Source organism: Myodes glareolus, chromosome 3 (genome assembly GCF_982192425.1).
Source record: "Myodes glareolus chromosome 3, mMyoGla1.1, whole genome shotgun sequence".
Taxonomy (NCBI): domain Eukaryota; kingdom Metazoa; phylum Chordata; class Mammalia; order Rodentia; family Cricetidae; genus Myodes; species Myodes glareolus.
In genome coordinates, this window is record NC_142028.1 from 78,284,064 (window position 1) to 78,355,069 (window position 71,006).

Below are 71,006 nucleotides of genomic sequence, written 5' to 3' on the forward strand. Positions count from 1 at the left end.
GAGGGGATGTCAGGCAGCATGCTCATCGAGTCTGTCCTTGTCCCTACCAGAATTAGTGGATCTTCTTGAGATGAAGGTAGATCCCATTCTTGGATTTCAACACAAGTCGTGGTAAGGGGACTGGGACCCTGGTGCGATCTGGCAGCAGCTCAAAGCGGAGCAGGGTCAGGGCCACAACCACCTTCAGCTCATTCATAGCAAATTGTTTCCCAATGCAGTTTCTGGGTCAGAAAGGGACAATAAATTTCAATGACTTCTGACCTGAGCAGGGAGGGGCCCCTGAAATAGCCCAGAACTGCATTCAGCGGCTACCTTCCAGATCCAGTCTAACCTCTGTCATTACAGGTCATGCCCACTTCTTCCCCAGGCTGTGGCTCTCCTGACTTTTGATTCAGCCTCTGTGTATTTCAAGGCTACTTTGACCCTAGTTCTTTTAGAGTTATGAAGTCTGTTAGGCCAGCATTCTAAGCATTAGAGTTCACACTTGTAATTTATTTACAAACTTAATCATTGCTTAGTTTACTTCATCCAGAGAGATCTAGGGCATTGCTTTCATGGAGTGGAGTCAGATTTCAGTGGGAAAGTTCCTTAGGGGGACTCCATTGGGGATCCTCAATTGGTTGTCCCATCTTCCTCCTAAACAAGGTACCTCTAACTCCTCAATCAGCATGTTCAGCCTTCTAATTGTACTTCAGAAATGTCCCTTATTCCTGCTTCAGTTTTCAGTCTTGGGCTTCCCTGACGTCCCTGACTCTCCCTCCACAATGATCCTCTGTACCTATATCAGGTAGGGCTACATTCAGAAGCCTAGCTTCAGCCAACCTTCAACTGACTGGGTGTCCTCACCTCTTTTCTGCCCATCTCACTCCCTACTTCAGATCAAGTTGTTGATGTGTTGACAATGTCTCCTCTCCCTCAGACTGCATATTCCCAAAGCTCAGGCCAATGAGCAGCTCCTCTCATTTCTTTGCTGATTTCCCCCTTTCTTCCAGGGTACCCACAGCATAATCATTGTGATATTTAAAGATAAGCCACAATCAGGGCATGTGATGATGTCAGGAACATGGAAGAACAAATTTTGACTTCAGATATAGTTGTCTTTGTGGAATACAGTTTGGAGTTGGAGGCAGGGGAGGAGAGTATCGTTCGTTTCTTTCTTTTTTTTTGAAATCCAGCATCACATCTGACACACAGGAACTCCTTTATAATTTATTTTAAATTCTAATAAACAATTTTATTTGGTTCTAAATTGTAACTCATTTAAATTTAAGGAATAAGAAATGGAATGAAATACAATGGTAATTAAGAAAAGCTTCTGAGCAAAGCAAGGTGTTGTGGTCTCTATATGAATCTCAGAACTTGGAAAGTTGAGGCAGAGGGATCATGAACTCCAGGCAAGCCTGAGCCTGTCTCAGAAAACCCCAAAAGCTGAATGCTTCATTCCTACTTAAACTGAGTTTCCCAATACTCTGCTGTCTTCTAGTGTAAGTGGCATGATTCTCAGTGTATGGATGTACTTAAAGTACATCAAATGCTAGACAGCCTGTGTCTGGAAGAACAACTGACTTTAATCCTGCTCTGTGAAATCTCACTTGCCACTTGAGTAATTCATTAAGTATAGGATCAGAAAAACCTTCTGTGCTCTGCATTTTAAAGTTAACAGTGAATTGGGTTTCATGGGAGCCTTGAGGATTTTCCTAGAAGCCATTGAAAAGCCTTCAACTGAATCAATATATATTTTAGGATGATTTTATATTTCACTCACCAAGAACCTTAATAAATGCTATGTGTTACATAAACAGAGGGTTTTCTCAAAAATCAGTTTATTCTTCTATTCTTTAATGCTTATTGTCTGTAGACAGACCCCACAGCCTTGAAGTGTAATGTCAAGGAATATATATTATCTGGCCTTGGGCAGTTACAAAAGGAATGTAACATTGGAACCGAGTCTCTGATTATGCTGGGAGAGACTGCACAGGTGGAGTCCATGGACCTGGAATAAACTTTCCCTTAAAAGACTTCCTGTAACACCATGAGCGTCTGATGGACAGTTGTCCAGGGCTGACATCCAAGCAAAATTATCACTTTCCACCGTGATTATAAAATTTGAGAAATATCCAGGAAGGATACTTGGCCTGGCTTAAGTGCAGAAAAAAATCATGGCACTTAAAAGTCCTGAAACTTGAAAAGCTGAACACTGAAGTTAAATTCACAGGATAAAAAAAAATCAACTTACACTCCTGCCTCTGATATATGAGAACATTTGTAAGTCTATGGCATCCACTGACATAGAAATTTGGCAGGCTAATGGGAGGAGCAATGGGTCAAGGTCTTCACAGTGTCTCCTGCAATGCTATCCTTCTTTTGTGTACAGACACATTCCCAAGAAACTTTTCCCCCATATCCACCAATAGAATATACCTGGAGATGTTATGTATGCATGAGGTCAAAAACATCAAGGTATGCTCGAAATATCCCTACAGTATATTTCATAAATATACACAGGGTGTCTCACCTTGCTCCTCCCGAGAAGGGCAGGAATGAATGACTGTGTCGGGGAGAATCTGGTGCAAACCTGGAAGGGTCAAACACCTGCAGGGACATGACACCTTTGTCAGGTCAGGCAGAAGTTAAACTGCTGATTTCAACCCACCGGGAGACAAGATGCTAGAGTTGGGGACAGCAGGTTTTGCCCTCTTGTGAAGGCTCCTACCTCTGGATTTGGCCACACTTTCGGGTTGTGGTGGAGTGCATAAATGGAGAGCATGACTGAGATACCTGTGGGGCAGAAAGGAATAGGGGAGATGGTGGGTTATACCCAGGATTTGAACCTTGGTTCCTGAGGCAGTAGGGGACATGCCTGAACAAAAGGTCTTGCTAATAAACATCATCACTATGGGTAGACGTGAGTGACTTGAAAATGAACTTGAGGCACAAATGAGTAGTATAAAAATGATGTTAAAGAAAGAGAAGCAAGAAAGACATAAACCCGAGTTTTGGGAGTGAATCAGCTTAGAACTTAGATTTGATGAAAGATTTCTGCAAGGATGCTCACGAATTCAGTCCCCAATATGGTCTTCCACCCCGTTGTTTTTTTTTTTTTTTTTTTTTTTTGGCTATAGTCTCCTATTTATTTTTTTTTCCGTTAGACTTGTTTATTCAAGTATCCAAAAACACTCTTTCCACTTCCTCCCCTCCTCCCAATACCCTCCCGCTCCCCCCACTTCCCCCACTCCCTTCCCACCCCATTGTTTTAGTGTGGCTTTTCAGGTGAGTTAATATTATTTCAGAGAGGAGTTTAAGAACATCACTAAAGTAGTAACCGACAGAAGGAGTTTGACAGAATGTGGTGTGAGACAAAGGGTGATCTCTTGACATTGCAAGGATCGACCGAGCATCTGGTCATCAGTTCACCTCCACCATCAACCTGAGTGCTTCTCAGGTACTGGATCATATATGACTCATAACATGGTATTTATTGATCTCCTTCATTTGCTTTGATACAGGAAAGAAAGATGCTTCCCTACACTATGTCTGACTTTTTTATCTATTGGGTATATCCCATCAAATAGCATTTGAGAGTCAAAGTCATAATACCATATTTAATGATTTCTTATATGTAATTTTTCAAAGATTGAGTCATGATATATATATATATATACATATATATGTGTGTGTGTGTGTGTGTGTGTGTGTGTGTGTGCGTATGTATGTAAAAATTTAAAACTATCAGTTAAACAAGCTTGAAGAAAAAGCCTATTCAATATTTGGGTTAAAAAATTAGGGCTGCTAATTGGGCAATAGGTAATTTTCTCTGTGTTTGGTGACATATGTAAGTTGTGTCTTCAGCAATAGGTTCTTACCATCACCAGCTTATGGAGAGTAAACAATAGCCTTGACAAGAGCCTGTAGTCATTTTGGTTTTACTGATTTATATAAAAGTAGAAGTTTTTTATGGGTAAAATTTCTACAAATTATATCAAGGGTAGAGGGTGACAAAAGATGTGACAATTAGAGTTGGAGAGAGAGATGAACCGGTGGAGAACTTGTAGAAACTTACAAACCCATGCTTGGTTTACAGAACCCATATCAAAAGCTGTGTTAATGGCACATATTTGTCCTTGTACTACTGGTGAACTGGGGATGGGCACCCACTGGACATCCAGTCTAGCCAAATACGTGACTTACAGATCAGTGAGAGACCTCCTGACCTCAAGAATATCAAGTTGGATGGTGTCTGAGGAATGAAACTAATGTTGTCCTTTGGCTTCCACTTGTATGTGCAAACGTGCATGTGTGTTCTCAGCTACAACATGAAAACACACATATGTGACAGTGATGACATTTGAAGAATAAGAATGGCTATGAAATTACATAGTGTTATCATCTGGATTGAGTCTAGAGTATAGGAATCAGAGAATGGCAGTGTCCCCAAACTAAATGGATGTATCATGAGAAGGATACAGATTTAATAGGAGTGCTATCTAGTGAAGGAGAGATACTAACAATTATTCATGCAAAGCATCAGAAGTAGAGATCCTTTTACCTTAAAGAGGATCATTTAAGCTTATGTCCCACTTTGGAAAATGTATTTATGAGTTAGAGTAATTTATTACTAAAAAGGAAATGGGTACCCAGCAGGATTCAGAACTATCCTCCTTTATCTCTGGAATAAGTTTAGGTGAACAGGCCTTAGAAACTCATACCTTTGGGTAAAGAGCGCCCATCAGGGAAGGTGACAGGTTTGCTGAGCTCTCTGACAACACCTGGGACAGGTGGGTAGAGCCTCATGGCCTCTTTGATGCACATGGTGGTGTAGGGCATTTGATCAAGGTGATCCCTGAAACAAGGTCCATTCTGAAGTTCAGGTAGTCTGGAGACCAGCAGCTTCTCCCTACCCAAAGAATAAGGGTTCTTCCACCTTTTGAACTCTTACCAGGTAATGGAGGATCCATCCCCCAGGAGGCTCTGAACTTCTTCCCTGCATCTCTGTTGGTGTTCAGGGTGTGTGGCCAGAGCATAAAAGATCCAGGAGAGTCCACTGGCTGTGGTGTCATGGCCCTCGAACATGAATGTGTCCACCTCAGCACGGATGTCCTTGTCAGACAAGCTATCCCCATTCTCTGTCTGAGGGAGACAACAGGTGTCATCAGAGCTGTGCTTGTTCCTTGCTGTGTGCTCCCAGGCAGACTCTCTGTGATATATGCACCTCTGTGATACACACTCACTCTGGCAAACAAGAGGATGTCCAGAAAATCCAAACGCCTCTTCTTCTTGACCTTCTCCAGCTCTCCCTCATCCTGCAGCTGATCCTTTCTCAGCTTGATCACTCCATCTGTTCCAGAATACTGGTTATCACATATTCCCCAGAGCTTCAGTAACCCCATGTGTCTCCTTGCCTAAAGTTATGTGCTATAAATGGATCAGCAAGTAAGGGGTGGACAGGTTTAGAAGACCAGTACCATCTGATGCAGACGAGGTCTCCTCTCACGACCATGGGCCAAGAAAGCTCTGCTTGAGATGCTGGGTCTGATCTCACTAAACGTTATCACTATGATGACACCTACACAGTCCCTAAAATTCTGACATCCCAACCCAAACATTTGCAGTTTGAAAATATCCACATATGTGTGATCCAGGCACTATAGGTGCAATGAAGGGCCTACATCTGCCTAAGAAGTCATCAGCACCCCCTTTGAACTAGTCCTGGGAAAGGAGGGGAGACGTGAGCTACAGACAGAACCTGTATGATTGTGGGCAAGTTGGCAGGCACGGTCGGCCAAGCGGCCATTGGAGGACAGACTATAGATGGTATCATTCTGATGAAAGATGTTTCTCACACGATAATGAAATAGATTGTTCAGGTCTCCAATGGCCTGGATGTAGGTTTTATAATTTCTGAAGAAGAAGATACAGAATAGATTAGACTATGAAGAGATCTGACCTGCAGATAAAATATTCTCTTGGATTTTCTGTATCATAGAGACAGAGAACATTGGTGCACACATTAATTCTGTTTTATAACCATGTAATTTTCAAGACTGCAGAAGGTGGCATGAATATGTAGGCATCCACCTTAGCTATGAATCAGCGATCTGTGGTTGGTGCAGAGTTGAACTGTGTCAGGAATTGATCTGGAATGGGCTCATACTCTTGACTTTTTTTTTGTGTAGGCAAGTATCCACACTGCCTCACCTCCTGCATGTCAGATGAGGCCATCCCAGTAGGTGAGACCAAAGGCCCTGACGTTCAAAGATTGCCACTTACCCATCCACCTGGACACTACCCTTGTGGCTGAAGGCACACTTCATGACGGTGTCAAGGGTCATCAAGGAGATGTGTTGAAAGATCTCTATAGAGGTGTCCTGTGCAGCCAGCTGTTCCCATTTGTCCTGCAGTGGGAGGGGAATATAGACCTTATTTCCACAGAAGACTTAAGCTCTTATACTGTACTATTTCTGTATATTTTCAGATATGTGTTCTCTGTCCTTCAATTTAGACAATATATTTTACAGATTGCAAATCAAATCTTTATAAAAGAAAACGTTTATTCTTGTAAATTAATTCAAAATTAAATTTAGAAACCCATTAGTTAGGAAACAAGATTCAAAAGTGTGCAACTAGTTAAGGTGTTTTATCTGGCAAATGATGCTGTTTTCTGGGTAAAGAAGATGATGTGTCATTATATGGAGAGCTGAGGCTGACCTGAGACAATGGTAGGACAATGGTATGTATTGAGCATAAGAAAGCCAGGAAGCCACTATGGGCACTTCTAACAGGACCACCAGTGACTTCAATTGCTATGTATTAATCATGAGCTTGTGGAGAACAATTGAGTCACAGTTCAGAGTTCTGCTGATAGTTTGTGGTATGGTGAGTTTGGCTATGGTGTCTGTTTGCCTGTGAAATCACTCAAGTCCATGCAGAAGCACTGAGACCCAGAAAATCACTGACTTGGTATTGTCCTAGGAAGTTCCTCTGAAGTTGAGGACGTGAAGAGGTAATTGGAGTCTCTATCTACCAAGATGCTTTTGCCTTGGGCAATGAATAAGTATGGTCATATTTTACACCTGGAATATTTCTGTTCTGCCTATATTGAAAGAATCTGTATTCATACTAGAATACACATGTGGAGCTTGTTGGTGTTCATTCTGTGTTGGTGAAGAGATTGGGAGAGCAAAAGAAGAGTGAGGGTGTGGGAGGAGTAAGAAGAGAAGAAAGAAGAAGAAGAAGAAGATGATGATTATTGTGAAGCTGTGGTAGTTGCAGCAGGATTAGAAGCAGCTGCTGATGTAGAAAGGACAGCAGAGCTGAAGGGAGTAGAGGAAAAAAAATAAAATGAACTCACGAGCATCAACCGGACAGAGTCAGCCATGGTTTTCACATAGGGCTTCAGAATGTCATAGTGGAAGGCTGGGGTCAGCATGCGCCGGTGCTGGAACCACGGCTCTCCATTCAGCAAGAGCAAACCATAGCCTGGGCCGAAGATGAGTGTACGTGTGTGTGAGATGGAATCAGAGAGCCCGTTAAGCAATCTCTGTGTGTGTCTGAGTGTGTGAGCGTGTGTGAGCGTGTGTGTGTGTGTGTGTGTGTGTACACATGCGTTTGGTAGGGGAGGGGACTCTATGGAGTGGAACTGAGGATGAACACTAAGAATGGTAGAGTTCAGAACCCGAATTCCCTTGCTTGTAGGACTGGCATAGAGTCTGTGATGATTACATCTGTGAGATAAAAATTGCAAAGGAATTGGGGAGGGCGTGTAGATCAATGAGGGACATACAGAATGATTAGTTAGGACTGTTTGGAGCAGTGAAGAATCAGAAGCCTAGCTTCTACTTCTTTGGTGCTAGGGAGAGGAGGGCTAGATCAAGGCAGTGGTAACCTGTCACATTTTGTTCTCTGAGAAACAGAGTCACAGTCTTGGATGCTCTAACTTGGGCCAGACCACATTCTCCATTCAGACGCACATACCAATCCAAGGAGCCAGCAATCTGTAGGCTCCATGTGCCTTTGGATCTGAAACAGAAACAAGAAATGGAATAAGTCAGGCAGCTCCGAGACAGCTGTGGTTGAAGCCACAGGCTGCTATGATCTTTTAAGAGCCGTCTGTTGGCAGATTGTCCTGTGTCACTGTCCATTTCCTCATATCTCCTTCTAGCTCTGTCCTAACAGTCAGTCTTAGGAGGGCAGGAATCATTTACCCGTAGCTGAATTCCTCCGGAGCACGGATGGTGAATTGGTGAGGAGCAGGCCATGTGCCCATACTCAAAGAAAAGAGCAGGTGCAACTAGGGCGTGTTTGCGTGTGTGTGTGCGCGCGCGCACCCGCATGTGTATTACAGTAGATCATGAGTTAGTTATTCAGTGATTCCAGCCAGATAATAATTGAGATTTCAAACTCAAACTAAAATGCATTTCAGGTGTCCTTTTCATACCTGGAACAATTTACACGACTTATCATCTTAATTTGATTAAATAGCAAAGAAAGATAAAGACTTTTGGCTAAATATTTGAAATTTCAGCACTAAGTGGTGTTGACCATATTCTGGGGTTTCTCCTGGGAGATTGGTTGGTAGGGTATTTACAGCAATGGTCTAGTATTACAGTGTTCTTCAATTTGACAGGCTTGCACTAGTTACAGAGACGACAGCACGAATATTTCTGAATGATATATGCTCACCTGATCGCCCAAGAATCAACTTCATGTAGTCTGGGTCATAGACAGTAAAGTAAGCTTGGCTCCCCCACACCCAACGTGGAAAGGCTCTTGGGAAGCTCTCCATAGCCTTCCTAATCATCTGTACCTCCTGATCACCCTCGAACTGCTGTTGAGGGGAAGATAAAGAGGTGGGGCTCTAGTTTAGTTTTTTTGGGCTGGAGACAAGAACACAACAAGCACAGGAACATAGTTCTACAGATGCTGCCACGGTTTGGAACATTTGATGGACCATCTGTGCTATTACTCAGAGTTTGGTACACTGGGGCCTGTTCCTGAGCTGGAATTGACAGTGCTGTTGGGTGGATCCTAGCTCTGCACACAAGTACCACATCCCCATGTCCTTCTAAGTGCATTCACTGAAAATCCTTTGTTGAATGCTTCTTCATGTATCCTACTTCTTCGCTCTGGTCCTTATTTCCTGGGTGACAGTGCAAGGGGCCAATACCTTCCATTCATAATACTCAGGATGCTGCACCATCTCCTTCCTGGGAGATCTCAGACAAGTAAGCCTGGTTCTTGAACTGATCACTGTGGTGTAGGAAAGTGATGGTGTGTTTATGAAAATTGCTTACAGTATGGGTTGTGAAGGAGAATATAGAACTAAACAGATCCTGAGGAAATTCTGACATTGGTGCCCTCATGTGAGGACAATACACAACCTTATTCCTTTCTGTGCCATGATTTCAGGATTTTAGTCATAATCCACCCATCCTGAATTTTCCTTTGCAGGGTGGGGAATCATCTGGGCCAGCTACCTGCTCATCCTTGCAGTTGAACTCTTCCTGTGCCTGACAGCTCCTCAGATGTCTGCCATGGCCACACCGAGAACCCCACGGGGCTAGGCTTCCATCTCACTGACATTTGTGTTCCCAAGAAAGCTCTGAGCTTGGGAGATAATAACCATGAGTGACTATGCAAGGAACCACCTAGAAGCTGTTGGAGAACAGTAGAGGGTGTTGAAGAAGAGGAGACTAGGTAGGCTGAACCACAGCCTTCATGTGCAGGGCTCTCAGTACAGAGTTGGCTACGTCCAGACAAGTTGAGCCACCCTAATGCTGGAATGTGTCTCAACCTGAGAACCTCATGAAGTACTTGGACTTCTTATACAATGAGCTTTGTCCTGTGAATTTGATGGCCAGTCTCTGAGACCTCCATCCTCCCTGCTCCTCCATCCTCCCTGCATCTCCATCTTCTCTGATCTCCCACCCACCCTTCCCTTTCCATACCTTGTGTCCAAAGAACCAGTGAAAGGGTGGGGATGGGAACTGCTGGAAAGCCTTGAGTAGCCATTGCCTCTGCAGGTAGAACTGGACTGCTTTGAGGAGCAGCAGAAGCAAGCAGAGCACGGAGACCACTTGCAGGAAGCCAGAGATGCTGTCTGTGAGTCTGATGGGGCTCAGAGCAGAGATACTCATGGTGCAGCCACTCCTGGGTCACAGACTGCCCTCACTCTCATGAATCCCTTCTACCTCCTGTATAAATCCTTTTAGGCCTTCCTGTCTCTCAGTGGGAGGGAGAAAGGTTAAAGCAGACAGAGCTTGCTCTAGCAGCGCAGCTGGTCAGTTAAGGTGAATGATTTACTTTGAGAGGCAGAGAAATGATTTGTCATCTCCAGTGGCCAAGGGCCAGACCTGCACCCACTTTCCTCTCTTTGTGTTAGTCAAAAACATTTATTTATTTGCTATTTACTTTTCTCTTCACCATATTTTTTTGTATACATTTATAGTGTTCTGTGTGGTATTTTAACTTAAGGATACTGCACGTATTATGTAGGCATAGTAATTATCATTTCCTTCATTTTTCATCCATTCATTTTTTATCAAAAGTTTTATTTATTTATTTATTTATTTAAGTCAAACTGTGTTGTGTCATGTGGTATTTACCTCACTATGCTCTGGATATGATTGTTTAATAAAGAAAGCTGGCTTGAGCCTATGTCAGGACACTGCAGAGGTAAGCAGGGAAGATGAAACTGATTGCTGGTAGAAAGAAGGGAGAGTAGAGAGAAGCCATGGAGCCACTGCCAGAGATAGATGTGCTTAAACTTTGCTTTTTAGGCACTGGCCTTGTGATGCACAGATTAATGGAGATGGGTTAAATTAAGATGCAAGACTTAGCAAATAATAAGCTAAGGCTAATGGGCCAAGCAGTGATTTAATTAATATAGTTTCTGTGTGATTATTTCGGGGCTGAGCAGCTGGAACCAACAAACGTCATTCCTTCAATAAATTGGCACTCACATGGCCAACTGAAATCCACATAAAACTTGAGAAAGCTTGTAAAGGAATTCTAGACACAAAAATATAGAGTTTAAGACAGCTTCTTGCTGTTTGCTCGTGGCATGCCACAGCTCCTTTAAGAGAGGTTTTCCTGATTCAGTGATAGCAGGAAAAGTTGCAGTTTTGAAATGCCAGATTTATGTGCCTTGCTGCCAGTGCAAACTCTTAAGTCTTTCTCATGAGGTCCAGCTATGGAACATTTAAATGGGGTTTGTAAGCAGCGTCTTACAAACTGCTTAATGGCTTGACATAGAGCTGCTGATACTTGGAACTGGGGTGATGTATATAGTTCAAAGGTAATGAACGGACCTCTTCCATCATATTGGATTGGGCTGAAAAAGCAGAAAGTGCCATATTTGACCTAGTAATTCCGCAGCTTAAGTTTTAAAGAAACACTTGGCATTTTAAGAAGCGTTCTTGTACAGTAAAGAATTACGATAGGACAGATACAGACATAAAAGAACCTGAACAAGTCACAGTGTTTAAAGAATGTACATACATAGGTTTAGAAGAGAGAAGAAAAAGAGTAAAGGGACAGTCAATGTAATATAAATACATTAAAGGAGTAAAGATAATAAAATAAATATTAATAAGTAATAGAGTAAGAAAAGTAAGAAAAAAATGCTCCTCTTTTGTTTCCACAGAGGAAGAGATCCTGTAGAATCATTCAAGACTAATGTGGTTTGATGGACCAAGAGTCTCTGAAAGGTTGCCATGAACACCCCCCAAAAATTACTTCACCCAACTGCTGACTTTGAGAACCTAGCACACAGGATACACCATGAAAGACTTGATTAACAGCTCCCCACTTAACAGGAAGTAGTCTAGAGAACTAATCTCAAATTTCTAAATATTGTTTATAAGCATTTCTTTACATTTAAAGGGGGATATGCTGTAAAGATTTGCACGGGTGTGGATCTTGGTTTATTGATACAAATTTAAGGTCAATTTTGTTATACTGTGTATTTATATTTTTCTGCTCTTGATTAAGGTATTGTGATTGTGAAGCTCATTTAAAAATGCAATGTATAATTAAGAGATATAGGTAAATAGAGAGTAATCTATAATAGTCAAGTTTGTGATCATGTTATTTAGGTTTCCTAGATATATAGAGATATATTAAACTAGATAGGTTTTTTTCAAACTTTTCAAAGACCTACAGAATATGGCATTTAATTGTTTTAAGACCTTAGGACTTTTCATGACAATGAGACACATATGCTCCTGCAGCACCAATCTACTTCAAGAGGAAGACATTGGAGAGGCTCCTTATGGAGTTGGTTAGCCATTTGGGCAAGAAACTGTTCTTGCCTGGACTGCTTGATGGTATGCTATGTGAACTGCACCCACAGAGAAATGACTGCTGAACTTGCCTAAAGGTGAGATGGTCCTTTGGGGTTCCTGCTACATGAAAGAGTCTGCCAGACATTCTGAAGAACACAGAAGAAAGTGACTGACAAACTGCCAATGTAGGCAGAACTGTCTTTGAAATTTTCTGCTTCATGGAAAAGTCTGCTGGAAACTATAGGTCTGTGGGTTGAAGATGGATGCCCCAATGGTACAGAAGAACTTTGGGTGACTATCCAGGCAGTGAGATGTCTCTGGCAATTCTAGAGTTTTTGAAGTTGCTTGCAATGCACTTCCTGTTAACGTAGGTAATATTATATCCTTGTGGAGTCTTTGATGTAGTTGATTTATAGTTATAGTTTTCCTTAGTTGTGATTAAAGATAAAGAGGACATAAATATTGTAAGTTTAATTCATGCTTGATACCTGTTTTGTTATATGTAATTTTACTATGTTAATGTTAAAACCTTACTTTTTATTTAAACAGAAAATGGGAAGTGATGTGGGATTTTATTCTTTATGCTGTGAATATGATTTGTTAATAAAGAAATATGGCTTGAGTTTATGGCAGGGAAGAACAGAGGTAGGCAGAGAAGACAGAACTGAATGCTGGGAGAGAGAAGGGCAGAGTAGAGAGCAGCCGTGGAGCTGCCACTGGAAACAGATGTGCTGAAACTTTTCTGGTAGGCCCAACTTCATGGTGATCCACAGATTAATGGAGATGGGTTAACTTAGGATATTAGATTAAGCTAATAAGAAGCTAGAGCTAATGAGCCAAGCAGTGATTTAATTAATACAGTTTCTATGTGATTATTTTGTGGCTGAGAGGCCGGAACCAACAAGCAGCCTTCCTACAACAGTTGTCATATAGATATAACCATTGTGTTGAAATAGTGTATGATATGGAGTACCATACTGTGACTCTATCCCCAGGCTTCATGTCTTAATTCTGTGTCTTTACTTTTTGTCTTGTGAGTTCCTTAACTTCCCACATCAAACCCAGCACCTACATAATTTCTTCTGAATTGTTCATGTTGAGTGGATTGTGAGTGGTTGCTAGATCACACTGCAGAGCATCTAGACACTGCTGCCCTTCTTTCTCTATGCCTCATGGGCAGTCCATATCTTGTGATACCAAAGGCTCTGGTGAATGTCTTGCATCATTCTTGGGTCATTCATCTGCTGCCTGAAAGAGGTTGAGCCTCCTAAATGGATGCTGAGCACATCTTCCAGCTCCAGTTTCTTTTGACTGGATAAATCTGAGCATTACTTCGGGAGATTTTTCCACGAATATGTCAATATACAAATGTCCACACTCACACATGCAAACACACACACACACACATATATTTTTCTCACTATGTTGACCTTTATTGCTTCCAGGGTCATAATTGATGTTTATGATTCTATTATTTCTATTGCTTCAGCTCAGTCTGGGTTCTATTTCTGTAGGGTAATAGATGGAATGAACCTACTTTTCCTTGACATCATTTTTCTGATTGTGGACTCTTTCTGACAAAATTTCTATCATTGATGACATAGGGAGGCAGGCTAGTCAGAGTCATGAGTGCCCTTTTCTCAATATGAACTGCAGATCTTCCTTCCTCATTCCTGTCTTGTTTTGCTTTCCTGAAACCAGTGTGTTTCTTTTTATTCTTCCACACTATCTTATGAGGTTTTGTAGACAGCATATAGTTGAATTTCACTTTTAACCAATATAAATATAATATATATTTAAATTTAATATTATAAATTTAATATTAATTTTAAATATTATAAATTATTCAGCCAATATAATTCCTTTAATTGGAAAGTTTAATCTTTTTCTGAAAAGTTTCTATTCTAGACTCAAATGCTAGTTTACTAGGGCCTTACTTGTTTGTGACTTGGCTTATGTCTCTTGTTTTAAGAATTTCTTTGGCTTAGACTTTTTTTTATCGATTATTATTGAGCTCTACATTTTTCTCTGCTCCCATCCCTACCTCTCCCTTTCCTCATGCAAAACCTCCCCCATGGTCCCCATGCTCCCAAATTACTCAGGAGATCTTGTCTTTTTATACTTCCCATGTAGATTAGAGCTATATTAGTCTCTCTTACTGACCTCATTATTGTCTATGTTCTCTGGGATTGTGGTTTATAGGCTGGCTTTCTATGCTTTATGTCTAAAAACCAACTATGAGTGAGTACATGTGATAATTGTCTTTGGGTCTGGGTTACCTCACTCAAAATAATGTTTTCTAGCTTCATCCATTTTCCTGCAAAATTCAAGATATCATTATTTTTTCTGCTGTGTAGTACTCCATTGTGTAAATGTACAATATTTTCTTTATCCATTCTTTGGTAGAGGGGCATTTAGGTTGTTTCCAGGTTCTGGCTATGACAAACAAAGCTGCTATGAACATAATTGAGCACATGTCCTTGTGGCACAATTGAGCCTCCTTTGGATAATATACCCAAAAGTGGGATTACCGGGTCTTGAGGAAGGCTGTTTCCTAATTTTCTGAGAAATCGCTACATTGATATCTAAAGGGGTTGTAACAGATGGCATTCCCACCAGCAAATGCAGAAGCATTCCCTTTCCCCCACAACCTCTTCAGCATAGGTTGTCATCAGTGTTTTTGATCTTGGTCATTCTTTGTGTAAGATGGAATTTTAGAGTTGTTTTGATTTGCATTTCTATGATGACTAAGGATGTTGAACATTTCCTTAAGTGTCTTTCAGCCACTTTAGATTCTTCTGTTGAGATTTCTCTGTTTAGGTTTGTACTCCATTTTTTAAATTGAATTATGTGTTCTTTTGGTGACCAATTTCTTGAGTTCTTTATATATTTTAGAGATCAGATCCCTGTCTGTTGTGGGGTTAGTGAAGATCTTTTCCCATTCTGTAGGCTGTCATTTTGTTTTGTTGACCATGTCCTTTGCTTTACAGAAGCTTTTCAGTTTCAGGAGGTTCCATTATTAATTGTTTCTCTTAGTGTCTGTGCTGCTAGGGTTATATTTAGGAAGTGGTCTCCTGTGCCAATGTGTTCAAGTGTACTTTCCACTATCTCTTCTATAAGGTTTAGTGTGGCTGGCTTTATGTTGAGGTCTTTGATCCATTTGGACTTGAGTTTTGTGCATGGTGATAGAAATTGGTTTATCTTCATTCTTCTACATGTTGAAATTCAGTTATGCCAGCACCATTTGTTAAATATGCTTTCTTTTTTCCGTTTGATATTTTTTTTTTGCTCTTTGTCAAAAATCAGGTGTTTGAAGGTCTGTGGATTAATATCGGGTCTTCCATTTGGTTTCATTGATCCTCCTGTCTGTTCTTATGCCAATACCAGGGTGTTTTCAGTACTTTAGCTCTGTAGTAGAGTTTGAAGTCAGGGATTGTGATGCCTCCAGAAAGTCTTTTATTGTACAGGATAGTTTTGGCTATCTTGGGTTTTTTGATTTTATCTATGAAGTTAAGTATTGTTCTTTTGAGGTCTATGAAAATTTTTGCTGGAATTTTGATTGCTTGAATGTGTAGATTGCTTTTGGTAAGATTGCCATTTTAACTATGTTAATTCTACCTATCCATGGTAGATATTTCTACTTTCTGGTTTCTTCTCCAGTTTCTTTCTTTAAAGATTTAAAATTCTTGTCATACAAGTCTTCCATTTGTTTGGTTAGCATTACTCCAAGATATTTTCTGCTATTTGTGACCATTGTGAAGGGTGTTGTTTCTTTGATTACTTTCCCAACCCTTTTATCATCTGTGTACAAGAGGGCTACTGATGTTTTTGTGTTAATCTTGTATCCTGCTACATTACTGAAAGTGTTTATGATTTATAGAAGTTCCTTGGTAGATTTTTTGGGATCACTTATGTAAACTATCATATCATTAGCAAACAGTGAGAGTTTGACTTGTTCTATTTTGATTTGTATCTAGTTGATTTTCTTTTGGTGCCTTATTGCTCTAGCTAGGACCTCAAGAACTATATTGAATAGATATGGAGGTAGTGGACAACCTTGTCTTGTTCTTGATTTCAGTGGAATTGCTGGGAGTTTCTCTACATTTGGTTTGATGTTGACTGTTCTCTTGTTGTGTATTGCCTTTATTATGTTTAGGTATGTTCCTTGTTCCCCTGTTTTCTCCAAGACCTTTTTCATGAAGGAATGTTGTATTTTGTCAAAAGCTTTTTTGGCATCTAATGAGATGACCATGTGGTTTTTATTTTTCACTTTGTTTATATGGTAGATTGCATTGACAGATTTTTGTATGTTGAAGCATACCTGCATCTCTGGAATGAAGCTGACTTGGTCATGGTGGATGATGGTTCTGATGTATCTTGGAATCTATTTGCCATTATTTTATTTAGTATTTTTGCAACAATGTTCATGAATGACATTTGTTTGTAATTCTTAGTAATATCTTTCTGTGGTTTGGGTATCAGGATAATTGTAGCCTTGTAAAAAGAATTTGGCAATGTTCCTTCTGTTTCTATTGTGAGGAATAATTTGAGTAGTATTGATATTAGTTTTTCTTTGAAACTCTTGTAGAATTCTGAGCTGAAACAATTTTATCCTGGGCTTTTTTTTGTTTGTGAGCCTTTTGATGTCTGTTACTATATCTTTGGCAGTTATAGGTCTGTTTCATTTTCTTATCTGGTCTTGATTTAATTTTGGTAAGTGATATTTATACAGAAAGTTGTCCATTTCCTTTAAGTTTTCCAATTTTGTGGAGTACAGGTTTCAGAAATATGGCCTGATGATTCTATATATTTCCTCCATGTGTGTTATCATGTCCCCCTTCTCAATTATGATTTTGTTAATTTGGATACTCTCTCACTGCCTTTTGGTTAGATTGGTTTGTCTAATCTGTTGATTTTCTCAAAGAATCATCTCTGTCTCATTGATTCTTTGTATTGTTCTTTTTTGTTTCTAATTTGTTGACTTCAGCTCTCAATTTGATTATTTCTTGCTGTCTAGTTCTCTTGAGTGAGTTTGCTTCTTTTTGTTCTAAAGTTTTCAAATGTTCTGCTAATTCAGTAGTGTGGGATTTTTCCAGCTTCTTTATTTTTTTTTTTTTTTTTTTTAATTTTTTTTTATTTTTTTTTATTTTTTTTTATCCCCCTCCCAACACCCTCCCACTCCCCCCACTCCCCCCCTCCTTCCCCTCCGTCCCCCAGGGCAGTCAGGGTTTCCTGCCCTGTGGGAAGCTCCAGCTCCCTCCCCCTCCCTCCAGGTCCAGGAAGGCTAGCATCCAAACAGACTGGATCCCCAAAATCCAGCATATGCAGAGGAAACAGGTCCCAGTGTCATAGTCAATGGCTTTTCAGAAAGACCCCGGGCCAGCCACAGTCAGAGAATCCGGCCAAATTCCGAGAATCTGTCTAGATCACGTCCTCGTTCAGTCCCAGTCCGGCTGGCCCTGGTAAACTCTCATCAGATCCGTTCCCTTGTATCAGTGGGTGATAGCATCCCTCGCAGTACTGATTTCGTTTTTCATGTTCCTCCTCCTTCCGCTCCCCCTCCGGACCTCGGGGGGCTCAATCCGGTCCTCCAATGTGGGCCTCCGACTGCCTAGCCGTCCTTCGCCAGAGGAAGGATCTATGGTGATAAGCAAAATATACATCAGTATGGTCATGGGCCACGGCCGATTCAGGCACCCTCTCCTCTGTCCAGAGAGCAATCTGGGGGATTTCTCCTTGGACCTGGGATCCCATATATAATCAAGTCTCCTGTAAACCCTAAAATGGCTCCCTTAGTTGAAATATATTGTTCCCTGATCCCATATTCATCCTACCTCCCTCCCCCCCCCCATCCCCGGCCACCAAGCTTTCCCCGTTCCTCCCCTACTCCCTTCTCTCTAGTCCTCTCCCCCTCCTGTTATGAACTTTCCTCTTAACATTGCTTTCATTGTGTGCCATAAATTTGGGTATGTTGTGTGCTTATTTTCATTAAATTTTAGGAAGTCTTTTATTTCTCCCTTTGTTTTCTTTCTTGATCCATTGATAATTCTGGTGACCATTTTTAATTTCCATGTGTTTGTGGGTTTTCTGAAATTAGTATTGCTGTAGTTTTAAACCATGGTGATCTGATTAGATACATTGGGTTATTCCAATGTTTTTTTTTTGTATTTATAGAGGTTGGTTTTGTTACCGAGTATGTGGTTAATTTTTGAGAAGGCTATATGAAGTGTTGAGAAGAAAGAATATTCTTTTTTGTTTGGATGGAATATTCTATTGCTGTCTGTTAAGTCCATTTGAGTCATAACATCTGTTAGTTTTCTTATTTCTCTGTTCCTTTTTTTGTCTGACTTACCTGTCCAGTGGTGATAGATACGTGTTGAACTCTCTCAGTATTAGTGTGTGGGGTTTAACATATGATTTATGCTTTAGAAGTATTTCTTTTACATATGAGGATGCCCTTGTTTTTTTAGAGCATAGATTTTCAGTATTGAGATTTCCTCTTACTATGAAATGACCTTTTTTGTCTCTTTTGACTGATTTTAGCTCGAAGCCTATTTTTTTAGATATTAGGATAGCTATACTCACTTGTTTCTTAGGTCCATTTGATTGGTATATTTGTTCCCAACTCTTTACTCAGAGACAAAGTCTGTCTTTGAGGTTGAGATGTTTTTCTTGTATGCAGAAGAAGGATGGATTCTGTTTTTGTATCCAATCTGTTAGCCTGTGCCTTTTTATAGGTGAGTTGAGTCCATTTACATTAAGGGAGATTAATGACCAATGATTGCTATCTCCTGTCAATTTATTTTTCATTGTTGATGATGTTAACTTTTGCATTTCTCCCTTCTTTTGGATTTGGTATTCTGAGACCATCAGTTGTCTGTGTTTTTGTTGGTGTAGTCAACTTCCTTGGGTTGAAGTTTTCCTTTTAGTATTTTGTGTAGGGCTGGGTTTGTGGCTAAGGTATTGGTGAAATCTAGTTTTGTCATGGAATATCTTGTTTTGTCTTTCTATGGTGATTGAAAGTTTTGCTGTGTATAGTAGTCTGGGATGGCATCCGTGGTCTCTTAATGTCTACATAGTGCTTGACAACGACCTTCTGGCTTTCATTGTCTCCAAGGGGAAGTCAGGTGAATTCTGATAGGTCTACCTTTATATGTTACTTGGCCTTTTTCCTTTGTAGCTCTTAATAATCTTTCTTCACTCTGTATGTTTTGTGTTTTGATTATTATGAGGTAAGGGAACTTTTTTTGGATACAGTCTATTTTGTGTTCTGTAAGCTTCTTGTATCTTCATAGGCATTTCTTTCTTTAGGTTGGGAAAGATTTCTTCTATTATTTTGTTAAATATATTTTCTGTGTTTTTGAGTTGATCTTCGTCTCCTTCTTCTATACCTATTATTCTTATGTTTGGCCTTTTCATGTTGTCCCATATTTCCTGGATATTTTGGGTTAACAAATTGGGATATTTGTTAGATTTAATATTTTCTTTAACTGTTGAGTCTATTTCCTCTATTGAATCTCAGCGCTTGAGATTCTTTCTTCCATGTCCTACATTCTGCTGTTCATGCTTGTGTTTGTGGTTCCTGATCATTTTCTTGTGATTTCTGTTTCTATACTTCTCTGGGCTTGTATTTTCTTTATTGTCTCTATTTCAGTATTCAAGTCCTGAATAGTTTCTTTCACATGTTTAATTTCTTTTTCTTGTTTTTTTAAAAAGTGATTTGCTAATGTCTTCCAATTTTTTGTTTGTCTTTTTGTCCATTACTTTAGGGGAATTTCTCATTTCCTCTTTAAGAATTTCAAACATTCTCTTGAAGTTATTTTTTAGGTCATTTTCTTCTACTTCATCCATATTTGGTTGTTCAGGTCTTGTTGTTGTAGGGTCTTTAGATTTTACTGGTGTTGTGTTGCTCTTTGTGGTGTTACATGTGTTCTTACCTTTTCTACTCATCTTTTCCTCTAAAAGGCATTGTTGGGGCTGTCCGAGATTTTGTTGAATAATCTTCTAGGTGCTAGTGAATCTGAAGCTCAGATGGATTTTTCTAGTGGTATAGTCAGTGCCACAGTTGTAGTTACCTCATTGGTTACTCTGTATTCCTGGAAATAGCTCAGTGCTCCTGTGTTTGGCTCTGGTCCTTTGGAGTTTGCTGTCTCAGGCCTACTTTAGTCTGGGTTGCCGGCTTATCCCTGTTTCTGTCAATCCTGGTCTGGATCCCTCCTGCAGATGTCCTCAGCTTGGAGTTGGTCCAGAAAATGTTTCTGGTTCCAGTCTACTGCCTCATAATTCCCAAGCTTGGGGGCATCCAGAAACCCAGAGGACCTGGCTCAGGCTTACTCCCTCATAGGTCTCAAACTGAAGCTGGGACCTATAGAGGTCCAAGATCCTACTATTCCCTTTGATGTCCAATACCAGTTCCCAGACCCACAGAAATCCTGACTTATGCCTACTCCCTCTGAGATCCCAAATTCATGCCTGGCCCCGCAGAGATCTCTGGTTCCTGCTTATTCCCTTGGAGGTCTCAGAATCACTCACGCAAAACTGGCAGAGGTCCTGGCACAGACCTAGTTCCTGGGAGGTCCTAGACTCACACCCAGAACCACAGGGATCCTGGCTTAGGTCTACTCCCTTGAAGGTCCCAGATTCATATCCGGATCCTCAGTGATCTCTGACTCTGACTCACTTGCTCAGCAGTTACTCCCCTGTGCCTGTTTGGGTGGAGTTTGCCAACTCTGGATAAAGTTGCTGAATCAATCCTGATTCACTTATGTACCAGGATTGAGTTGGCTCCTGTCACTTGATTTGCTTCTGGCTTCTACTCCTGGTGGAGCTTGCTTCCTCAGACCCTCTCTGTCCTAGGTAGCTGGTTCAGTCCGTTGCCTTGGACTTTTAAGAGCTTGAATATAGCTTATCTCTGACAAGACCATATCAGTTTAATCTAAATAGAGTTCTTTGAATTTATTACACTTAGATGTTCATGTATTTCTCAATGTTTGGAAAGCATTAAACTACTATTTAACTACTTATTTATTTATCTATTTATTTATTTGTATGTGTGTTGCACATGCATGTCATTATGTGTGTGGAGATTGGAGCAGAACTTATGGGAGTCAGTTCTCTCCTTTCTCAGGTGGGTTCAAGGATGGAACTCATGGCATCAACTTGGAAGCATGGACCTCTAATCACTAAGCAACCTCACCAACCCCCACGGAATAGGTTTCTTTTAATTCTGTAACTCCTACAATGCTCACATATTTATTTCTAGATCTTGTTCACCTTATATACTTTATTCTTTGTCATTTTCCTACTTCTTTCTCTTTGTTTTGTTTAGGTCATTTATTTTAAAAGCCTGTGTTCAAGCTCTGAATTCATCCTTCTGCATGATGCAATCTGTCATGGAGACTCTCAGAGGTATTTTTATTTCATTTATTGAGTTCTGTGTGGCATCTGTTTGATTCTTTTCATTTTCTTTTTTTATTTAAAAATTGGTTTTTGTTTTATGTACCAACCAGAGTTACCCTCCTTCCTTTTTCCCACAGCCCAACTTGCCTATCATTCTACTCTCATCCACTCCTCAGAAGGGGTGAGGCATCTCTTGGAGAGTCAAGAAGTCTAGCATATCAAGTTGAGGATGGACCAGTCCACTCCCCCCGTATCCAGGTTGTTTGGTTCTTTACATAATCTCTCTTTTTTATTTTTATTTTTAATTTTTTTAAAAAATAAACTATCTTTTATCACTATACATACCCAATCCAAGTTCCCACTCCCTTCCCTCTTCCCATTTTCCCTCTTACACTCCCAACCCCCATCCACTCCTTAAACCGGGTAAGGCACATTGCTTTGGGGAAGATCTAAGTCCCTCCCTTCTATATCTAGACTGAGGAATGTATCCACCCAAAGAGAATAAGTTCACAAAAGCCAGTACAAGTAGTAGGGATAAATTCTGATGCCAATTCCAGTGGCCCTGCGGTCTTCCCCAGCCATGCAACTGTCAGCCACATTCAAAGGGACTAGTTTGCTTTCTCCTATGCTTTCTCCTTCCCAGTCTGGCTGATGTTGGTGAGCCCCTGTTAGCTCAGGTAAACTGTTTTAGTGGTCCTGAGCTCTTTGCTAATATTCTTGCTCCTCTCATTCTTCAACTGGACTTTGGGAGCTCAGTCCAGTGGTCCAATGTGGGTCTCTGCCTCTGTTTACATCAGTTGCTAGATGAAGGTTCTGTGGTGATATTTAAGATATTCATCAGTCTGACTCCAGGGCAAGGCCAGTTTGGGCACTCTCTCCTCTATTGCTTAGGGTCCTAGCTGTGGTCATTCTTGTGGATTCCTGAGAAATTCTCTAGAGTCAGGTTTCTTTTTTTTTCTTCAAAGTTTATTAAATTATGAAAGTTTCTATTTCTGTCCCTCCTCCCAACACCCTCCCCCCCTCCCCCTCCTCCTCCCTCTCAATCCCTAAGAGCAGTCAGGGCTTCCAGCCCTGTGGGAAGTTCAAGTTCCTCCCCTCTCCCTCCAGGTCCAGGAAGGTGAGTATCCAAACAGACTGGATCCCAAAAATCCAGTATATGCAGAGGAAACAAGTCCCAGTGTCATTGTCAATGGCTTTTCAGAAAGGCTCCGGGCCAGCCACATTCAGAGAATCCGGCCACATTCAGAAAATCTGGTTGGATCACATGCTCGTTTAGTCCCAGTCCAACTGGCCTTGGTGAACTCTCATTAGATCAGTCCCCTTGTATCAGTGGGTGATCGCACCCCTCGCCGTCCTGAGTTTTTTTTTCATGTTCTTCCTCCTTCTGCCCCTCATTTGGACCATGGGGGGCTCAGTCCGGTGCTCCAATGTGGGTCTCCATCTGTATCGCCATCCATCGTCGGATGAAGGATCTATGGTGATAAGCAAAATCTTCATCAGTATGGTTATAGGTCAAGGCCGGTTCAGGCACCTTCTCCTCTGTCCAGAGAACAATCTGGGGATCTCTCCTTGAACCTGGGATCCCATTTATAATCAAGTCTCTTGTAAACCCTAAAATGACTCCCTTATTTGAGATATATTCTTCCCTGATCCCATATCCATCCTTCCTCCCTCCCCCATCTCAGTCCCCCGAGTTTTCCCCATTCCTCCCCTACTCCCTTCTCTCTAGCCCTCTCCCCTTCCAACAACCCCCCCATGCACCCAAAGTTACCTGGGACTCTTGTCTATTTCCAATCTCCAGGAGGATAAGTACATGATTTTAGAACCATGTTTCTTGAGAACCCCACAATGGTTTCTCAGTCAAGATATATCATTCCTTGATCTCATATCTATCCTTCCTCCATCTCCACTATCCCATTCCCTCAAGCTCTCTCTAACCCTCCCCTTCTCCCTTCCTTAACCACAGCTTGCCTCCTTTTTCCCTCCATCCCTATGTTCCCAATTTTGTCAGGTGATCTTGTCTATTATGACTTTCCATAACTATCTTTCCATGAAACTATCTATGTTTTTCTTAGGGCTTACTTTGTTACTTAGCTTATCTAGGATCATGAACTATAGGCTCAATATCCTTTGTTTATAGCTAATATCAACTTATGAGTGAGTACTTACCATATTCATCTTTCTGCATCTGGGTTACCTCACTCCAGATGGTGTTTTCTAGTTTCAACTATTTGCATGCAAAATTCAAGATGTCATTGTTTTTTTCCCCCACTGAGTAGTACTCTAATGTGTGAATGCACCACATTTTCTTTATTCTTTCCTCAGTTGAGGGATATCTAGGTTGTTTTCAGGTTCTGACTATTACAAATAATGCTGATATGAACATAGTTGAACATTTATTTATCTTTGTTGTATGACTGAGCATTTTATTTCCTTTTATACTTTCTCAAGTGATGATTTTTTTTGTTTGTTTTTAATAAAGTTTGTATTTATCCACATGTTTTCAAGTTTCCTTAGAATTATCATCTTAGGTTTTTTCCCCCTTAGGAATTCCATTGATTTCTTTCATAACATTTCCTGAAAAGATATTCTTTATGTTAACGGTGTCTTCATTCCTGTTGCTGTGTGTGGTTGATCACTTGCCTCTGTTGCCTTCATAGGATCACTTTTTTTTTCCTTTTTCTTTTTCGTCAAGAGACTTTCTTCTGTAGATGTACCCAGGGTGACATTAGGGTAATAATATGGGCTTCAGTTCAAGCATTGTTATCTCAAGAAGCTTCTTCACCTACAATATCAATATTGATGATACCTGCATGTGCATGTTTCAGTGGTCTAGCCCACAAGTATTTGCGTTTTTTTCCTGACAGATCCCCTTAGGAAGTTCGTCTCTCCATAGCTATGAGGACAACACATGCTTCTGTGACTCAGGGTGAGTAGGTCACATTTTAGTTTCTGTTGTTGAGACCAGGTAGGGCTTATTGGATGAATCCAGGAAAACAAGGCATGAATGACACAGCACTGGAAGGGAGGATGATGGTCCATTTCCGAGAGCCTCAATGGACGAGGCTGCTGAGAGATTACAAAGGCACATCGTTGGGTGCATAGTAGTGAAAAAGGCCATATATCACTGTCTGGGGGCTGTGTGCACCCGGAACCTCTGGAGGTTTTTCAAGACAGGGTTTCTCTGTGTAGTCCTTGACGTTCTGGAGCTCTCTTTGTAGACCAAGCTTGTCTCATGTAGATCCACTTGTCTGTGACTTCCAAGTGCTGGCAACAGAGTTTGCATTAGCTTGTCCAATCTCTGTACACTGACCAGAGGAGGCTTTGCTGTTCCTCTGAGATTCACCTCAGGAAAGTGAGGCTTTGCCATTTTCCTACAGGTTTGAGGCTGGGCTCCTTGACATGGCCATACCCGTGTCAACAACACACATTCACTCAAGGCTTCATCTAGTCGGGGCTTTTCCACTCCCTACAATTGTCTGAGGACCACGCAGGGGCTAGGGTATAATAGCAGGCTCAGCTATGAGATCAGTTAATGTTTATTGGCTGCACACTGTTTCTTCATGGGGACTTTACTCACTGAATTGATCAGGGCTGGCTGCCCAGGTACTTCTAGGACTTCTGGTGAGAGGAAAGGGTTTCTTTGCTTTTTCCTATGACCTTGGTAGGGCAGGCTGCTTTGTAGAAATTTAGGAAGTTGATTGGTGCTGATTGGCTACATTGTGTGATTCTGGAGAAAGGGTGGTGCTGAAGATCTTGTCCTGCAGGAGAAGGCTCAGTGATGGCTGTGCCCGAGTTAATGCTGTAGTGTGAGATTACCTGAGAGCGCTGCAAACTGGGCTCTGGCTTCTCTAAGAGCAAGTGTTGTAGATGTTTGTGTGTTGAACAGGAACTGCTCAATGTATTCAATTTGGCTTGAAGCTTAGGTTTGATTTCACATGAAGAACTATTACAATTAATATTTTGTCTTCCAATTCCCTCTTTACATGTATATCTTGGGTCTCTGGGCTCTGTGCGATGTATGTTTCTAGCTTCATGCACTATTCCAGTGGAACAGAGCTTGATTTACTTGGTTTTGGCCCTTGATATAGAGAGAAACATGGCAGATACATCTCTTCAGCAGTTTTGCTGGTGACTTTTCCCTGAGCACTTACTGTGTGCCAGGCAGGGCGGTAGGGAGTGTGCACATAACAAGAAAAAGAGACACCAACCTTTCTTAAAAGACCTCAGTCTTGTCTAACAGATGTTCAGTAAGTACGGTTAGTTTACCTTTGTCTTTATTTTAGTAATGAGAAACTGATAACATAAAGGCAAAGTGATATTATAAAAAGGAAATCAATCAATGAGAGGCCACTGTGGTACTGGTCACCTTCCCTATGGACTACAACACTCCCTCTCCAGAAGATGTTGACATGCTCCTAATCGTGTTTTCCTCTGCCTTCCTCAATAACAAGGGATATATTTCTCTTCTAAATCCCATGCTCCATCAAAAACTAGAGCAAAGGGGAATGCAACAATTTACCCTTCCATTTCACTGAACTTTATCCCAGTTTCATGACTACTCTTGGTATCTACATAGTGCTCTTCCCTTCTGACCTTGGACTCTTAGATGGTGACCTTTTCTCTGTTTTGCCCCATTACATATTATTTACCCCTTAAATGAGGGAAAAGATGAAAGAGTTCTGGAGTTTGAACTTGACTCTCAGTTTCATTTTTGTGTCTTTTTTCTTTAAAATTATTAATGAGTCTTTGAGTATTTCATATAATATAATTTGATTATATTCATTCCCTCTCCCAATTCCTTCCAGATCTGTGCCCATCTTCCCTAATTGCTAAGAATGTTGAATACTATTAAAAGACATTTTATAGTTCATATTTATTCTTTTGAGAACTCACTTTTGTTATTCATTGATGTAGAAAGTCCTGTATATGTGTTGCTTTTATTGGTTAATTAATAAAGCTTGGTATTGGCATAACAACAGAGAAGTCGACCTATGGAATCGAATAGAAGACCCGGGTATTAACCCACAAATGTATGAACACCTGATATTTGACAAGGGTGCTAAAGGTATACAATGGAAGAAGGAAAGCATCTTTAACAAATGGTGCTGGCATAACTGGATGTCAACCTGTAGAAGAATGAAAATAGATCCATATCTATCACCATGCACAAAACTCAGGTCCAAATGGATTAAAGACATCAACATTAATCCGACCACTTTGAACCACATAGAAGAGAAAGTGGGAAGTAGTCTACAAGATATAGGCACAGGAGACCAGTTCTTAAGCAGAACCCCAAGAGCGCAGACAATAAGAGAAGCAATGAATAAATGGGACCTACTGAAACTGAGAAGCTTCTGTAAAGCAAAGGACACTGTCAGTAAGACCAAAAGGCTACCTTTCGACTGGGAGAAGATCTTCACAAACCCCTCATCAGACAAAGGTCTGATCTCCAAAATATACAAAGAACTCAAGAAACTAGACACTAAAACTCTAATTAACCCAATTAAAAAATGGGGTACTGAACTGAACAGAGAATTCACAACAGAAGAACTCCAAATGGCCAAAAGGCACTTAAGGTCATGCTCAACCTCCTTAGCGATCAGGGAAATGCAAATCAAAACCACTTTGAGATATCATCTTACACCTGTCAGAATAGCCAAACTCAAAAACACCAATGATAGCCTATGCTGGAGAGGATGTGGAATGAGGGGAACACTCATCCATTGTTGGTGGGAATGCAAACTTGTGCAGCCACTGTGGAAATCAGTGTGGCGGTTTCTCAGGAAACTGGGAGTCAACCTCCCTCAGGACCCAGCAATTCCACTCTTGGGAATATACCCAAGAGATGCCCTATCATACTACAAAAGCATTTGTTCAACTATGTTCACAGCAGCACTATTTGTAATAGCTAGAACTTGGAAACAACCTAGGTGCCCCTCAATAGAAGAATGGTTAATAAAGGTGTGGAACATATACACATTAGAGTTCTACTCAGCGGTAAAAAACAATGACATCTTGAATTTTGCATGCAAATGAATGGAAATAGAAAACGCTTTACTGAGTGAGGTAACCCAGACCCAAAAAGAGGAATATGGTATGTATTCACTCATATGTGGATTCTAACCATAATTAAAGGTCTTTGAGCCTATTATTTGTGATCCTAGAGAAGCTAAATAAGAAGGTGAACCTGATGAAAATCATGTAGCTATCTGCCTGGAGATTGGAAATAGACAAGAGTCCCAGGTAACCTCGGGTGCATGGGGGGCTGGGAGGGTTGTTGGAAGGGGAGAGGGTTAGAGAGAAGGGAGTAGGAGAGGAATGGGGAAATCTAGGTGGACTGGGATGGGGGGAGGGAGGAAGGATGGATATTGGATCAGGGAAGAATATATTTCAACTAAGGGAGTCATTTTAGGGTTTACAGGAGACTTGATTATAAATGGGATCCCAGGTCCAAGGAGAGATCCCCAGATTGTTCTCTGGACAGAAGAGAGGGTGCCTGAAACGGCCTAGGCCCATAACCATACTGATGAATATTTTGCTTATCACCATAGAACCTTCATCTGGCGATGGATGGAGATAGAGACAGAGACCCACATTGAAACACTGGACTTAACTCCCTAGGTCCAAATGAGAAGCAGAAGGAAAGAGAACGTGAGCAAAGAAGGCAAGATCAGAGAGAACCTTTATCCGATGATGAATGGCGATACAGACGGAGACCCACATTGGAGCACCGGACTGAGTCCCCCAAGGTCCAAATGAGGAGCAGAAGGAGGAAGAAAATGAAAAAGGAAATAAGGACTGCGAGGGATGCGATCACCCACCGATACAAGGGGACTGATCTAATGAGAGTTTACCAAGGCCAGTTGGACGGGGACTGAACGAGGACGCAATCCAAGCAGATTCTCTGAATGTGGCCGGATTCTCTGAATGTGGCTGGCCCGGAGTCTTTCTGAAAAGCCATTGACAATGGCACTGGGACTTGTTTCCTCTGCATATACTGGATTTTGCGTTTCCAGTCCGTCTGGACACTCACCTTCCTGGACCTGGAGGGAGTGGGGAGGAACTTGAACTTCCCACTGGGCAGGAAATCCTGACTGCTCTTAGGGATGGAGAGGGAGGAGGAGAGGGAGTAGGGGGAGTGGGAGGGTGGTGGGAGGAGGGACGGAAATGGAAACTTTTATAATTTAATAAAATTACTTAAAAAATAAAAATAAAATAAATAAAAGAACAAATATAAAGTGGGGAGCATGCCTTCTACTTGGTGGTCACAAGTAATGGTACCTCTGCCTTTTTGAAGGGCAGAGAGAGAAGAAGCCAGCACCCAGTATCTGCTGCGACAACGCTAGTTACCATTTTAAAATCTCTCCAGGATAGAAAAGGATTGCAGATACACAATAGGACAAATTCAGACATAAAAGAACTCAGGTGAGTCTGCAACTTCTGAAAGGATAGGCCTGAGCAAGGACCTCTGAGGGTCTGGGTGTGAGTCTCAAACCTCCAAGTGAGTAGGCAGGACCCCAAGACACTATATGAGTCCGTGCATGAGTCTGGGACCTCTGAGGAAGTAGGCAGTAATAGGAGTTGAGGGAGGAGTTAAGATCTGCAGTTAGCCTACCAGGCCAGGCAGCCCAGTTCTTCCACACGTTACCTCCTCTCTCTCTCTCTCTCTCTCTCTCTCTCTCTCTCTCTCTCTCTCTCTCTCTCTCTCTCTCTCTCTCTCTGAATTGCAGAAATGTGTCTTTGACTCATTCTGATTTTCTCCTGAGAATGTGACAGGAATCCACCCCTTTGCCTACATGTCTTTTTCTGAGGGGCCCAGGTAGGAAGAGTGACAACATTCTCAGACCCTCAAGACTGGCAGTGAAAAATTGAAGGCCATCATTGGGGAGGCATCATATGGAACATTCTGTGAGAGCTTTTGCTAATTTTTCCTGTTCCAGGGAAACGGGTGGGGTAGATGTTCCCTTCTGTGGGGGACTGCAAGCCAGAATCCCTGTGGGAAGAAACTCAGTGAAGCCCTTTACCATGCTCCTAAGATTTGTCTTTTATGCCCACACCAACAAATCAATCAATCATTATCAATCATCAACAAATAGTTACTGCTTTTTTGTGGACCTCTAAGAACACTGGGTAGTCACAGCTTGATGCTTCTTTTTGCTGCTTGCTGCAGGAACTGCATTGGGCAGCAGTTTGCCATGAGTGAGATGAAAGTGGTGGCAGCCCTTTGTTTGCTTTGAATTCGGTCTGGATCCCTGGATTCCTCAAAGCTGCCCAATCAAGATTTCCCAGCTGGTCCTGCGCTCCAAAAATGGCATCCACCTCCACCTCAAGTCACTAGGCTCTGGGAAACAGGTCTCTGGAGATCACGGCTTGGACAGCACAGGCTGTGGTTTTTCCTGGGATGCTGCCCTCCTAGATTGAATGTGAAGTCGTCTTGAATCCCAGCTTTTGGGGGCTTATAGATGTAAAAGATTTGAGGCTGACAGTCTTATGGAAGGCAGTCCCTTGTAAACACGTGTGTCTAATGACTCAATGCCTGGACTCTGGAGCTCATTTCTTCACTCCACAAACATTTGCTGAACATCTGGCTTTCACAAGAAGCCTCATTTCTTTCTAGTAACTCTATGTCTTTCTAAAATAAGCAAACTAACAAACAATCAGAACCATACATTCCAGGCCTTGAAAAACCTTAGTGAAGACAATGGCAGTGTTGCCTTGAGATTTGTGAAGGAGGGATGGCTGGATAGACATCATTAACATGCATCTCTTTAACTGCCTTTGTGTGTATTTCAAATATAATGGACAAAAAGAAAAAATTGATTCAACTAAATCTGTACAAGATAAAGAATAATTGTAAAAGCAAACTCCCACCACCAAAGTGACAGAACAAGAACGCTGTCTTATCTGGTGTGACGTCTTCCTTGGGACATCTCTGTGGGACTCTGGTCATTCCTAATAGTGGTGTTTTATAATCACACAGTGCTCTGGCCTTCATAGTATTTCTAGGGATTGTTATATGGTGTCGAAATTCCTTCTGTTTGTATGTGTATGAATAAAGAAACTGCCTTGGCCTAGTTGATAGGGCAGAACTTAGGTAGGTGGAGAAGACAGAACAGAATGCTGAGAAGAAGAAAGGTAGAGAGAGGGAGACTCCGTGAAGTCGTCAGAGACAGACATGCCGAATCTTTCCAGATAAGCCACTGGCACGTGGCGATATACAGATTAATAGAAATGGGTTAAATCCAGATGTGAGAGTTAGCCAATAAGAGGACAGAGATAATAGGCCAAGCAGTGATTTAATTAATGCAATTTCTGTGTGGTTACGTTGGGGCTGAGCTAGCTGGGCAGCCTGGAAGAACAAGTAGGCCTCCCTTGCAACAGTGCTACAGTCGTGTAAAGGTGGAATTCTGGGAGAAAGGGAAGTCCTTTCCATAAGGTGTGAATGTGCAGAGAACTTTTGGGTTGGAGGTCAGGGTGGTGCCCACTTGATGACTGACAGGTTAGAATTCTAGGCATAAGGTTTGTAGGATGTTCCAATCCAGGAATTAACCCCATAGTGAAGGGACAGCACTAGAAACTAGGATCACAGGCAGGAACTAGGAATTCTATCCCTGGGAATTGCTGAAGTCTCTACTGCAGCCGTACTCGACAGGAGTGGAGGGTTTCAAATGACCTTGTTACTTTGGTTTCTAAGACCATGAGGAAACACAGATGTTTGTATTATGATTCCTAACAATAGCAAAATGACAGTCTATGGTTGGGAACCACCACAATATGAAGAACTATATTAAAGGGTAGCAGCATTGAAAAGATTGAGAACCACTTTCCTAGGGTGTCCTGAATGATGTGCCATATACTTTCTTACTATCAATTCTTTCCCACTTGAAAGAACGCTAAATCTTGGCAAATCTGCCCCAGGACACTTGCTAACTCCTATCAAGCCACCTCAAGACACAGATCTCCTTATAAACTCAAAGATGAGATGTAAAGGTTCCTGTATAGTGTGCCTGTTGGCTATAAGCCTTAAGCAACTTCCTAGCCTTTTTGTCCTCGCACCAGATAGACCTCTCTGAACAAATGTAGAAAGGTTTCAGATGTTATTACTCAGTGCAGATTGTCTAGTCATAACCGCCATGTGCCTCTGGGTGACACATGAATCTAAACTTTATTGTTTTAGATCGTCAGAACCTTGTCCATTGTGAGGTAAGGACAGGATGGAGGCACCCGCTCTCTGATAGGAGAAAGCTGTGACTATAATTTAATACTGAGGAAAGGATCCTGAGAGACATTAATCTAGGAGGAACTTGAGCTGAGGCTTCCTGACTCTGATGTCTTTTGTCCAAAACTCCATCATTACTACCAGTTCTTTTGGAGCATGTGTATCAGTGGGGATAAAGCCAAGATCTCTGCCTCAGATGTTTGGGTGTGATCTCTTGAACACTAGAGTATGTACTTGTTCATGTGTGTAAATTGGGACCTCCTGGGTGAGGTTAGTGGACACTGGAACTGGTGACCATCACAGATGACCAGAGATTCATCTTTCTGACTATTCACACACACCCAGAGGGTCCAGTGTTCTTGGGCATGCAATATCCATGTGTGTGTGGAATGTACTGTGGGTGTGCAGAAAGTGCTTGCATGAATGGCACTTTGCATGCATCATGCAGGGGAATGCTCAGGACTGTGAACTCAGGCAGTCTTGTTCATTGCTTCCAGGCAGTAGAATCACTTTCTGGTTACACATTTTATCCCATTTGGAATTCTGTGGTTAGACCGTGTGTCCTTGCCTGGGTACCCAGCATTCTGTTCTGAGCTTTCACTTTCAAAGGAGAAGTTCTCTCAGCATGGCCAAATGAGACTTTCTGGATTACTTGAAAGTTCTGTGCAGCACAATTTGGGGTCTTGTTCATGCCCAATTCTCCCCTTGGTCAGGTACTGAATATCCAGTCTGGCGTCTCCTGCCCTTCCTCAGGACCACTCTGTGCTAGCCCAGCTAAATAGAATGACTAGGAAGGAAGTCCTGGTTGTAGACAGTGGATTCCAGAGAAGCCATTCTAAGAAGCAGGACCTGGCATACCAGGGAAATCTGTCCATGGCATCATGGATCCTGATCCAGGAGCAGTTTCAAGCAACATGAAATCATGACAAACACTGTGTGTGACTTTGGGAACTTTATTGCCCAAAAGAAGAAAGATGAAGAAACTTGTGTAGAGGACAGTCAGGTAGAGAGAGACTATGCAGGAGAAATGTAGACAAACCAACTAGGTAACAGTCATGTAAATACTATGCCAGGCTTCACAATCATTTTCAAACTTTAAGTTTGGAACCCATGAAGGTTTCCTCATAATTCCAAAGAGCTGAGTACATTGTATTGAGAGAGAAATATTATGCTGGCAAAACTACCTTGAATTTCTTAGTGGGCTTGATGATGTCACAAGAGTCTTTACCAAAGGGAAAGAAATTAGAAGATAGGGGTTCAGAGGATGCTGACTTTAAAGCAGGGTGACAGTTCAGGGCCAAGGAATGATGATTTACAATGAAAGTACAGGAGGACAACTATCCAGAGAACTCTCCCGAAGGTTGGTTTACTGCCATTTCAGACTTCTTAGATCCAGAACTGTAAGACAATGTTATTCAGTTATTTCAGACCACCAAGGCTGTGACAGTTGGTTTTTGGTGGAATGAAAAATCATGTAGGGAAAATAAGAGAACAGAAAGATAAAAGGCAGGAGAGGAGGTTGTAGGACAGAATAAACTAGGGATCAGATGTGGGTAGTAAGAGACAGAAAGACAAATAGGGAATTTGCAGGAAGGGGAGAGGAGAGAGAGAGAGAGAGAGAGAGAGAGAGAGAGAGAGAGAGAGAGAGAGAGAGAGAGAGGATGTCAGAAGGCATGGGAGCAAAAGGGTGAGGAAAGATGAGCAGATAGAAAGCCAGATGGTGACAGGAACAGATGACATGAAGAGGGGATGTCAGGCAGCATGCTCATCGAGTCTGTCCTTGTCCCTACCAGAATTAGTGGATCTTCTTGAGATGCAGATAGATCCCATTCTTGGATTTCAACACAATTCGTCGTAAGGGGACTGGGACCCTGGTGTGATCTGGCAGCAGCTCAAAGCGGAGTAGGGTCAGGGCCACACCCACCTTCAGCTCATTCATAGCAAATTGTTTCCCAATGCAGTTTCTGGGTCAGAAAGGGACCATGAAACTCAGTGACTTCTGACCTGAGCAGGGAGGAACCCCTGAAATAGCCCAGAACAGCATTCAGGGGCTACCTTCACAGGTTCAGCCAAACCTCTGTCATCATTACAAGCCATGCCCACTTCTTCCCTAGGCTGTTGCTCTTTTGACTTTGATTTAGCCTCTACGTATTTCAAGGCTAGTTTGACCCTAGTTCTTTTAGGGTTATGAAGTCTGTTAGGCCAGCATTCTAAGCATTAGAGTTCACTCTTGTAATTTATTTACAAACTTAATCATTGCTTAGTTTACTTCATCCAGATAGATCTAAGGCATTGCTTTCATGGAGTGGAGTCAGATTTCAGTAGGAAAGTCCCTAAGGGTTACTCTTTTGGGGATCCTCAATTGGCTGTCCCATCTTCCTCCTAATTACGGTACCTTTAGCTCTCTAATAGGCATGTTTTGCCTTCTAAGTGTACTTCAGAAAAGTTCATTGTTTCTGCTTCAGTTTTCTGTTCTGCACTTTCTTGATCTCCCCAGCTCTCCTTCTACAATGATCCTCTGTACCTCTATCAGGTAGGGCTCTATTCAGAATCCTAGCTTCAGCCAACCTTCAACTGACTGGGTGTCCTCACCTCTTTTCTGCCCATCTCACTCCCTACTTCAGATCAAGTTGTTGATGTGTTGACAATGTCTCCTCTCCCTCAGACTGCATATTCCCAAAGCTCAGGCCAATGAGCAGCTCCTCTCATTTCTTTGCTGATTTCCCCCTTTCTTCCAGGGTACCCACAGCATAATCAGTGTGATATTTATTGATAAGCCATAATCGGCGCATGTGATGATGTTAGGAACATGGATCATTTAGAAAACTGCTCAATGAATGAGGGAAAGAATGGAGAAAGAACAAATTTTGACTACAGATATAGTTGTCTTTGTGGAATAACGTTTTGAGTTGGAGGCATAGGTAAGACAGTATCTTTCATTACCATTTTTTAAAAAATCTAACATCACACCTGACACACAGGAACTCCTTAATAATTTGTTTTATCTCAAAATAAACATTTTTATTTGGATCTAAAGTGTAATTCATTTAAATTTAAGGGATTAAAAAATGGAATGAAATACAATGAAAATTAAAAAAAACCTTCTGAGCAAAGCAAGGTGTGATGGTCTGTATGTGGATCTCAGAACTTGGAAAGTTGAGGCAGAGGGATCATGAACTCCAGGCAAGCCTGAGCCTGTCTCAGAAAACCCCAGCAGCTGAAGGCTTCATTCCAACCTAAGCTGAGTTTCCCAATACTCTGCTGTCTTCTAGTGTAAGTGGCATGATTCTTAATACATGGATGGGGGACATTCAACCTGAAGTACATCAAATGCTAGACAGCCTGTGTCTGGAAGAACAACTGACTTTAATCCTGCTCTGTGAAATCTCATTTGCTACTTGAGTAATTCATTAAGTATAGGATCAGAAAAACCTTCTGTGCACCATCTTTTAAAGCTAACAGTAAGTTGGGTCCCATGGGAGCCTTGAGGCTTTTCCTAGAAGTCATTGGATAGCTTCCAACTGGATCAATGGCTATTTCAGGATGATTTTATATTTAACTCACCAAGAACCTTAATAAATCATATGTGTTATATATAAAGCAGAGTTTTTCTCTCAAAAGTCAGTTTATTCTCCTATTCTTTAATGCTTTTAGTCTGAAGACAAACCACATAGCTTCTAAGTGTAATGTCAAGGAATATATATTATCTGTCAAGGTTTGGCCTTGGGCAGTTACAAAAGAGATGCACGCACTGAGTCTCTGGTTGTGCTGGGAGAGACTGAACAGGTGAAGGCCATGGATGTGGAATAAACTTTCCTTTAAAAGACAATCTGTAACACCTCAAGAGTCTGACTGGACAGTTGTCTAGGGCTGACACCCAAGCAAAATAATCACTTTCCACAATGATTCTAAAATTTGAGAAATACCCAGGAAGGATACTTGGCCTGGCTTAAGTGCAGAAAAAGGTATGGCACTTAAGAGTCCTAAAACTTGAAAGCTTGATGCTGACATTAAATTCACAGGATAAAATTATCAACTTAAACTTCTGCCCCTAATATATGAGAACATGTGCAAGCCTGTGGCATCCACTGACATAGAAATTTGGCTAGCCAATGGGAGGAGCAATGGGTCAAGGTCTTCACAGTGTCTCCTGCAATGCTACCCTCCTTTTGCGCACAGACTCATTTTCAAGTAGCTTTTCCCCCGTATCCACCAATAGAATATACCTGGAGATACCATGTAAGCATGAAGCCAAAAACATCAAGGTATGCTGCAATTATCCCCACAGTATATTTCATCAATATTCATAGGATGTCTTACCTTGCTCCTCCTGAGAAGGGCAGGAATGAATGACTGTGTCGGGGAGAATCTGGTGCAAACCTGGATGGGTCAAACACCTGCAGTGACATGACACCTTTGTTTGGAGAGGCAGAGGTTCCTCTCCAAGTAGTCTGCTTTCAACCCACCAGGGGACAAGATACTAGAGGTGGCAACAGCAGGTTTTGGTCTGGAGGGATCTCCCCCCATCCACCTGTGAAGCCTCCTACCTCTGGGTTTGGCCACACCTTCGGGTTGTGGTGGAGTGCATAAATGGAGAGCATGACTGAGATACCTGTGGGGCAGAAAGGAATAGGGGAGATGGTGAGTTATACCCAGGATGTGAACCTGGCTCCCAAGGCAGTAGGGGACATGCCTGCACAAAAGGTCTTGCTAATAAGCATCAGCACTATGGGTAGATGTGAGTGACTTGGAAATGAACTTGAGGCACAAAGAAGGAGTAGAAAAATAGAGTTAAAGAAAGAGAAGCAAGAAATATACAAACCTGTGTTTTGGGAGAGAATCATATTAGAACTTAGGTTTAATGAAGAATTTCTGCAAAGATGCCCAAGAATTCAGTTCCCAAAATGATCTCCTCGTTGATTTTGTGTGGCTTTTCAGGTGTGTTAATAATATTTTAGAGAGGGATTTTAGAACATTACCAAAGTAGTAGCTGACAGATGGAGTTTGACAGAATGAGGTGTGATACAAAAGGTGATCCCCTGATGTTGCAAGGGTCGATCTAGCATCTGATCATCAGTTTATCTCTGCCATAAACTTAAGTGCTTCTCAGGGACTGGACCATCTATTAATTATGACATGGGATTCATTGATTTCCTTCATTTGCTTTGATCCAGGAAAGAAACACACTTCCCTAGCCTATGTTTGATTCTTTATCTATTGCGTATATCCCATCTAATAGAATTTGAGAGATAAAGTCATAATACCATAGTCAATGATTTCTTATATGTAATTTTTCAAAGATTGAGTCATGTGTGTGTGTATATATATATATATATGTGTGTGTGTGTGTGTGTGTGTGTGTGTGTGTGTGTGTATGTAAAAAGTAAAACTATCAGTTAAACAAGTTTGAAGAAAAGGCCTATTCAATATTTGGGTTAAAAAATTAGGGCTGCTAATTGGACAATAAGTGATTTTCTCTGTGTTTGATGACATATGTAAGTTGTGTAGTTTCTGCAGTAGGGTCTTACCATCAGCTTATGGAGAGTAAACAATAGCCTTGGCAAGAGTCTGTAGTCATTTTGTTTTTACTGATTTATATAAAAATAGAAGTTCTTTATAGGTAAAAATTCTTCAAATTATATTAAGGGGAGAGGATGATAAAAGATGTGACAATTAGAGTTGGAGAGAGAGATGAACTGGTGAAGAACTTGTAGAAATTTCAAAACCTATGTTTGGATTGAAGAATGCACATGAAAAGCTGTGTTAGTGGCGCATATTTGTCCTTGTACTACTGGTGAACTGGGTATGGGCACCCACTGGACAATGAGCCTAGCATAATAGGTGACTTACAGATCAGTGAGAGACCTCCTGACCTCAAAAATATCAAGGTGGATGGTATCTGAGGAATGAAACTAATGTTGATCGTTGTTTTCCACTTGTATGTGCAAGCATGCACCTGTGTCCCCAGCTACAACATGAAAGCACACACATGTGACAGTGAGAACACTTGAAGGATAAAAATGGCTATATAATTACATAGTGTTATTACCTGGATTGAGCCTAGAGTATAAGAATCAAAGAATGGCAGTGCTCCCAAACTGAATGGATGCATCATGAGAAGGATACCGATTCAATACCAATGTTGTCTAGTAAAGGAGGTATACTATCAATTGTTCATGCAAAGCATTAGAATTGGAGATCTTTTTCCTTATATGGGATCATTTAAGCTTATTTTCCACTTTTGAAAATGTATTTATGAGTTAGAGTAATTTATTACTAAAAAGGAAATGGGTACCCAGCAGGATTCAGGACTGTTAAAGCACGCAGATTTCTGATCCCTCCTTATCTCTGGAATGAGTTTAGGTGAACAGGCCTTGGAAACTCATACCTTTGGGTAAAGAGCGCCCATCAGGGAAAGTGACAGGTTTGCTGAGCTCTCTGACAACACCTGGGGCAGGTGGGTAGAGCCTCATGGCCTCCTTGATGCACATGGTGGTGTAGGGCATCTGGTCAAGGTGATCCCTGAAACAAGATACATCCTGAAGTTCAGGTAGACTGGAGACTAGCAGCTCCTTTCTACCCAAAAAGAAGGGTTCTTTCACCTTTTGAACTCTTACCAGGTAATGAAGGATCCATCCCCCAGGAGACTCTGAACTTCTTCCCTGCATCTCTGTTGGTGTTCAGGGTGTGTGGCCAGAGCATAAAAGATCCAGGAGAGTCCACTGGCTGTGGTGTCATGGCCCGCAAACATGAATGTGTCCACCTCAGCACGGATGTCCTTGTCAGAAAAGCTATCCCCATTCTCTGTCTGAGGGAGACAACAGGTGTCATCAGAGCTGTGCTTGTTACTTGCTGTGTGCTCCCAGGCAGTCTCTCTGTGATACACATGCCTCTGTGATACATACTCACTCTGGCAAACAAGAGGATGTCCAGAAAATCCAAACGTCTCTTCTTCTTGACCTTCTCCAGCTCTCCCTCATCCTGCAGCTGATCCTTTCTCATCTTGATCACTCCATCTGTTCCAGAACACTGGTTATCACACAGTCCTCAAAGCTATAGTAACCCCATGTAGCGCCATGCGGCTCCTTGCCGGAAGCTATGTGCTATACATGGATCAGCAAGTAAGGGGTGGGCAGGTTTAGAAGACCAGCACCATCTGATGCAGACCAGAACTCTTCTCACGACTATGGGCCAAGGAATCTCTGCTTGAGATCTTAGTCGGATCTCAATAAACATTATCAATATGATCACAACCACATAGCCCTTGGCATTCTGACATTTCAACTCAAACATTTGCAGTTTGAGAATTTCTACATGCATGTGACCAGGTACTATAGGGACACTGAGGGGAATACATCTGCCTCAGAAGTCATCAACAGTCCCTTTGACCTAGAAGACGTCCTGGGAAAAGAGGGGAGACGTGAGCTACAGACAGAACCTGTATGATCGTGGGCAAGTTGGCAGGAACGGTTGGCTAAGCGGCCATTGGAGGACAGACTGTAGATGGTGTCATTCTGATGAAAGATGTTTTTCACACGGGAATAAAATAGGTTATTCAAGTCCACAATGGCCTGGATGTAGGTGTTATAATTTCTGGGAAAGAAGATACAGAATAGATTAGACTATGAAGAAATCTGACCTGCAGATAGAATGAACTCTTGGATTTTCTGTTTCATAGAGACAGAGAACATTGAGGTACACATTAATTCTGTTTTATAACCATGTAATTTTCAAGACTTCTGAAGGTGGCATGAATATGTAAGCATCCACCTTAGGTAGGAATCAGTGGTCTGTGGTTGGGGCGGGTTTGGATTATGTCAGGAATTGATCTGGAATGGGCTCAGACTCTTTATTTTTTGTGGTGCAAAGTATTAATGCTGTTTCACCTCCTGCATATCAGATGAGGCCATCCCAGTAGGTGAGACCAAAGGCCCTGACGTTCAAAGGTTGCCACTTACCTGTCTACCTGGACACTACCCTTGTGGCTGAAGGCACACTTCATGATGGTGTCAAGAGTCATCAAGGAGATGTGTTGAAAAACCTCTATAGAGGTGTCCTGTGCAGCCAGCTGTTCCCATTTGTCCTGCAGTGGGAGGGGGACATAGACCTTATTTCCACAGAACACTTAAGCTCTTATACTGTGTTATTTGTATGTATTTCAGATATGTGTTTTCTATGTCCTTCAATTTAGATAATATATTCTATAGGTTGTAAAACAAATCTTAATAAAAGGACACATTTATTCTTGTAAATTACTTCAAAATAAAATCTAGGAACCAATAAGATAAGAAACAAGATTCAAAAGTATGCAACTAGTTAAGGTATTTTATCTGACAAACATGCTGTTTTCAGGGTAAAGAAGACGATGTGTCATTATATGGAGAGCTGAGCCCGACCTGAGACAATGGTAGGACTTCCATGTATAGAGCATAGAAAAGCTCAGGAAGCCACTATGGGCATGTCTAATGGGACTACCAGTGACTTCAGTTAATATTGTTTTCATCAAAAGCTGTGGAGAACAATGTTGACAGAATCCAGAGTTCTGTTGATTGTTTGTGGTATGGCAAGTTTGGCTATGACATTGTGGATCTTGTATCTGTTTGCCTTTGAAATCAGTCAAGTCCATGCAGAATCACTGAGACTCAGAGAAACACTGACTTGGTATCATCCTAGGAAGTTCCTCTGAAGTTGAGGACGTGAAGAGGTAATTGGAGTCTCTATCTACCATGATGTTTTTGCCTTGGGCAATGAGCAAGTATGGTCATATTTTGTACCTGGAATATTTCTTTTCTGCCTATGTTGAAAGAACCTGTATTCATACTAGAATACACATGTGGAGCTTGTTGGTGTTCACTCTGAGTAGGTGAAGAGATTGAGAGAGCAAAAGAAGATTGAGGGGAGTGTGAAGAGTAAGAAGAGAAGGAAGAAGAAGATGATGATGATGGTGAAGCTGTGGTAGTTCCAGCAGGATTAGAAGCAGCCAGTGATGTAGAAAGGACAGCAGAGCTGAGGGGAGTAGAGGAAAAAAATCAAATGAACTCACGAGCATCAACCGGACAGAGTCAGCCATGGTTTTCACATAGGGCTTCAGAATGTCATAGTGGAAGGCTGGGGTCAGCATGCGCCGGTGCTGGAACCACGACTGTCCATTCAGCAAGAGCAAACCATAGCCTGGGCCAGAGATGGGTGTATGTATGTGTGAGATGGAATCAGAGAGTCATTGGTTAAAATATGTGTATGTGAGTGAGTGTGTATGTGTATGTGTGTGTGCGTGCGTGCGTGTGTGTGTGTGTGTGTGTGTTCGTGCACATGTTTGTTAGGGGAGGGGGCTCTTTGGAGTGGAACTGAGGATGAACACTAAGAATGGTAGAGCTCAGAACCTGAATTCCCTTGCTTGTAGGACTGGCATAGAGTCTGTGATGATTACATCTGTGAGATAAAAATTGCAAAGGAATTGGGGAGGATGTGTAGATCATTGAGGGACATACAGAATGATTAGTTAGGACTGTTTGGAGCAGTGAAGGGTCAGAAGCCTAGCTTCTACTTCTTTGGTGCTAGGGAGAGGAGGGCTAGATCAAGGCAGTGGTAACCTGTCACATTTTGTTCTCTGAGAAACAGAGTCACAGTCTTGGACGCTCTAACTTGGGCCAGACCACATTCTCCATTCAGACACACATACCAATCCAAGGAGCCAGCAATTTGTAGGCTCCATGTGCCTTTGGATCTGAAACAGAAACAAGAAATGGGATAAGTCAGACAGCTCAGAGGCAGCTGTGGTTGAAGCTACGGGCTTCTGGATGTTTTAAGAGCCGTCTGTTGGCAGGCTGTCCTGTGTCACTGTCCATTTCCTCAATCTCCTTCAAGTTCTGTCCTAACAGTCATGCTTAGGAGGACAGGATTCATGTTCCAGTAGCTGAACTACTCCAGAGCATGGATGGTGAATTGATGAGGAGCAGGCCATGTGCCCATACTCAAAGAAAAGAACAGGTGTGACTCTGTGTGTGTGTGTGTGTGTGTGTGTGTATTACTGTAGTCATGAATTAGTTATCCAGTGATTCTAGGCAAATAACAATTGGAATTTCAAAGTCAAACAAAAATGCATTTGAGGTGTTTTTTTCAGTCCTGGAACAATTTACATGACTTATCATCTTAATTTGATTAAATAACAAAGAAAGATAAAGACTTTTGGCTAAAAATTTGAAATTTCTGTACTGAGTGGTGTTGACCATATTCTGGGCTTTGTCCTGGGAGATTGGTTGGTAGGGTATTTACGGCAATGGTCTAGTACTGCTGTGTTCTTCAATTTGACAGGCTTGAGCTAGTTAGAAAGACAACAGCACGAATATTTCTGAATGATACACACTTACCTGATCGCCCTAGAATCAATTTTATGTAGTCTGGGTCATAGACAATAAAGTAAGCTTGGTTCCCCCATACCCAGCGTGGAAAGGCACTTGGGAAGCTCTCCACAGCCTTCATAAACAGCGGTATCTCCTGATCACCCTCGAACTGCTGTTGAGGGGAAGATAAAGAGGTGGGGCTCTAGTTTAGTTTTTTGGGCTGGAGGCAAGAGCACAACAAGCACAGGAACATAGTTCTGCAGATGCTGCCAGGTTTTGGAACATTTGATGGACCATCTGTGCTATTACTCAGAGTTTGGTACACTGGGGCCTGTTCCTGAGCTGGAATTGACAGTGCTGTTGGGTGGATCCTCTGCTCTGCGCACGAGTACCACATCCCTACGTCCCTCTAAGAGTTTTCATTGCACAATCCTTTGTTGAATTCTTCCTCTTGTATTCTCCTTCTTGGCTCTGGTTCTTATTTCCTGGGTGATAGTGCGTGGGGTCAGGACCTTCCATTCATAATACTCAGGATGCTGCACCATCTCCTTCCTGGGAGATCTCAGACATGTGTGCCTGGTTCTTGAACTGATCACTGTGGTGTAGGGAAGTGATGGCATGTTCATGAAAATTGCTTACAGTATGGATTGTGAAGGAACATAGAGAACTAAACAGACCCTGATGAAATTCTGACATAGGTGCCCTCATGTGAGGATGCTGCTCAGCCTTATTTCTTTCTGTGCCATGGATTCAGGATTTTAGTCGTAATCTACCCATCCTGAATTTTCCTTTGCAGGGGTGGGGAATCATCTGGGCCAGCTACCTGCTCATCCTTGCAGGAGAGCTCTTCCTGTGCCTGACAGCTCATGAGATGTGTGCCATTGCCACACCGAGAACCCCACGGAGCCAGGCTTCTGTCTCACTGATGTCTGTATTCCCAGGCAACCTCTGAGCTTGGGAGATAATAACCATGAGTGACTATGCAAGGAACCACATAGAAGCTGTTTGAGAACAGCAGAGGGTGTTGAAGGAGCTCAGCCTGAAGAAGAGGAGACTAGGTAGGCTCAACCACAGTCTTCATGTGCTGGGATCTTAGTACAGAGTTGGCTACAGCCAGACAGGTTGAGCCAACCTAATGCTGGAATGTGTCTCAACCTGAGCTCTGAGTTTCATGAAGTACTTGGACTTCTTATACAGTGGGCTTTGTCCTGTGAACTTGATGGCCAGTTTCTGAGACCTCCATCCTCCCTGCTCCTCCATCCTCCCTTCATCTCCATCCTCTCTGATCTCTCTCCCACCCTTCCCTTTCCATACCTTGTGTCCAAAGAACCAGTGAAAGGGTGGGGATGGGAACTGCTGGAAAGCCTTGAGTAGCCATTGCCTCTGCAGGTAGAACTGGACCGCTTTGAGGAGCAGCAGAAGCAAGCCGAGCACGGAGGCCACTTGCAGGAAGCCAGAGATGCTGCCTGTGAGTCTGGTGGGGTTCGGCGCAGAGACAGTCATGGTGCAGCCACTCCTGGGTCACAGACTGCCTTCACTTTCAGGAATCCTTTCTACCTCCTGTATAAATCCTTTAGGGCTGCCTGCCTCTCAGTGGGAGGGAGAAAGGTTAAGGTAGACTGAGCTTGCTCTCACAGCGCAGTTGGTCAGTTAAGGTGAATGATTTCCCTTGAGAGGCAGAGAAATGATTTGTCATCTCCAGTGGCCAAGGGCCAGACCTGCACCCACTTTTCTCTCTTTGTGTTAGTCAAAATTTTTATTTATTTGCTATTTATTTTTCTCTTCACCATATTTTTCCATATACATTTATAGTGTCCACTGTGATATTTCAACATGTGGATGCTGCACATATTAGGTAAGCACAGTAATTATCATTTCCTTCATTATTTACCCACTCATTTTTTTATCCAAAGTTTTATTTATTGTTTTTAAAAATCAAACTGTGTTGTCTGATGTGGGATTTATCTCCCTATGCTCTGAATATGATTGTTTAATAAAGAAAGCTGGCTTGAGCCTATGGCAGGACATTGCAGAGGTAGGCAGGCAAGATGGAACTAATTGCTGGGAGAGAGAAGGGAGGAGTATCGAGAAGCCATGGAGCCACAGCCAGAGATAGACGTTCTTAAACTTTGCCTTTAGGCCACAACCTCATGGTGATGTAGATTAATGGAGATGAGTTTAATTAAGATGCAAGAGTTATCAAATAATAAGCTAAGGTAATGGACCAAGGAGTGATTTAATTTATATAGTTTCTGTGTGATTATTTTGGGGCTGAGCAACTGGAACTAACAAATGGCCTACTGTCAACAAATTGGCACCCGCAAGGCCAACTAAAATCCATATAAAACCTGAGAAAGCTTGTAAAGGTATTCTAGACACAAAAATACCGAATTTAATGGTGCGAATTTGGTTGGTATAAATAGCTAGTCTAGCTCAAGAATAACAATTATATTTTAATGGTTATAAGGGGAAACTCACGCTACAAGAATGGGAGGTCCGACTTCCTATATGTTCAGTGGGCGTTGATCAGAGAGAGCGTGCACCTGGGTCCTCCCAGTTTTTCTTCCTGGGCTCCAGGTAGCCACACCTTAACTAGATGTGACTGGTTGACAGAATTTCCCCCTCATCTCCCCGTTTTGTCCAAGCAAGATCGATCCAAACCGAATACAACTATATATAGTAGGAACAGATACCAAATATAAAATTACAAATAATGTAAACAATATTAATCAAAGAATGCATAGCAAAAGTTTTACTAAAGCATTCTATCTCAAGGAGTCTAAATCTTAAATTAAAATTAAGCTTGGCTAAATCATGAGGAAGGTAACTACAATTATCTAATATTCAACCCTATAGAAGATCTGAGAAGGGAAATAATTTTACTTGAGTAAACATAAAGTGCAATCGAGAAACTTCCAAAATGTGCAACAAATGACAGAGACAACTTAACTCCCTGGGCAATCACCAAAAGTCTCATTTACAATGCTGAAGCAAGCAACTTTGGCTAAGGCCTAACGTAACTTGAAGGGCGTGGTCGATCGGTAGTTAAAAATTAACCAGACTAGCTTAATATAAAAGATTTAGCTTTAATAAACAGAAGAAAGGAAAACTTATAAAACCAGGGTTCCAGCGATCCAGGAATGCAAGGGGCAAAGAGGAAGGGGCAAGAGCACCTGGATCTTTTATTTGTTTTGTATGGCCCCAGGGGGACACACCCTAAGCAGAATGTGATTGGCTGAAGTTCCCCATCAGTAACTGACATACAATTTTCAAAGGCAAGAAACTTTGCAAAACTATCTTACCCTGTCTCAGCAGGATTTGACAGTCCTCTTTTATCCATTTACAGATACTATGTATCTTTGTCAGCTTTGTGGTTGAGATATGGGCATTTCTTTGCCCAAAGGTCAGTTCTACTAAGAAGACAGCAAACTCCCAGTGGAGTGTCTTTGGTGTTCAACATTCTCTCGGGAATAGATTGGTGTTGCCAGGAGTGATTGTGTCTCACCACCACAGAGCTCTAAGTTAGATTAAATGCCATTTTTTACAGCTCTTTGAAGAGGTTGAAGATTATCTATCTATACAGAATATTATCTCTATGTATCTATAGAATCTGATTAGTCTAATTATAAATATGACAAACATAGATGACTATTGATCTACAATTCATAATACCTATCTAATTTAAAGAGTAAGACAATAAACAATTGTACAATAAATGAGGACAATGACCTCCAAATGAAAGCAATGTATAAGTATCTTGATCAGAGGTAGAAATGTATATAGCAATGTAATATATATATATATATATATATATATATATATATATGCAATATTTTAAACAGAGGTAGAAGCATACATGCATACAATATTCAATATAATTTAACTTTGTATCAACATACAAGAATCTATGCCAATGTAATTGTGCATCAACAATAACTCACCAATACCAATTTAATATCCCATCATCCAATTTTCCTTTTTTTTTTCCAAAAAGACCCTGAGCTTATAAAATTCCTCCCCCAACCCTCAACTATATACCATTTATAATCAACCCCTAAATGATGTCCCTAAGCCTGAGGACAAAGTTTGGTTGTTGTCCTCTAAAATTGCTTCCAGCTGTCATGGGGGTGATGTTCTTTCTAGGGGATCCTGTGAAAGTAAAATGATGGTTAAATTCCAAGATCAATGCTGGTAATATTGTAAATAGTCTCTGAGTATTTTGTGGGGGTCTGGCCAGAATGTTGTAAAAGAGGTGCACTATTTCTGCTAACCAAGTTGGGACCGTCTTGTGCAGCTGATACCCAGAACAAATCTTGTAGTGGTGCTATCAGTATCATGATGCCATATCAACCAGGTGGAGTTGTTGTGGGGCCCTGTCTTCTTTTTGGAAACTTCAGAGATTACTGTGGGAAAATTTATTGTTCATTATGGAAAACTTAAGCATTATCCATATAGATAATGAAAGGTATGATAAAGACAAAAATAGATATGAAGAAAGGCAAAGAAGTTTTATAAATTATTTTTTTCCTTCTGTCCCATGTCAGTTTAACACAGCTTCTTGCTGTTTGCTGGTGGCATGCCACAACTCCTTTAAGAGAGGTTTTCCTGATTCAGTGATAGCAGGAAAAACATTGCAGTTCTGAAATGCCAGTTTTCTGGGCCTAACTCTTTCTCGAGAGGTCGAGCTATGGAGTATTTAAATAGGGTTTGTAAGCAGTGTCTTACAAACTGCTTAATGGTTCCACATACAGCTGCTGATACTTGGAACTGGGGTGATGTACATGACTGTGGGGTAATGAACAGACCTCCTCCACCGTGTTGAACTTGGCTGAGCAAGCAGGCAGTGCCGTATTTGACCTAGTAATTCCACAGCCTAGGTTTTTAAGAAGAAGCACCTAGTATTGTTGTTTAATGCTGACATGTTCCCCGGCAGGCTCGCAGAGCAGTCGCTAGTCCGACAAGGACAGCTGTGGGTCCCTGCAAGATCTCCAGGGTGGCATGCTGGTCCTGCCATGAGGCCGGGTGAGTCAGGCAGGCGGGTGCGGCAGATGGCGGAGTAAATAAACATAAGACTATACATAAAACTAAACATTTATTACTTAAAGAAGAGGCAGAGAGACAGAAAGACAGAGATAGAGAGACATAGAGACATAAAAACATAGAGACAGAGAGAGACATGTGTGCACACGCCGAGAGATGGGAACAGAAGAGAAAGAGTTAAGATGGCGACCAGGAAGTCAGAAGTGGCGGGGAGTGGGCATGACTTGCACTTAAAGGGACCAGAGCAAAAGAATAACACCTAGCATTTTAAGAAGCACTTCTGTACAGTAAAGAATTACAGATAAACAATAGGACATAGCTGAGCTCTGAACAAATCACAGTGTTTAAAGAATGTACATGGGCTTGGGAGAGAGAAGAAAAAGAGTAAAGAGAGAAAATGTAATAGAAACGAGTGCAGGCAGTCATAGATTAAAGGAGTAAAGATAACAAAATAAATATGAATAAGTCATAGAATAAGAAAAGCTACATAAAGATGGAAAAATACAGAAAGTCTGGATTATGAATATTATTGTGTTTTCTTTGAATATTTTGACTGTGAAGGAGCTAAGTAACCAACATATAAACTTTAAAGGTATCTTGACTTCTTCACACTTTGAGTCTTACGATATGTTGCTTTTGAAAAGAGGCTCTTCTTTTGTTTCCACAGAGGAGGGGAACCTGTGGAATTAGTATTACAGACTAATGTGGTTTGATGGACCAAGAACTCCTGAAAGGTTGCTGTGAACACCTCCCAAAAATTACTTCACCCAACTGCTGACTTTGAGAACCTAGCACATAGGGTGCACCATGAAAGACTTGATTAACAGTGCCCCACTCAACAGGAAGTAGTCTAGAGAACTATGCCCTAAATTCCAAATTTTGTTTATAAATATTTCTTTACATTTACATGAGGAAATGCTGTAGAGATTTGCATGGCTATGGATTTTGGTTTATTGATACAAATATAAAGTCAATTTTGTTATACTGTGTATATATATTTGTATATTGTGCAGCTCATTTAAAAATGTAACGTATAATTAAGAAATATAGATAGAGAATAATCTTTAATAGTCAAGCTTGTAGTCATGTTATTCAGAATTCCTAGATATATAGAGATATTTTTCAATTAGATAGATGTTTTTCAAACTTTTCAAAGACCTACAGAATATGGCATTTAAATGTTTTAAGACCTTAGGACTTTTCATGACAATGAGACACATATGATCCTGGCAGCACCAATCTACTTCAAGAGGAAGATGAACAGGCATTGGAGAGACTTCTTAAGGAGTTGGTTAGCCATTTGGGCAGAAACTGCTCTTGCCTGGACTGCTTGATGGTATGCTATGTGAACTAGACCCACAGAGAAATGACTGCTGTACTTGCCTAAAGGTGAGATGGTCCTTTGGGGTTCCTGTTACATGAAAGAGTCTTCCAGACATTCTGTAGAACACAGAAGAAAGTGACTGACAAACTGCCAATATAGGCAGGACTGTTTTTGAAATTTTCTGCGTCATGGAAAAATCTGCTGGAAACTATGGGTCTATGGGATGAAGATGGATGCCCCAATGGTACAGAAGAACTTTGGGTGACTATTCAGGCAGTGAGATGTCTCTGGCAATTCTAGAATTCTTGAAGTTGCTTACAATGCACTTCCTGTCAACGTAGGTAATATTATATCCTTGTGGAGTCTTTGATGGAGATGAACAATTTATAGTTACAGTTTTCCTTAGTTGCGATAAAAGATAAAGAAGATACAAATATTGTAAGTTTAATTCATGCTTGATACCTGTTTTGTTACATGTAATTTTACTCTGTTAAAGTTAAAACCTTTCTTTTTATTTAAACAGAAAAGGGGAGGTGATGTGGGTTCCCCTATGTATGTTTTGAATATGATTTGTTAATAAAGAAATCTGGCTTGAGTTTATGGCAGGGCAGAACAGAGGTAGGCAGAGAAGACAGAACTGAATGCTGGGAGAAAGAAGGCAGAGTAGAGAGCAGTCATGGAGCTGCCACTGGAGACGGATGTGCTGAAACTTTGCTGGTAGGCTACAACTTCTTCATAGTGATGCACAGATTAATGGAGATGGGATAAATTAAGATATAAGATTAAGCCAATAAGAAGCTAGAGCTAATAGGCCAAGTAGTGATTTAATTAATACAGTTTCTGTGTGATTATTTTGGTGCTGAGTGGCCGAAACTAACAAGCAGCCTTCCAACATTTGTCATATAGATATAACCACCTTGTTGAAATAGTATATGACATGGGGTGCCATACCCTGGCTCTTTCCCCAGGCTTCATGTCTCAATTCTGTGTCTTTACTTTTGTTCTTGCGAGTTCCTTAACTTCCCACAGCAAACCCAGTACCTACATAGTTTCTACTGAATTGTCCATGTTAGGTGAATTGGGAATGATTGCTAATTCAGACTGCAGAGCATCTAGGCACTGCTGTCCTTATCCCTCTAGGACTAATGGGCTGTCCATGCCTTGTGATGCCAAAGGCTCTGGTGAATGTCTTGCATCCTTCTTGTGCCATTCAGGGGTTGCCTGAAAGGGGTTGAGCATTCTAAATGGATTCTGAGAAATCTTTCAGCTCTGTTTTTTTTTTTTTTGACTGAATAAATCTGAGCACTACCTTGGGAGATTTTCCATGAACATGTCAACATACAAAGGCACACACTCACACATGCATGCACACATACAGGTTTTTTTTGCTATGTTGACCTTTGTATCTTCTATTGATAATGATTGATGTTTATGAATCTATTATTTCCAGTGCTTTAGCTCATTCTGGGTTCTATTTCTGTGGGGTAATACATGAAATAAATCTGTTTTTCCTTGAAATTATGTTTTTCTGATTGTGGACACTTTCTGACAAACTTTCTGTTATTGATGACCCAGGGAGCCAGGCTAGTCAGGGTCATGAGTGTACTTTCTGCAAAATGAACTACAGATCTTCCTTCATCATCCCTGTCTTGTTTTGTTTTTCTGGAACCAGTAGGTTTTTTTTTCCATTCTTCCACAGCACCTTATGAGGTTTTGTGGACAGCATATAGTCGAATTTTACTTTTAAAATCTATTCAGCCAATATAACTCTTTTAATTGGAAAGTTTAATCTTTTTCTGAAAAGTTTCTGTTCTAGACTCTAATGCTAGTTTACTAGAGCCTTGCTTGTATGTGACTTGGCTTATGTCTTTTGTTTTAAGCTTTTTTTTTGGCTTGGACTTTTTTTTATTGATTATTATTGAGCTCTACTTTTTTCTCTGCTCCCATCCCTGCTTCTCTTTTACCCCCTTCAAATCTTCCCCAAGTTCACCATACTCCAAATTTACTCAGGAGATTTTGTCTTTTTCTATAGATTTGTATAAGTCACTCTTAGTTACCTCAATGTTGTCTGAGTTCTCAGGGATTGTGGTTTGTAGGCTGGTTTTATTTGCTTTATGTTCGAAAACCATCTATGAGTGAGTACGTGTTGTAACTGTCTTTCTGTGTCTGGTTTACCTCACTAAATTTTTTTTTCTAACTCCATCTATTTTACTGCAAAATTCCATATGTCATTATTTTTTCTGCTGTGTAGTACTCCATTGTGTAAATGTACCACATTTTTCTTATCCATTTTTTTTATCGAGGGGCATTGAGGTTGTTTTGAGGTACTGCCTATGACAAACAAAGCTGCTATGAACATAGCTGAGCACATATCCTTGTTGTAAGATTGAGCTGCCTTTGAAATATACCTAAAAGTGGGATTACTGGTTCTTGAGGAATCTTGTTTCCTAATTTTCTGAGAAATTGCTACATTGATATCCAAAGGGGTTGTACCAGCTTGCATTCCCACCAGAAATGCAGAAGCATTCCCTTTTCTCCACAACCTCTTCAGCATAGGTTGTCAGCAGAGTCTTTGATCTTGGCCATTCTTCCAGGTATAAGATGGAATCTCAGAGTTGTTTTGATTTGCATTTCTCTGATGACTAAGGATGTTGAACATTTCCTTAACTATCTTTCAGCCATTTTAGATTCCCCTGTTGAGATTTCTCTGTTTAGGTCTGTACTCCATTTTTATTTTTATTGGATTATGTGATTTTTGGTGTTTAATTTCTTGAGTTCTTTGTATATTTTAGAGATCAGACCTCTGTCTGATGTGCGGTTAGTGAAGATCTTTTCCCATTCTGTAGGCTGTCATTTTGTCTTGCTGACCACGCCCTTTACTTTACAGAAGCTTTTCAGTTACAGGAGGTCCCATTTATTAATTGTTTCTCTCAGGGTCTGTGATGCTGGGGTTATATTTAGGAAGTGATCCCCTGTGCCAGTGTGGTCAAGTGTACTTCCCACTTTCTCTTTTATGAGGTTCAGTGAGGCTGGCTTTATGTTGAGGTCTTTGATCCATTTGGACTTGAGTTTTGTGCATGGTTATAGAAAAGGGTCTATTTTCATTTTTCTACATGTTGATATCCAGTTATGTCAGCAGTGTTTGTTTAATAAGCTTTCTTTTTTTCCTTTTGATATTTTTTGCTTTTTTCTCAAAAAGCAGGTGCTTAAAGGTGTGTGGATTACTATCTGGGTCTTCTATTCAGTTTCATTGGTCGACCTGTCTGTTTTTATGCCAATACCAGGCTGTTTTCAGTACTTTAGCTCTGTAGTAGAGTTTGAAATCAGGGATTTTGATGCCTCCAGAAATTCTTTTATTGTACAGGATTGTTTTGGATATCCTGGGGTTTTTGCTTTTTCGTATGATGTTGAGTATTTTTCTTTTGAGGTCTATGAAGAAATTTGCTGGGCATTGCATTGAATCTGTAGATTACATTTGTTAAGACTGTCATTTTTACTATGTTAATTCTGCCTACCCAAGAGCATGGGAGATCTTTCCACTTTCTGGTGTCTTCTTCAATTTCTTTCTTTAAAAATTTAAAGTTCTTGTCATACAAGTCTTCCACTTGTTTGGTTAAACTTTATCTGAGATATTTTATGCTATTTGTGGCTTTTGTGATGGGTGTTGATTCTCTGATTTTTCCCCAGCCTATTTTTCATCTGTGTACAGGAGGAATACTGGTTTTTTTTGAGTTAATCTTGTATCCTGATACATTGATGAAAGTGTTTATGAGTTGTAGAAATTCCTTGGTAGAATTTTTGAGATCACTTATGTAAACTATCATATCATCAGCAAACAGTGAGAGTTTGACTTCTGCTTTTCTGATTTGTATCCCCTTGATTTCCGTTTGGTGTCTTATTGCTCTAGCTAGGACCTCAAGAACTATATTGAATAGATATGGAGAGAGTGGACAACCTTGTCTTGTTCCTGATATCACTGGAATCGCTGGGAGTTTCTCTCCATTTAGTTAGATGTTGACTGTCGGCTTGTTGTATATTGCCTTAATTATGTTTAGGTATGTTCCTTGTATCCATGCTCTCTCCAACACCTTTACCATGATGGGATGTTGTATTTTGTCAAATGCTTTATCAGTATCTAATGAGATGATCATGTTGTTTTTATTTTTCACTTTGCATATATGATGGATTGTGTTGGCAGAGTTTTGTATCTTGAACCATTCCTGCATCTCTGGGATGAAGTCGACTTGATCATGGTGGATGATGGTTCTGATGTGTTCTTTAATTCTATTTTCCAGTATTTTATTTAGTATTTTTCATCAATGTTAATGAGCGGAATTTGTCTGTAATTCTTCTTCTTAGTAATGTCCTTTTGTGATTTGGGTATCAGGGTAATTGTAGCCTCATAAAAAGAGTATGACAATGTTACTTCTGTTTCTATTTTGTGGAATAATTTTGGGACTATTGATATTAGTTCTTCTTTGAAAGTCTCATAGAATTATGAGCTGAAACTATCTGGTCCTGGGCTTTTTTTTGTTTGTTTTTTTTGGAGGCTTCTGATGACTGTTACTATTACTTTGGCAGTTATATGTCTATTTAATTTCCTTATCTGGTCTTGATTTAATTTTGGTAAGTGATATTTATCCAGAAAGTTATCCATTTCCTTTAAATTTTCCAATTTTGTGGAGTACAGGTTTCAGAAATATGACCTGTTGATTCTCTGTATATTCTCCGTGTCTGTTGTTATGTCTCCCTTTTCATTTCTGATTTTGTTAACTTGGATATTCTCGCTCAGCCTTTTGGTTAGTTTGAATAAAAGTTTGTCTGTTTTGTTAATTTTCTCAAAGAATCAACTCTTTGTCTCATTGATTCTTTGTATTGTTTTCTCTGTTTCTATTTTGTTGATTTCAGCCCTCAACTTGATTATTTCCTGCTGTCTAGTTCTCTTGGGTGAGTTTTTTTTTAATTGTTGTTCTAAAGTTTTCAAATGTTCTTTTAATTCAGTATTGTGGGATTTTTTTCCAGCTTCATTATGTAGGCATTTAGTGCTATGAACTTTCCTCTTAACACTGCTTTCATTGTGTCCCATAAATTTGGGTATGTTGTGTGGTCATTTTCATTGAATTTTTAGAAAGTCTTTAATTTTTCTCTTTATTTCTTCCTTGACCAATTGATGATTCAGGTGAGTATTGTTTAATTTCCTTGTGTTTGTGGGTTTTCTGAAATTAGTATTGTTGTTGACTTCTAGTTTTAAACTATATTGATCTGATTATGTTCATTGAGTTATTCCATTTTTTTTGTATTTGTTGAGGTTTGTTTTGTTACTGAGTACATGGTCAATTTTTGAGAAGATTCCATGAAGTTTTGAGAAGGTACATTCTTTTTGTTTTGCTGGAATATTCTATAGCTGTCTGTGAAGTCCATTTGTGTCATAACATCTGTTTGTTCTCTTATTTCTCTGTTCTTTTTTTGTCTGACTGACCTGTTCAGTGGTGAGAGGTGTATGAAACCTCCCACTATTAGTGAGTGGGGTTTAATGTATGATTTAAGCTTTAGAAGTGCTTCTTTTACATATGAGAATGCCCTTGTATTTGGGGAATAGATGTTCAGTATTGAGATTTCCTCTTTGCTGTGGGAGCTACTTTTGCTCCTTCAACCAATAGCCTTTGAGGTACCAGCCCACTGGGGTGTGGTGTCTTTCGCTTTACAAATAAGCAGCAGCAGCCCTCTGGCTCTCTTGCTTACTTCGGATTCCACTTCTGACTGTCAGATGCTTTTCCTGTTTTTCCAGGAGGCTGTTGTCTAGGATGGTGATCTGTAAATTTTTCCTTTTAAATAAATAACCCTTTTATTAATCTTAATTCTGAGTTTGCATGGGATTGCTTTTGTTTTGTGACCTACTCCATCATTTTGGCACCCAAGGTGGGGCAAACCCCGCCTGGCTACAAACTGCCAGGGCAGCTTGGTTCGAACTCTCACCTCACCCCTCCACCCCCACCAGCCGTGGCCTCTGTGTGGAACCAGTAGTAACCTCCATGCCTCCTGGATTCTGATCGGGTTTTTAAATACCTCCTTGGACCATGAGTCACAGAGCTACAGTGCAAGCGCAAGCAATTGCTGAAGCTACGCTGTGTGAAATCACCCACCGCCATCACTGCCCGCCTACACCCGCCCGTTTCTTCAACCACCTGCTTTAGGCAGTCCAGCGGGCTACCCCAGCTCTGTGACCTTAAGTTGCTTGGTGAGCCCAGGGTCTGGAGCGCTTACCCCTGTACCTGTTTGGGTAGAGTTCCTTGACTCTGGATAAGGTTGCTGGCTCAATCCTGATCTGCCAGTGTCCTGGGACTGGGTTGGCTCTCGTTACTTGATTTGTTCCTGGCTTCTATTCCCAGTGGATCTTGCTTCCTCAGGTCCTCTCTGTCCTAGGCAGCTGGTTCATTCTCTGGCCTTGGACTTTTAGAGCTTGAATATAGCTTATGTTTGACAAGACCATATCAGTTTAATCTAAACAGAGTTATTTGAATTTATTGCACTTAGATACTCATGTATTTCTCAATGTTTGGAAGGCTTTTAGCTATTATTTAACTATACTTATCTTTTTTTTTTAAGTTTCAAAGAGTGTTTAATGAATGCAACCATCTTCTGCTGGAGAATTGTCTGTATTCTGTCAATCATGTTTTAAATAAACGTTGATTGACCAGGCAGGATGTGTAGGCAGGAAAACCAGACAGGAAGTGGAAATGATGCAAGGAGAACAGGAGAATTCTGGGAAGGAGGAAGTTAATTCCTCCCACTTCTTCCCAGACTCTGAAGAAGCAAGATGTGACCTGCCAGATGAAAAAGGTACCTGGTCATATAGCAAAAATAGATGAGAACAATGGGTTAATATAATTTACAAGAGCTAATAAGTAGCCTGATCTAATGGGCCAATTAGCTTTATAACTTACGGAGTCCTCTGTGTGATTTTCTCTGGGACTAAACAGCTGGGGGTACCAGGCAGGACAGAAAACCCCAACAAGCAGGCCCCTTCATGTTACAGTCTTCTACCAGGTAAAAAAACTTCTAGGAAACAGATCTCAGGATCAGTCTTGTCAAATGATCCAGTTGGCTTTCTACTGGTGTTTTAATTCACTGTTGACATGATTTTTTTTTATTACTGAAAAAAATTTCAATCCAAATTCCTACTCCCTCCCCTTAACTACAATTATTTATTTATCTATATATTTGTTTGTGTGTTGCACATGCATGTCATCATTTGTGTGGAGATTGGAGCAAAACTTATGGGAGTTCATTCTCTCCTTCTATAAGGTGGGTTCCAGAGATAGAACTCATGGCATAAAATTGGAAGCAGGAACGTCTAACCACCAGGTCACCTCACCGATCCCCAAGGAGTAAGTTTCTAACTAACTCCTACAATGCACACATTTTTATTTATAGGTCTTGTTTGCCTTATATACTTTATTCTTGGCCATTTTCCTATTTCTTTCTTTTTGTTTTGTCTACTTCATTTATTTTAAAAGCCTGTGTTCAAGCTCTGAATTCATCCTTCTGCATGATGCAATCTGTCATGGAGACTCTCAGTGGCATTTTTATTTCATTTATTGAGTACTGTGTGGCATCTGTTTGATTCTTTTCATTTTCTTTTTTCATTTAAAAATTGCTTTTTGTTTTATGTACCAACCAGAGTTACCCTCCCTTCCTTTCTCCCACAGCCCAACCTGCCTCTCATTCTATCCTCATCCACTCCTCAGAGGGGATAAGGCCTCCTCTCTTCGGGAGTCAAAAAGTCTAGCATACCAAGTTGAGGAAGGACCATTCCGCTCCCCCATATTCAGGCTGTTTGGTTCTTTTTTATAACCTCTATTTTTCACTTCTATTTTTATTTTTTTAAAAAATAATCTATCTTTTTTCACTATACACACCCAATCCAAGTTCCCACTCCCTCCTCTCCTCCCATTCCTCCCACTTACTCCCCAACCCCTCATCTACTCTTCAGAGAGGGTAAGGATCATTGCTTTGGGGAAGATCCAAAGCTCTCCCTACAGTATATAGAGTGAGCAAGGTATCCATCTAAAGAGAATAGGTTCCCAAAAGTCAGAACAAGCAGTAGAGATAAATTCTGGTGCCCATTCCAGTGGCTCTGCAGTCTGCCCCAGCCATGCAACTGTCAGCCACATTCAGAGGGACTAGTTTGGTCCTATGCTTGTTCCTTCCCAGTCCAGCTGATGTTGGTGAGCTCCCATTGGCTCAGGTGGACTGTTTCACTGGGTGTACCTTTCATGGTCTTGAGCTCTTTGCTAATATTATCACTCCTCCCACTCTTCAACTGGACTTTGGAATCTCAGTCCAGTGGTCTAATGTGGGTCTCTGCCTCTGTTTACATCAGTTGCTAGATGAAGGTTCTATGGTGATTTTAAGATATTCATCAGTCTGACTCCAGGGCAAGACCAGTTTGGGCACTCTCTCCTCTATTGCTTAGGGTCTTAGCTGTGGTCATCCTTGTGGATTCTTGGAAATTTCTCTAGACTCAGGTTTCTTGCTAACCCCACAATGGCTCCCTGAATCAAAATATCTCTTTCCTTGCTCTCATCTCTGTCTTCCTCCATCTCTACTATCCCATTCTTTCAAGTTCTCCTCACCCATCCCCTTCTTCCCTCATTCTTTCAAGTTCTCCTCACCCTTTCCCTTTCCCCCTTCTTAATCCCTTCTTACCTCCTTTTCCCCTCTACCCCCACGTTCCCTATTTTTTTCAGGTGATCTTCTCTATTTCGACTTCCCATGTAGAACTATCTATGTTTTACTTAGGGCTCACTACATTACTTAGCTTATCTAGGATCATGAACTATAGGCTCAATATCCTTTGTTTATATCTAATATTCACTTATGAGTGAGTACATACCATGTTCATCTTTTTGCATCTGGGTTACCTCACTCCAGATGATGTTTTCTAGTTTCATACATTTGCATGTAAAATTCAGGATGTCATTGTATTTTGTTTTTGCTTTTTTCCCCCCACTGAGTAGTACTCTAATGTGTAAATGTACCACATCTTCTTTATCTTTTCCTCAGTTGAGGGACATCTAGGTTGTTTTCAGGTTCTGGCTATTATAAATCATGCTGATATGAAAATAGTTGAACTTTTATCTTTATAGTATGATTGAGCATCTTTATTTCTTTTTATACTTTCTCAAGTGATGGATTTTTTGTTTATTTTTAATAAAGTCTGTATTCTTGCACATCTTTTCAAGCTTCCTTAGAATCATAATTTTATATATTGTTTTAGGAATTCTATTGATTTCCTTCATAACACTAACTGGAAAGATATTCTTTTTCTGTTAACTGTGTCTTCATTCATATTGCTGTGTGTATGGTTGATCACTTGCCTCTGTAGTTTTTTTCTTTTTTCTTTTTTTCAAGAGACTTTCTTCTGGAGATGTACCAAGGGTGTCATTAGCGTAGTAACACGGGTTTTAGTTCAAGCATTGTAGCCAAGAAGCTTCTTCACCTACAATATCAACGTCGATGATACCTGTGTATGTGCGTGTTTCAGTATTTGTGCTTTTTATCTGACAGGTCCCCTTAGGAAGTTAGCCTCTCCATAGCTGTGAGGACAATACATCGTTTTGTGACTCAGGGTAGGTGGATCATATTTTAGTTTCTGTTGTTTAGACCAGGTAGGGCTGATTTGATGAACCCAGGAATGTAAGGCATGAATGACATAGCACTGGAAGGGAGGATGCTATCCAGTCTCTGAGAGCCTCAAGGAACAAGGCTACTAAAAGATCACAAAGACACATCATTGGGTGATTAGTAGTCAAAAAGTTTGTATATCAGTACCTGGGTGCTGTATGATCTAGGCTTCTCTGGAGGTTTTTCAAGACAGGGTTTCTCTGTGTAGTCCTTGACATTCTGGAGCTCTCTTTGTAGACCAGGCTGGTCTCACGTAAACCCACTTTCCAGTGCCTCTCGAGTGCTGGCAGTAAAGGATTACATTACCTTGTCCAATCTCTGTAAGTTCTGATCAGAAAAAGCACATTAGGCCAGAGAGCAGGAATGTGGTGGTACTCCTCAGTGTCTCGGCTGTCCTTGCATGGTTCCAGGGACAGACCTGACCTGGGTGTTGAGGGAATGAAGAAATGACCAACACATATACAGAGACACAGACACACAGGTCTATCTGGGATTCAGTGGACTGGGGTCTCTGGTGGAAAAGCTGAAGTTCCCCTTCACAAACTGTGTGGACGTTTATATGGTTGAATAGAGAGGCAGTGTTTTTCAAACAACTCAATCAAGGGGGCAGCTTCAATTAATCATGGTAGTCAAAGATTTTTTAGGGGAGATTTCTTCATGCTCTCCAGCGGGAGAAATACATGATGGATGTTTTCTGCATACTCTATCAATACCTGCAGATGAAACAGAGGAGGCTTTGTTGTTTTTCTGAGCCTCAGCTCAGAGAAAGTGAAACTTTGCCATTTTCCTACAGGTTTGAGGCTGGGCTCCTTGACATGGCCATGCCCGTGTCAACAACACACATTCACTCAAGGCTTCATCTAGTCGGGGCTTTTCCCCCTCCCCACAATTGTCTGAGGACCACACAGGGGCTAGGGTATAATAGCAGGCTCATCTAGGAGATCAGTTAATGTTCATTGGCTGCACACTGTTTCTTCATGGGGACTTTACTCACTGAATTGATCAGGGCTGGCTGCCCAGGTACTTCTAGGGCTTCTGGTGGGGTGAAAGGGCCTCTATGCTCTTTTCTATGGCCTTGGTAGGGCAGGCTGCTTTATGGAAATTTAGGAAGTTGATTGGTGCTGGTTGGCTACATTGTGGGAATCTGGAGAAACGGTAGAGTTCAAGATGGTGTTCTGCAGGAGAAGGCTGAGTAATGGCTGTGCCCAAGTTAATGCTATAGTGTGAGATTATCTGAGAACACTGCCAATTGGGCTCTGGCTTCTCTAAGAGCAAGTGTTTTAGATGCTTGAGTGTTGGACAGGAACTGCTCAATGCATTCGCTTTGGCATGAAGCTTCGGTTTGACCTCATGTTTGGAACTATAATAATAAATATTGTGTCCTCCAATTCCCTCTTTACATGGACATCTTGGGTCTCCGGGCTCTGTGCGATGATTGTTTCTACCTTCATGCACCATCCAGTGGAACAGAGCTTCATTTACTTGGTTTTGGCCCTTGTTATTGAGGGAAACATGGTGGAGACATCTAGTCAGCTGTTTTACTGGTGACTTTCCACTGAGCACTTACTGTGTGCCAGGCAGGGCGGTAGGGAGTGTGCACATAACAAGAAAAAGGGACACCAACCTTGGTTTAAAAGACTCCAGTCTAGTTTATTGGATGTTCAGTAAGTACGATTAGTTTACCCCATCCTTATTTTATTAATGAGAAACTGATAACAGAGACAAAGTGATATTATAAAAAGGAATCAATCAACAAGAGTCAATGGTGGTTCTGGTCACCTTCCCTACTGGACTACAACACTCCCTCTCCAGAAGATGTTGACATGCTCCTACAATGTTTTCTCCTCTGCCTTCCCCAATAGTAAGGGATGTGTTTCCCAACCCACAGGGTCAAAGGTCCTTTCTTTCTCTCCTAAATCCCATGCTCTATCAAAAACTAGAGCAAAGGGGAATGCAACAATTTACCCTTCCATCTCACTGAACTTTATCCCAGTTTCATGACTACTCTTGGTATCTACACAGTGCTCTTCCCTTCTGACCTTGGACTCTTAGATGGTGACCTTTTCTCTGTTTTGCCCCATAACCTATTATTTACCCCTTAAATGAGGGACTAGATGAAAGAGTTCTGGAGTTTGAACTTGACTTTCAGTTATACTTGTGTGTTTTTTTCCTCTTAAAATTATTAATGAATCTTTGAGTATTTCATATAATGTAATTTGATTATATTCATTCTCTCTCCCAGTTCCCCCCAGATCTCTGCCCTCTTCCCTAATACTCCTCTCTCTGTTGTCTTCCCCCTCCCCAAACCTGTCCATTTCAATTTGTGCTGCCCATATACTTCTGGGTGTGTGTCCATTCACTACAGCATGGTTGATCTACCAGGGTTTGACCCTTTTCTCTACATCTTTGAAGGATTTATTGTCAGTTGTTTTCTTGATCTTAGCCATTCTGTCTGGCATTAGATAAGTCTCAAATTTAACATTTTCCTAACTGATCAGAATGTTGAATACTCTTAAAAGACATTTTCTAGTTCATTTTTATTCTTTTGAGAACTCACTTTTGAGATTCATTGATGTAGAAAGTCCTGTATATGTGTTGCTTTTATTGGTTAATGAATAAAGAATCTGCATTGGCCTATGATAGGGGAGAATAGACCTAGGCAAGCAAACTAAACTGAATTCTGGAAGAAAGAAGGTGGAGTCTGAAGATGCCATGAAGGTGCCACCAAGAACCGATCTGCTGGATCTTTGCTGGTAAGCAATAGTCATGTGGTGATACACAGATTAATAGAAATGGGTTAAATTAAGATGTATGAGTCAGACAATAAGAGGGTAGAGCTAATGGGCCAAGCAGTGATTAAATTCATACAGTTTCTGTGTGGGTATTTTGAGTTTGGACAGCCGGGAACGAAGAAGGTGGCTCCTACAACAAATTGGTGCACCAGTGTGGGTAACTACATCCATGTAAAAACCTGAGAGAACTTGAAAAAAATATTCTAGACACACACACACACACACAAAGCAGAGTTTAAGATAGCCTTTTGCTCTGTTTTCTAGAAGCAAGCAAAGACATGATTCCTTTAATTGAGGTCTTCTTGAATCAATGGGACTCAGAGTTGTGAGTTCGAGATCAGCCTGGTCTACAAGAGCTAGTTACAAGACAGGCTCAAAAGCTGCAGAGAAACCCTGTCTCGAAAACAAAACAAAACGAAACAAAACAAAACAAAAAACCCCACATAGTTGCAAAGCTGCAACTTCCTGGTTCACCAGCACAAAAGGCTCTGACACTTTTAGGAGGCTGGGCTAGAGAGCACTTGAATGGGGTTTGTATGCCTGGGTGCTTGAATGACCGCTTGCGGTTGGGAGGAAAGTGGCTGAGATCATGCCCGTGGCTCAGTGCCCCTGCCTGGACAGGCAATAGTATCAGGTCTTCTAGGAATGCACAGCTAGGAAGCATGGCAGATTCCAGCCATCATACACAGAGGTATTTCCAGGCCTCACAGTGCTCTGCATGGCATATTTAGCCATTACTCAGATAAAAAGGGTTTATCTGTGTTAAGAAAAATCCTCTACACCAGTGCAGAGAAATTCAATCAAGCTAAATTATACGGAATTAAAATGCCCATGTTTTAATATGAGTAGCAGCCTCAGGTGGCTGAAAGCATGGCAGGGGAGACAGAAAACCGGGGAGTATATGCAAAACCTGGGACCATGTGTTCCTCCTCTGGGCACCCACTTAAATACCCTGGCATTTGGGATTTGGAGTTTAGACCAAAGTAACTCCCAGGCCAGGGGGAGTCCAGAGCAATGCAACTCCCAGGACAGGGTGGGCTGGGATGGATGCCAGGGACTGAGGTGATGCTCCCAACTTAACATCTTAACATTATATTTGTATATAGGAAGTTGAGGTGATGATAATTCCAACATTTAAGGCTCTCTTTGGAAAAAGGGGCATAGACTCAAGTCTTGGCTTAGGCAGCAGGAGTGACCTGTAAAATATGCTTAAAACTGGCTGAGGTTAGTGTAGCAGTAAAACAGTTAAAGGAGTTGGGAACCCTGGATTTTACCAGACCTGATTCAGATGTAGCAATAGAAAAATTTCAGGAACCTGTAAGAGAACTGGAACAGATTTCATAGCAAAAGGCTATTGCTTTAGATTAAAAGGTATGAAGATGAAGGCACTGAAAGGAAATTGGGAACTCTGAACGTCTGAAGATTGAAATCTCTTAATTCTGGACTATGAAGCCTTGATTTGTCAAATGCCTTTAGACAGATCTGTGAGGAATAAATGAGTAAAAAAAGGGACAGCTTTTTAGCTAGCATGCAATCCCAAATCTTCTCTTTAGTCCTTGGAGACCGCCAGTCTTAGCAGCTTAGCTTGTCATTGGCTGCTGAGTAAGAGGCCCAAAGGTCTTTTTCTGTGTGGGGAAGATTTTGTTTACCTGTCTTGGCAGGATGAGCAGATCGATTCCCCGGGTGAAGCACCTCGAAAGCTGGAGAGGTCAAAAGCCACATTTTGCTTTTGTGGGTGACTTTGCCAAACCCAGAGTCAAGGCGGAAGATCTTCTATCTTCTTGGAGGAGCCAAAAGTTCTGCAAAAGCTGGCCTGTCTCTGTGTTAGAGGCTCTTGTCGTTAAACTACCATGGTCTCAGATTTGAAAAGGCACTTGAGAACCAGGTACCATTACCTGGTATTTTAAACTGGGCATATAAGCTAAGTTTAGATGTGTATTTTAACTAATTACAGTTTATCATTGCTAGTAGAATGCTAGCACACGTGAGAACTCTAAAATCGCGGCTACCCATGTGTTTGTATTTTTCCAGAGCTGCTGTAATCTGGAAGCACACATGTACACAAAAACTTAAATCCACATCACAAAAACACAGTTATATACTTATATAAACATATTGTGGCCACATTATTTTGACAGAGAAACAAATAGGAGACAGTCTTAGAAACCTGTGTCAGCTGACTAGACGTTGTAAGAGGAAACAGAAACATAGGATGAAACATTAGATAAGGGAGACAGCTGATGGAGACTCTTGGCTCAGTTAGTCCTGGTGGAGAAAGGGCAAGCAGCAAGGAAGGGAGGGGGAGCAGTGCGAGCACATACCCAAGCTGTTGTTTGTGTACCCCAGGCCCTTGCTTTCCGAGCTAGTACTGCAGTCTGGAGCCTGGAGAGCGGCCTGTTGGACTGCCATCCGAGCCTATGGAGAGAGCCCCCAGGCCCCTGTCCATGCAGGGGGGGGGGGATGGAAGTTGGGGCTGGTCAAGAGCACAGTCTGTGAATGAGCAGACAAGAAAGGAGGAAATGGGCATGGGACAAACCACGTGGTGATGAATGAACAGAGAAAGAAGAGAAGAAGGGGAGGGTGAGAACAAGAGCACACATCTAAAACAAACAAACAAACAAACAAAAAGCCTCGCAGACTTTTTGGAGCACTCTAGCCCCAATTCAAAAGGATTTTTTAACAGGCAGCCAAAGGGCATTTAGGACTAGCTTGAAATAGCAAGAAACCCATTGTCGTGCATGCTTGAGTGGCTCAAATGTGTCACAGCGTGTCTGCTGAGACAACTCTTGAGCCAAAGGCAGAGCTGTGAAAACTGAATGTACGGTGTCTCGGATCAATCAAAATTCACCTCAGCAAAAGTATCTGACTTTCTCTGGGTGGTCAGGTTTCCGGCACAGGCCCGTGGCTTCATTGGAGAACCTGAGAAATGGATGGTCCACTCTAAACCCTACTGGGCATGCACTTTAACAGAGGAGCTTACCGGATTGATCTTGCCTGGTAGATGGCAAATGCACAGGAAGAACATTTTTCAGCACAGTCCTGGGCCCTGGGCTCATGAGGGGAATAAATGGTTCATCTCAGTGGGACCACCATCTGTTAAGAAAAATCCTCTCCTCTGGCACACAGAAATCCAACCAGACCAAATTAAACCAAATTAAAATGCCCATGTTTTCATAAATGCAGCACTCTCAGGTGGCCGAGAGCATGGCAGTGGAGACAGCAAACCAAGTAGCACATGTCAAACCCGGGATCAGGGGTTCCTCTTAAAAACCCTGTGGGAGTGGTCCCGACCCTCCCCCCCGGGAGGGGTCAGAACCTGGCATGCTGGGATTTGGAGTCCAGACCAATGCAACTCCCAGGCCTGGGGTGCTGGGATGGATGCCAGGGACTGTGGTGATGCCCTCAACTTAACATCACAATGGGCTGCCCACTTCTCAGAGTTAAAGTGGTGAGCATGGCTCCTACATGGTGGTCCCAGGTAATGGTACCTCTGCCATTTTGAAAGGCAAACAGGAGGAGCCAGCACCCAGTATCTGCTGCGACAATGCTGGTTACCATTTTAAAATCTCTCCAGGATAGAAAAGGATTGCAGGTTCACAATAGGACAAATTCAGACATAAAGAACTCTAGGTGAATCTGGAACTTCTGAGAGAATAGGCTGAGCAAGGACCTCTGAAGGTCTGTGTGGGAGTCTGGGACCTCCAAAAGAGTTGGCAGGAGTCAGAGATCTCTATGATTCCTGGCATGAATCTGGGACCACTGAGAAATTAAGCAGTAGTAGGAGTTGGGAGAGGAGTGAAGATCTGTAGTTAGCCTACCTGCTTCCCTGGCCAGGCAGCCCAGTTCTTCCACACGTTACCTCCTCTCTCTCTCTCTCTCTCTCTCTCTCTCTCTCTCTCTCTCTCTCTGAATTGCAGCACAAGTGGGAGAAAAAGGCCAGTGAAAGTAAGAGCTTTGACATCTTCTGTGATGTAGGCCACATGGCGCTGGACACCCTTTGGCAAAGGAACAGCGGCCTAGGATACAGGTCAGAGGCAACTCTACCCAAGGCTCTCAGATAAGGAAGGTGGAAGGGCACTTGCTCTCTGGTTGGAGAGGTCTTGCCTTAATTAACCCAGGCCCTACTCATGGTGGAAGATACGTTGGGTGTTAGTGAGGAGGTTTAAGGAGGCAAGAAGAGGTGCGGGAAGTATTTTAGAAGGGATTCCTAAAAGACATCTGCTCAGGCCTCTTCCTCTCCCTCTGCCCTCTTTTGTACAGAGACAACAGCTACTATATGGCAGTCAGTGAGCTCACACTGCTGGTGCAGCAGCGCATCGAATCCTTCCAGTACCACAATGGCTTCATTTACTGGCGCACTCCACATGGCCGCCGCTTCCTGCGGGCCTGCCAGATAGCCCATGACCATACAGGTGGGCCTCTCCTTCAACCCCCTCTCCCCTCGCTGCCTATGCCAACCAGGAAACCTTGGTTCTTCCTCTGGCACAGGACCAAAGCAGGCAGTGACACCTATGCTCTTGGTCTAGATCAGGTCATCAAGCAGCGGAAGGCAGCCCTGCAGGATGAGAAGGAGCAGAAAAAGATCCAGCAGCGGAGACATCTGGACTTCCTGGACATTCTCCTGGGTGTTCGGGTGAGTGCATGGTGCCCACCTTAACTGACAGCTGGTCCCAGGGAGGTTTTTAGACTCTCCTTAAGGCAAGCTCCTTGCTCAACAAATATAACCTACTGCTTGCCCATGGCAAAAATCAACAAAGGTAAAATGTGAAGCATACGTGTGATTGGGCTGTCACACTAGGGAGCTGACAACCTGGTCACATGGCGGCAGCTTGCAGACATTTCTAGACTTCCACGATCCCTAAATATTTTGGCATTGCAGAACTTAAAATTTATATTTCATTCTTTCTCTCTCTCTCTCTCTCCCTCTCTCCCTCCCTCCCTCCCTCCCTCCCTCCCTCCCTCCCTCCCTCCCTCCCTCCCTCCCTCCTTTCTTTCTTTCTTTCTTTCTTTCTTTCTTTCTTTCTTTCTTTCTTCCTTCACTCCCTTCCTCCCTTCACCTCCATCGTTTCCTCTGTCCATCTCTTATTCATCCCCCTTATTTTTCCCTTCCTTCCTCTATTCCACAAAACTCAGTGCCTATCCTGAATCAATTTCTGTGCTAGGATGCAGAGGTAAGAAAGAACTTTCATGGCCATCCATCTGCATATAGTATAGTGACTGGGTTAGGGAAAGCAGTGTGTGAATGTTGATGAATTCTTCTTGGGAAAGGAGTTCTTGTAACCTATTTTTTTTTCTCTTTTTCTTCTGTTTAAAACAGTATGGAATCATTCTATTATGGTGCTAATGACAAGTAGATTGTAATAATATGCTGAAATAAAATAAATTTAAAATAGAGGGTAAAAGTGTAGGAAAAATATAATTTTCATAGTTGTCAGAATTAAAAAGAAAGAACGATCATCAGGGTTTTCATGCACCTTGTGCCTACTCTGACTGCACCCTGGACAACTCCAGGAGTTGATTCACATAGACTACGATGCAGCACATGTACAGCGTGTCCACTCTGTGTTGTGGCTTCATAAAAATGTTCAGACCTGACCTGACATGTAGTAGGCATTAAATGAAGGGTATCTCATTATTATTAACAGCATAATAACTTCCTGAGAGCTAGTCAGTTGACAGTCAAAAGGCTACAATAAACAGCTGCTGCCTATATGACTTCATGGTGGCCTGGGTTCACTGTTCTTGTTTCCATTCCACAGATGTCTGGGTTAGACACTGTTCTTCGTACCTGGATACTGGAGCTGTTGATCGTTATGGCTAAAATACTTTGAATGTGACCAGTGTCAGTGCCAGCTCAGTGTCACTGGCAGTGCACAGACAGAGGCTAGTGGCCCAGGTAGGGGGACATCAGAGGATTCAGGCCTAATGTGGAGGTGAGCCTGGCTGCCTCATGACCCCTTGTCATCAGCCTCTTTTCTGCTTACAGGCAGCCTGATCTCTATGCACATCTATGCCCTCCACAGGAACAGTGCTGTGTGGTCTGACCCAGAGGTACTGCATCTCTTGGTTTGGAGGGCAGACAGGGTGTGGGCTGTTGGGTTACTTTTGCCAGGATTTGGTTAGTATTTAAGAAATTCCTGTCTTGTAGGTCTTTGACCCATTGTGTTTTTCTCCTACATGCCCTTTTCTGCAGACCCCAGGTAGGGAGAGGGACAACATTCTCAGGCCCTCAAGACTGTGAGTAAAAAACTGATGACCATCATTGGGGAGGCATCATTATGGAGCATGCTGTGATAAGAGGGGGCCTTTTGCGATTTTTTTCCTGTTCCTGGGAAATGGGTGGGGTAGATGTTCCCTTCTGTGGGGGACTGTAAGCCAGAACTCCCAGTGGGAAGAAACTCAGTGAAGCCCTTTACCATGCTCCTAAGATTTACCTTTTAAACCAGCATTAACAAATCAATCAATCAATCAATCAATCAATCATTATGAATCCACAAATAGTTACTGCTTTTTTGTAGGTGTCTAAGAACTCTGGGTAGCCAACAGCTTGACGCCTCTTTTTGCTCCTTGTTGCAGGAACTGCATCGTGCAGCAGTTCGCCTTGAGCGAGATGAAGGTGGTGGCAGTCCTTTGTTTGCTGTGCTTTGAATTCTCTCTGGATCCCTCAAAGCTGCCCATCAAGATTCCTCAGCTGGTCCTGCGCTCCAAAAAGGGCATCCACCTCCACCTCAAGTCACTGGACTCTGGGAAACAGGTCTTTGTAGATCACGGCTTGGACAGCACAGGCTCTGGTTTTTCCTGGGACATTATCCTCCTTGATTGAATATGGAGTCATCATGGATCCCAGCTTTTGGGCGCTTATAGATGTAAAAGATTTGGGGCTGACTGTCTCATGGAAGGAAGTCCCTTGTAAAAATGTATGTTTAATGACTCACTGTTTGGATTCTGTAGTTCATTTCTTCACTCCAAAAATATTTATTGAACATCTGGCTATCATAAGAAGCTCCGTTTCTTTCTAGTAACTCTATGTCTTTCTAAAACAAACAAAAAATCAGAGACATGCATTCCAGGCCTTGAAAAACCTTAGTGAAGACAATGGCAATGTTGTCTTGAGATTTGTGGAGGAGGAATGTGCAAGAGGTATTGCTGGATAGAATGTGATCTTTCATTGACATGCATGTCCTTTACTGTCTTTGTGTGTATTTTAAATATAATGAACAACAAGAAAAATTGACTCATCTAAATCTGTACAAGATAAAGAATAACTATAAAAGCAAACTCCCACCACCAAAGTGACAGAACATGAATTGTGTCTTTACTGGTGTGATGTCTTCCTTGGGACATCTTTGTGACTTTCTTTCTTTCTTTCTTTCTTTCTTTCTTTCTTTCTTTCTTTCTTTCTTTCTTTCTTTCTTTCTTTCTTTCATTTATTTATTAAAAATTTCCACCTCCTCCACTCCTCCCATTTCCCTCCCACTCCCCCACTCTCCCTCCCTCTCCCTCTCCAGTCCTAAGAGCAGTTAGGGTTCCCTGCCCTGTGGGAAGTCCAAGGTCCTCCCCCTGCCCATCCATGGTGCGGGAGAATTGTCTGTATTCTGTCAATCATATTTTAATAAAACGCTGATTGGCCAGGCAGGCAGTATAGGCGGGAAAGCCAGACCGGAAGTAGGAGTGGAGTAAAGAGACTGGGAGTATTCTGGGACACAGGAAGCCCTCAGCCACTCCTGCACAGACCACCGAAGAGGCAACATGTAAGCTGTCACACTGAGAAAGGTACTGAGCCCATGTGGCTAAAATAGATAAGGATAATGGGGTAATATATGTTATAAGAGCTAATAAGTAGCCTGACCAAATGGGCCAATCAGTTTATAACCTAATGTAGACTCCGTGTGATTTTCCTTGGGACTTGCTGGCTTGTTGGGGTACTGGGTGGGACAGAAACCCCAAAAAGCCAGCCCTCATACTACATATGGCGCCAACGTGGATAACTGAATCCACAGAAAGCTTGAGAAAGCTTGGGAACGAATAGAGTAAAGCATGTTTTGTTGGTAGCAGCAATTTCTCAGGTCTGCTCTGCTTGCTAGAGGCAAGCAAGCGCTCTCATCTAAGAGAGGCTTCCTGACTCAGCTTTAGCTGCAAAACCTTGCAGCTCTTTTAAGAGGTCCTGCCACGAAAAACTTAAACGGTGTTGATGTAAAGCTCAATGCATGCTTTTCGGTTTTCAGCCATAGCAGGAGAAAAGCTGCGCTGTTTTAAAATGCTGACTTTCTGGGCTGTCCTGCCAGGGCAAACTCTGACTCTTTCAGGCAGGCAGTCCGACTGAGTGTGGTCTGTGAGCAGAATGCTGCAGCTTGCTGACAAGGACCTTGAAACGCCATAGAGTTGTGGCAGTAAAAGGCTTCAGTGGTACCTCAGCCACAAGGCTGGAAAGCTAAAAAATGAGCTGGATCTAGCCGTCAAAGCCACGGCTTTAAAGGAGAGGACTAATCTTCTCCTTAAAGACTCATGTAGTCAAAAAAGAGAGAGAGATACAGTAAAGAGAGGTTCAAAGACGAAGAAAACCTCTAAATGGTTTACAGTGTGTTAAAAATATATGCAGGATAAAAGTTAAAGTTCTTAAAGTAAAAAGAAAGAAAGAGAGTAGTTAGGTGTGGTAGAACACACCTTAATCCCAATGCCTGGGAAGCAGAGACAGATCTCTGAGTTCAAGGTGTGGTAGCACACACCTTTAATCCTAGCACTGGGGAAGCAGAGACACGAGGATCTCTGTGAGTTCAAGGTGTGGTAGCAAACACCTTTGAGCCCAGTACTGGGGAGGCAGAGACAGAAGGATCTCTGAGTTCAAGGACAACCTGGTCTACAGTGTTATTCCAGGACAAAGATATACAGAGAACCTGTCTCAAAAAGTAAAAGTAAAAATAAAAAAAAGAGGTTAAAGTAAAGCCACACAAAGATGGAAAATACAAAGAGAATCTTGATACTGTATGTTTTTATGCTCTCTTTGAATTGTTTGAATGCTGAGGAAGGAGCAACAGCTGCTAAAAGACTTTTGTTTATAAATACTGCTGAACTAGCCCAAGATAGGTATTTTGAAAATACCTTGGCTTCAAAACTGAAGTCAAAAGGTATGCTACTTTGGAGAAGAGGTTTTGCTTTTGTTTCCACAGAAAACGAGAGGCTCTGGATTTATTCAGAGTTAAGAAAAATCACCTTTGACCAAGGGAGGCCACCTGAAAAATCTCCGACAGGAATAGATGGCCCAGATGTCTGAGTTCTTCATCCAGAACAGGTTCAAGACTGCTGCCTGAGATGATCAAGACTCACAGGATACTCCAGTCAGGACTTGATGATAACTCTAAGTTTTCTTTAGGTCCCCATAAGATCATCAGCGCCCCCAACCAGCAGGAAGTAGCCTGAAATACTACGCCCACATTCCCAACAAATGGACTATGGGTATTTTCTTTTGTTTAAAAAAAAAAAAAGAGGGAAATGGTGCGGGAGAATTGTCTGTATTCTGTCAATCATATTTTAATAAAACGCTGATTGGCCAGGCAGGCAGTATAGGCGGGAAAGCCAGACCGGAAGTAGGAGTGGAGTAAAGAGACTGGGAGTATTCTGGGACACAGGAAGCCCTCAGCCACTCCTGCACAGACCACCGAAGAGGCAACATGTAAGCTGTCACACTGAGAAAGGTACTGAGCCCATGTGGCTAAAATAGATAAGGATAATGGGGTAATATATGTTATAAGAGCTAATAAGTAGCCTGACCAAATGGGCCAATCAGTTTATAACCTTATGGAGTCCTGTGTGTAATTTTTCTTTGTTGCTTGCCGGCTGTTGGGGTACTGGGAAGGACAGAAACCCCAACAAGCCAGCCCTCATACTACACATCCAGGTCTAGGAAGATGAGCATCCTAACAG

General features: G+C 41.7%; 3 protein-coding genes and 1 long non-coding RNA gene across 4 annotated transcripts in view; 1 reads left to right on the plus strand and 3 right to left on the minus strand.

The window, feature by feature from the left end:
- LOC125412555 (cytochrome P450 4A10-like) overlaps positions 1–10,250 on the minus strand; it is an 11,139-nt gene extending 889 nt beyond the window's left edge. Inside the window, exons 1-12 of the mRNA XM_087904718.1 lie at positions 9,945–10,250; positions 8,680–8,824; positions 7,972–8,016; positions 7,349–7,476; positions 6,268–6,392; positions 5,744–5,898; positions 5,229–5,335; positions 4,937–5,127; positions 4,707–4,840; positions 2,714–2,778; positions 2,516–2,592; positions 48–221 (exon numbers count right to left, since the gene is read on the minus strand). Coding sequence (XP_087760844.1) covers positions 53–221; positions 2,516–2,592; positions 2,714–2,778; positions 4,707–4,840; positions 4,937–5,127; positions 5,229–5,335; positions 5,744–5,898; positions 6,268–6,392; positions 7,349–7,476; positions 7,972–8,016; positions 8,680–8,824; positions 9,945–10,133 — 1,530 coding nt within the window. The 5' untranslated portion in view covers positions 10,134–10,250 and the 3' untranslated portion in view covers positions 48–52. The remainder of the gene's footprint in view (positions 1–47; positions 222–2,515; positions 2,593–2,713; positions 2,779–4,706; positions 4,841–4,936; positions 5,128–5,228; positions 5,336–5,743; positions 5,899–6,267; positions 6,393–7,348; positions 7,477–7,971; positions 8,017–8,679; positions 8,825–9,944) is intronic.
- A 23,432-nt stretch (positions 10,251–33,682) lies between these two features.
- On the minus strand, positions 33,683–39,425 carry LOC125412556 (cytochrome P450 4A10-like). The gene is made up of 7 exons (XM_087903873.1): positions 39,341–39,425; positions 38,812–38,918; positions 38,520–38,710; positions 38,291–38,424; positions 36,450–36,514; positions 36,223–36,299; positions 33,683–33,866 (listed from the first exon to the last, which is right to left on the minus strand). Exons 2-7 carry the CDS (start codon positions 38,902–38,904, stop codon positions 33,698–33,700), a joined length of 729 nt encoding a protein of 242 aa, XP_087759999.1. The 5' UTR covers positions 38,905–38,918; positions 39,341–39,425; the 3' UTR covers positions 33,683–33,697.
- Positions 39,426–39,860: 435 nt separating this feature from the next.
- LOC148122718 (uncharacterized) lies at positions 39,861–41,630 on the minus strand. Its single transcript, XR_015737367.1, has 3 exons — positions 41,582–41,630; positions 40,946–41,073; positions 39,861–39,985 (listed from the first exon to the last, which is right to left on the minus strand). It is a non-coding gene; the product is annotated as an uncharacterized LOC148122718 (long non-coding RNA).
- Positions 41,631–64,503: 22,873 nt separating this feature from the next.
- Positions 64,504–65,753, plus strand: LOC148122719 (cytochrome P450 4B1-like). The gene is made up of 4 exons (XM_087905008.1): positions 64,504–64,563; positions 65,003–65,112; positions 65,346–65,497; positions 65,612–65,753. The coding sequence occupies exons 1-4, from the start codon at positions 64,504–64,506 to the stop codon at positions 65,740–65,742; spliced, it is 453 nt and encodes a 150-aa protein (XP_087761134.1). The 3' UTR covers positions 65,743–65,753.
- The last annotated feature ends 5,253 nt before the right edge of the window (positions 65,754–71,006 follow it).

Coding starts and splice junctions, on each gene's coding strand:
- LOC125412556 (XM_087903873.1), bottom strand. CDS start 38,904: ATGAGAAAGGATCAGCTGCAGGATGAGGGAGAGCTGGAGAAGGTCAAG. Junction 38,711..38,811: donor ACATCCTCTTGTTTGCCAGA/GTGAGTATGTAT, acceptor TGTCTCCCTCAG/ACAGAGAATGGGGATAGCTT. Junction 33,867..36,222: donor CCCTTCTCAGGAGGAGCAAG/GTAAGACATCCT, acceptor TTTCTGACCCAG/AAACTGCATTGGGAAACAAT.
- LOC148122719 (XM_087905008.1), top strand. CDS start 64,504: ATGGGCTGCCCACTTCTCAGAGTTAAAGTGGTGAGCATGGCTCCTACA. Junction 64,564..65,002: donor CTCCTACATGGTGGTCCCAG/GTAATGGTACCT, acceptor TCTGAATTGCAG/CACAAGTGGGAGAAAAAGGC. Junction 65,498..65,611: donor GATAGCCCATGACCATACAG/GTGGGCCTCTCC, acceptor CTCTTGGTCTAG/ATCAGGTCATCAAGCAGCGG.